This window comes from Phaseolus vulgaris, chromosome 8 (assembly GCF_051622355.1).
Source record: "Phaseolus vulgaris cultivar YP4 chromosome 8, ASM5162235v1, whole genome shotgun sequence".
NCBI classification, from domain to species: Eukaryota; Viridiplantae; Streptophyta; class Magnoliopsida; order Fabales; family Fabaceae; genus Phaseolus; species Phaseolus vulgaris.
This window is the reverse complement of record NC_143505.1, coordinates 11,729,935-11,792,182: the sequence shown is the minus strand read 5'-3', so window position 1 is coordinate 11,792,182 and position 62,248 is coordinate 11,729,935. Positions and strand designations below refer to the sequence as shown.

At 33.8% G+C, this 62,248-nt stretch overlaps 2 protein-coding genes across 2 annotated transcripts; both read right to left on the bottom strand.

Moving 5' to 3' along the window:
• Positions 1-4,313: 4,313 nt before the first annotated feature.
• LOC137826383 (cuscuta receptor 1) lies at positions 4,314-18,133 on the bottom strand. The gene is made up of 11 exons (XM_068632332.2): positions 17,782-18,133; positions 17,540-17,680; positions 17,226-17,384; positions 17,002-17,151; positions 16,832-16,918; positions 16,562-16,717; positions 9,399-9,554; positions 7,314-7,388; positions 6,941-7,093; positions 6,707-6,856; positions 4,314-6,570 (listed from the first exon to the last, which is right to left on the bottom strand). The coding sequence occupies exons 1-11, from the start codon at positions 18,095-18,097 to the stop codon at positions 4,424-4,426; spliced, it is 3,690 nt and encodes a 1,229-aa protein (XP_068488433.2). The 5' UTR covers positions 18,098-18,133; the 3' UTR covers positions 4,314-4,423.
• A 38,083-nt stretch (positions 18,134-56,216) lies between these two features.
• Positions 56,217-58,941, bottom strand: LOC137826635 (cuscuta receptor 1). Its single transcript, XM_068632690.2, has 3 exons — positions 58,893-58,941; positions 58,656-58,805; positions 56,217-58,527 (listed from the first exon to the last, which is right to left on the bottom strand). The coding sequence occupies exons 1-3, from the start codon at positions 58,939-58,941 to the stop codon at positions 56,360-56,362; spliced, it is 2,367 nt and encodes a 788-aa protein (XP_068488791.1). The 3' UTR covers positions 56,217-56,359.
• Between the last annotated feature and the right edge of the window lie 3,307 nt (positions 58,942-62,248).

Genomic DNA, 62,248 nt, shown 5'->3' with positions numbered 1-62,248 from the left:
GAGAGAGAGAGAGAGAGAGAGAGAGAGAGAGAGAGAGAGAGAGAGAGAGAGAGAGAGAGAGAGAGAGAGAGAGAGAGAGAGAGAGAGAGAGAGAGAGAGAGAGAGAGAGAGAGTCCAACTCAGCAGCGAGAATGCGTCAAATTAATTGGGATATTTTTATGTTTTTATCATTAAGCCCATGAGCGCGACGCATGAAGTCACCTAACCCTAGCAAATTAGGTTAAATAGGGGGCTAGAGGCACAACCCTAGTGTGCCAGATTGAGAGGAAAATACCATAAAGTGAATTGTAGCCCAATTGGGAGAATGGAAGGTGCTAGAAGTATGCGTGGCTAATTCTATCCTTTGGGATTGGGAGTAATCTGCTCAAACTCTTATGTATTGGGGTGATATCTTATATTAAAATATTCAGTTCTTGATTGATCATTGGTATTATTGTTTTACTTTTAATTTTCCGTGAAAAATTGAGAATCTTAAATATGACTGGAAAGTATTTTTCGGGTTCTGACCTAAACAACAATACTTAACATATTTAAGTGTTAGGAATAGACTTGAAATGTTAATTGTTATTAAACGTATGAGCTTCATTCTAAGTTGTTCTTATAATTATGCGAGGGATCGATAGTTAGGGGACATTCTTAAGGATTTTATATGCGAGGAATGGATATAAATGATTTTTATACGGACATCAATTTCAATCAAAGAACTTAATATTGACATGCTAATCAAAATACATGAGAGTGAGAGAGATGAAACCTAATCCTTATTTTTCCAACTTGAAACAACCAATTCTTTATCTGTTTTCTTATTGATCATCGCCAACACAACCACTTTCAACACACTTTTAATTGTTTTGTTCTATATTTAGCGATTATTGTACTTGATAATTCACTGTTCCTTGTGGGATCGATATCCATCCTTAGGAACAATTATTACTTCTGACAAAGCGGTGCACTTGCCGTAAAAAGAGAGAGTCATCATTATACCAGCAATGTTGAAAAACAAAACAAAAGCAGTTTAAGAGTGTAAGATAGAGAGATTCACACAAAATGTTTATACTGGTTCACTCTTAACTAAGAGCTACATTTAGTCCTTAGCAAACCAATAAGAAAACACTAAACAATCAAACCTTGATTACGAACAACACACCAAAGTGGTGATCTTGAACCCTTCCAGAACACACACCACCTTTGGCAACACCACACAGTTTTCAGAACAACCTCTGAAATTGCACAACACCAAATCACACAGAATTACAATGTCAAAGAAAGAAGGGAACAAAATACACCTGGGTAATCAAAGATTAAAGTTCAGAATTACAAGATCCAATCCTATTCCACACTTGAAGATGATCCAAAAGCTCTTTGGAATCCTTAAAACTGTTTTTGATTAAGTTCTCTTTCTTAGTTAATGACCAGGAGCGTAAAACAACCTTTTTATACTCCAATCATATGGTCAAAGCATTTATTTCAATAACCAAAAGCAGTTTGAATCATTTAAAACAGATTGGTACAACTTAACAAAATTTTGTTAGGGTTTTTAGAATTTCAATCGGTTGAAATGTCGAAACAACCAGCTGAATTGGTTTGACACCAAAGTCAAACAAAGTCAAGCTTTTCAAATCCTTTCAAAATTCACTAAGTGTAAAACAACCGGTTGAATCGACATTTCAACGGGTTGAATTTTCACACTCTTTAGAAAATACATATTTTTCAAAAGGATTAAGATTCAATTAACCTTGGATCACCATAAAGAGTGGATTAACAAATTCAAATACTCTAGACACACACACAACCAGCACCAAGGTCTTCAAGCACTCCTCTTGGATTTGGAGACATCAAAACACCTTGTTCAACATTATTTTTACTGTATAAGAGTTCGGGACGTGTGATAAGAAGATATTGAAGGGAGCCGACGACAGAGCGGTATAGCAAGGCATTGTCAAAAGCTGTAGTTCCATTCTTGGATAGACAAGTAGAAGAAACCATTGATGTAGGCTGAGATTTTGACAAAATCATGCTTGATTTATGTAAAAGATCTTTGATATATTTGTTCTATGAAAGGTGAAGAGAACCCATCAACTGTCCATGAGGTTTCTACACCAAGAAAGTAATGAAGTTTGTCAAGGTCTTTCAGGCCAAAATGCTTTTGGAGAGATTTTATAAAAGACTGGATAGCAACATAGGAGCTTCCTATTATGATTATATCACCCACATAAATGAGGACAAACAAAGTAACATTATTTTGAGACTTAATGAATAAAGAAGAATCAAATTTAGTAGATGAAAATCCAAAAGAAGAAGGACAATACTTAACTTCTGAAACCATGATCTTGGGGTTTGTTTGAGGCCATAAATTGCTTTTTGTAACTTACAAACAGGATTGGAGTTTTCAGATTCAAAACCAGGTGGTTGAAGCATGAAGACGTTTTCTTGCTAATCATCATAAAGAAAAGCATTATTAATGTCTATTTGATTAATATGCCACTTGTATGATAAAGCTAGAGTTAGAATAATGTGTATTGTAGTTGGTTTGACTACAGGACTAAATGTTTCAGAATAAACCAAACCTTCAATTTGACAAAAAGCTTTAGCAACCAAACTCGCTTTGTGTTTGTGTAAGGTTCCATCAGGATTGTATTTATTTTTAAAAATCCACTTGCAGCCAATAGGTTGAATGTCGGGAGGTAAAGTAGTCAAGGGTCATGTTTGATTTGCACATAGAACTTTGTATTATTCATGCATGGCATAATACCAGTGAGGTTGTTGAAGAGCATCTTTAACTGTTGTGGGAACATAAAAAGATATGATAGATGTAGTGTAGGTTCTAGTTTAAATATTCCAGATTTCCCACAAGTAACCATTGGATGGTTGTTTTGAATAAGAGTTGGAGACCGCGCATTTGTAGAAGGGATTAGTGATGGAGATACAGACGGAGGATAAGGTGTAGCAGTAGTGATACCAGAAGGAAGAATAGCAGTAGAAGATGATATTGAAGCAAGAGTTGATGGATGAGTTGAGATTATATCAGGAGTAGCAGAAGAAGATACAATAATGTGATATAAAGGGAAAAACATTTTCATCAAATAAAACATGACGACTAATATAAATTTTACCAATGATTGATAAGCATAGGTAGCCTTTATGTGTAGGACTGTAACCAATAAACATGTAGATAGCTGAACAAAAGGCAAACTTATGTTTGTTATATGGTCTAAGTAAAGGGTAACATGCACAACCAAAGATTTTGAAAAAGTTATAGTTAGGGTGTTTGTTAAAAAGCATATGATATGGATTGTCATAGTTAATGCTAGAAGAAGGTACATCATTGATATGGATGTTGCTCGGGTGAAAGCTTCACCCCAGAATTTCATTGGAAGAGATGCTACAACAAGCACGACAAGACCCATATCATTTATAAGGCGAAGTTTCCTTTCAATTGAGCCATTTTGCTCATGGGTCTAAGGACATGCAAGCCGATGAGCAATGCCATGAGTATCAAGATAAGGTTTAAGGCATAAAAATTCTTTAATGTTGTCAAACTAAATATATTTAAGGTGAAAACCAGTTTGTTTTTTTAGCAAATTTGTGAAAAGTTTGAAAATTAGTATATGCTTGAGATTTATGTTTAAAAAGATATAGTCATACATATCGTGAATAGGTATATCAAAAGGTGAATAGGTATATAAAAAGGCAATGTAGTAGAAAGAACCATTAAAAGCAGGCACAGGTACTAGACCCCAAATATCAAGATATACAAGTTGCTGAGGTGCAATAAAAACAGTAGTAGAGTCAAAAAAAAAAGAAAGTTGTTTTGAAAATGTTGTTGTTGTTCTTATAGTTATGCAATTATTCATGTGAATGCAATATAGTATATAATTTTAGTTGTGGTTTAATTTCATGTCTTGAAAATGAACTATTTAGCACATTAGTGATTCAATTAGTAAGAACTAAATGTGAAGTTTCCATTGATAAATTTCTACTATGCTTTTGTAGAATTTATGCATACTCATTATCCTATTACTTGTTTGATTCACATAGACCTTGTGAAGACAAGATCAGTATAACATACCATGATATTCATCAAATGGAATCAGATCATCTCATTACATCCCCTCCTCCTATATATCATGATTTTATACGCTCATAATTTTTTAATATATTAAACCTTAATATTAATTCATATGATATAAAAAAAAAGTGATCTTATCTTGATTCTCTTTCATGCCAGTATAGTGAAGAACTTAAAAAGACTAAAAACAATTATTCTTTAACAACAATTAATTTATTAAATACAAAAATTTAGATTTCATATTATTATATTAAGCCACACACATGACTTTTTTATATATTGAATCACTCTTAAAAGGAAACAAATATCCTAAGAATACAAGATATATGTCACATATTTTTAGCATTACAAAATCTACAAAAAATTATCCATAATAAAATAGTAACAATTTAAAGTGACCAATTCCATGTAGTAAAACCATGCTTGCCTCCAATAGGGATTGATGTATAAAGTTGTTGCAGTTGCTAACAATGCTAATGTGTACGACACAACAAAGCTCACAGAAAAGACATACATGTCCACCAACATATCATTGTCTTTGTCAAAATCCAAGTCATTTGGAATAACTCTAGGAGCTGGATGACAACTCTTTGGTAATGGAGGTCCACAAAGAAATGGGTTACTCTCATAGCTACTCTCATCAAATGTTGCAAATTGATTTTTTTGTTCTGGTAGTGGGCCCGATAAGTTGTTGTGTGCCACACTTAACACTTCCAGTGAGGTTAGGATAATGAGGTTAGAAGGAATTTCACCACTCAACTTGTTAAAAGAAAGATCTAAACTCTCTGTTTGCACCAAATTGGAAAACGAATATGGAATTTGTCCAATCAAATTATTATGGGACAAGTTCAATGCTCGAATTCTTGTCAATTTTCCAAGCTCATACGGGATATTCCCCTTTAGTTTATTATGAGATAAGTCAATTCCAGACATATAGGCAAGGATGCTTCCTATGTAAGTATAGGTACTTCTCTTTGAAGTGAAACTTGCTTTCTCTTTCTTATGCTCTGATGATGGTAATGGTGCTTGAGATATAGATTCTTCAGCAAAAAACCTTCCCTTGGATGCTTTTAATAAAGGATCAAGATTCTTATTGTCAAAAGGCATTGTCCCCAAACAATGAGGAATTTCTCCCGAAAATTTATTGTCGGAAAGATCAAGCATGGTTAAATCTATCAACTGACATAACTGCTTAGGTATATCACCAGTGATATGATTACCTTTTAAAAGGAGAAATTTCAACTTTGAATAACTGAGGTCTTCAATCATATCCTGAATGCCACCAGATATTTCGTTGTGACTAAGGTCTAGCATCACTAAAGAAGAGTTTTCAATGAACATTTTTTTGGAAAATCCTGTTAAATGATTATTGCTCAAATGGATAGATTTCACAGAAGAATTTCGAAATGATGGTAGAAGACCAATCAAATTATTTTGGGAGAGATCTAAATATTTTAGATCTTCAAGTTGTGTTAATTCTAATGGAATGAATCCTTCAAAGTTGTTATTGGACATACGAAGTTCTGATAATCCTGACAAATTTTTCAGAAGACTTGAAATCTTTCCTACCAAATGATTATTGCTTACATCCAATGAGACTATGGATGTGTTAAAAATGTTGCTAGAAAGTCTACCACTAAAGTTATTATCATTCAATGATAAAATCTCCAATTTAGTGGGTATTGTAAAAATGGGTCCCTCCAACTTATTATTTGAAAGTCTCAAGAATTTAAGTTGGTGCCTAGCTTCAAATATGTCCTCTGGTATTTCTCCTGACAATTGGTTGTTTGAAAGATCCAACGAATGCAACTTCATTCGGCCAAACTCACGAGAAATTGAACCTCGCATGTAATTTTTAGACATGTTTAAATATCTCAATTTTGGATAAATAGAACTGATATTCTTGCTTGGGATTTCACCAATTATGATATTGTTAGACACATCAATACTCCATAACTCACGAACGGGACGCAATGGTATTTGCATAGTACCAGTTAAAGAACAATTTTCAAAAACAACTTCAGTCAATTTCGTGTTGTTTTCTAACAACCAGTGAGGAAACCCTCCTTTCAACTTCAAACTACTGAAATCTAGACTAGTTAAATTTGTTTGATAAAGAAGAAATTTGGGAAGCTGGAAAGAACTAGTCATAATGGTTGAAGACATTCTAAGCTCTTGTAACTGAAATTTTGGAATCCAAGTTTGCAAACTGTGTTGTGAGTCCAATCTAACTTTGTTGCCTTTACCATGGATGACCTGAAGGTTTGAATGATTTGCAAATGGTGTAAAAGAAACAGGAATCTCAAATTGGTTTTCTGTAAAACCAAAATGTTCAAGTGATGTAAGGGTTGCAATGTTAGAATCAAAATGTCCTATGAAGTGATTATGAGAAAGTTCCAATATCCGAAGAGATGTCATGTTAATGAAAGATATGGGAAGAAATCCTTCAAATCCATTTTGTATTAGATATAACTCTTCTAACTTCTTCAGCTTAGACCAATCTGAATAAAAATTTGAAGAAAAAAGAAAACATGTTACAAGGTCATGACAAGAAGGATATAAAGATTTCAACAAAATTAAGAAAAAATTATATAGAACATACATATCATGAATAACGTTAAATAATAATATAATTACCAGCAGCAGGAAGGGTGTCATTTATCTGACAGTATGAAAGAGACAGAGCTTTTAAGGACGTCAAATTTCCAATACTTTTGAAAAATTCATTCTCTATGTTATTACTTCCGTCCAATCTCAAACCTTCTAGATTTTTTAAATCATGAAAATCTGCACAATAAAAAAATTTGACACGAATCTAAAGATAGAGAGTGCGAAATTAATTTACCTTGTGAAATCGTATATATTACTTACCTTTAGCTAAAATAGTTCCTTTAAAGTTATTGGAAGACATATGAAGATGTTTAATGGATAATGATAAAGCTTGTAATGACTCCTTTAACTTCTTTCCATCTATCATATTCCCATTTAACTGAAGGACATCCAATCTACTTAGACTTTTTGATCCTGAAAGATATGTAACTTTAATTAACTAAAAAAATATAAGTAAACTTAATTATGCTAAATGGGATATAGTAGATATATCTTTAAGAAGGATACAAATATATTTTATGCAAAATGGGAGTATAGCAGGATCATCATGTTAGTATCATGAATTTATCTAATATATTTTTTCTTATTTCTAAAGAACAAATTAAACTTTTTTAATTTTTATTTTCTTAAATACCTTGATCGGCCACAAAATAATGGATACTATTATAGCTCAGATCAAGATTCGTCAGACTGGACAAAGTCGATAATCCTGAAAAAGAAAAATTAAGAATCGAAATTAATTAACATTCATTTTCTTCACTAGTAGAACCATTAGAAAACTAGTTTACTTTCAAATAACATTTTTTTTTCTTCCAAAAACTATTATATGAAACCTCTAAAAGTTGACTTTGTTAATATAAATTCAATTCTCACAGTTTGACTTACACCATTCTCTTAGAAGAAGAAAAAAAGCAGAAAGGATAGAAAGAAATAATTTTCCAGCATAAATAAACAAAGATTTGAAAAATAACTACTAAAAACACATTTATAATAATTATTTATTCATTTAATAGGATCGTATTTGTACTATATTTGGATTATTTATCTTTTAAATTTGAACTATATTTTTAAAATCTATCTATGATTGAATTTACTCATAAATTATTTTGGATTTTTAATGATTTTTTTCATTGATAAATATGTTTTATAATATATATTAATTAATAGTATATATAAGAGTGCAATTCTTTGTTCTATAATACAAATGGTTGTGTGTTGTAATTTATGAACTTTTGAAATATTAATTATCTTAAAAATCAAATTAGCCATGATATTTTATTACTTGATTGATTAAATAGATTTTCTTAAATTGGCATTGTATTAAACTTAATAAGTAAGAGTAATTATTTTATATATTGATTGTTAGATCCTTTTTAGTAGAGATATTTAAAAAAAATAAAGATTAAAATTGTAATTATGTTACATATATAAATTTGTCAACTTCATCATCTCTTTGAACATTTTCTCTCACATTCTTTTTATCTTTCCTCTAAATTTCTAACCCAATTATTCAACTTTTTTTAATTAAAAACCACCTTATAGAACATAATAGAGATTACAATAATCTTATTCAATTATATTTTTTTAGAGTAAGATTTTTTCTCTCAGATCCCAAATCTCAAATATCTCTTTCTTACACTACAAGAAAATCATGAAATAGAAACCAAAATAATTAGTTGCAATAGTAACTAAATTAGAGATCATTTTAGAAACTAAAAAAAATTTGGTTTCTAAATTAGTTTCTATTATTTTCTATTATTGTTAAATAGTTTCTAAATTGGTATCTAATTAGCAACCAACGTTTTTGCTACCAAATTTAGAAACTAAATAATTGGTAGTTAAAACCTTAGTTGCTAATTAAATACCAATTTAGAAACTATTTAACAATAATAAAAAATAATAGAAACTAATTTAGAAACCAATTTTTTTTTTAGTTTCTAAAATGGTCTCTATTTTAGTTTCTATTGTAACTAATTATTTAGGTCTCTAAAAATTGGTTTCTATTTCATGATTTTCTTGTAGTGTTAGTGTTGTTTGCATTTTAGTCTATGTGAAATCTAAGCTTAGGTTAATCTTTGCTAAGTCTAGGTTGATAATAATGTATTTTGTTTGTGAATCAAAGTTGTCTTAGAACAAATTAGACCTTTCTAACTTAGTTTGGTTGTGAAATCTTTCCTTAAAGAATGAAATAGAGGTAAACAAAATTAATTAATTAGTGTTGGATTGTTAGTGTAAACTTTATAGATCACAGATGGTTTATTTGATATATATATATATATATATATATATATATATTACATTTTCTTGTTTAAATCTTTGATTTCAAAATAAATGTGATGGATATATGTTTCTGTATATAGAAGCTATTCATACAGTTTTATTTCTTAAACTAGTATAGTTAAAAGATATAGGGGATTTACGTTTATTTAGTACATTTAAGATATTTTTATTAATTATGGGATGAAAAGAGAATAAATAACCTATTATTTATTTTAAGAGAAATAGTTGCTTGTTTTTATTTTTTAAAAAATTAAAAGAAAATAGAATTTAAATTTATGTATAGGGATTAAAAATTATTAAAGTGATATTTGTATATGAGTAATTTAAAAGAATATAAACTATTAGATAAAATTTGTACAATTATTCAAACTAAATGAATAATTAAATCTTAATTATAAAATGTTATAATAAAGCAAAATTAAATAAAAAAAATACTGACCACTTATATTTATTGTTCCTTTTAGTTGATTGTAGCTTAAATCTAGGAATTGGAGACGTGGAAGGCCACTCAGAGATGAAACAAATTTGTTGCTTAAGCTGTTGTAAGTCAGCCATATCTCTTGTAAATTCGTTGGCCATTTAAAGCTGTCATTCTCTGATAAAAAATAAAAGTTGAAAGCATCAACTTACTCACCAAGAATTAGGGACATGCATGTTAAAATGGAGTCATATAAATACATTTTTTAATTAGTGAAAAAAAGTTAAAATTACTTTAAATGGTGTGTCAAATGTAACCTAGATGTATAAATTATATAAAATCAATTATAGGTAAAATTATTCTTTTCGACCTATAATTAAACAAAGTTTATCTACACTTAAAAAATAATTTTATTTTATCCCATATACATATTATTTGTAATCTCTTTTATATAAAATTAGGTAAAATTATTCTTTTCGACCTATAATTAAACAAAGTTTATCTACACTTAAAAAATAATTTTATTTTATCCCATATACATATTATTTGTAATCTCTTTTAGTCCTTGTATTATATATAATAATGTTTTTAGTCCTTGTATTATATATAATAATGTTAAACAATTAAAAATAATACATATAGGGACTAAAAATTATTAAATTGATATTTGTAAGACTAAAATGAGTAATTTTGAAGTATATGAAATATAAGATAAAATGTGTACAATTATGCAAACAAAATAATAATTAAATCTTAATTTCTAAGATATTATAATACAGTGAAAGAAAGAGAAAATAAATGTCCTAAAATAATCAATAAATATAGTTACGGCTAGGATGACAATGTGGGTAGGTCATGTGGGTCGGTCCATATCCGTTACCAAAAAGTGCGGTCACTAATTTAGTTTGTTGACCTGTTTAGGTTCGCTCCACATAACTTGTAGTGCGCGCGGGCCAACAGCGGGACAGGACGGATTGCCCTGTTAACCCGTGTAAATAAAAAAACAATTCTTTTTTTATTTTTTTGAAAAAAAAATCATACCTCACACTCACTCATTATTGTAGTGTGATCTTTATTTTATTTTATTTTAAAAAATAAATTTAATGTACTAAAAAAGGGAAATATTTTAATTTAATCATTTAAAGAAATTAATATCAAGAGTGAGATTGGATCTACTTTTAAGTAAACTCTTATATCTAAAATTTGTTAATAAAAAAAATAATATGAAAAAGAAATTTCAATAAAATATTCGTTAAAAAATTAGTCATTTTCATTAAACTATTTTACAGCAAAACTTTGATAAGATACTCTGTACATTTACATACATACAAAGAGAAATAGATACAAAACAAAACTTTAATTATTTTTAATTAAGCTTTATAGCAACTCTCATACTTGAATTCCTTTATATTCTTATTTTAATTGAATGAATGGAAATAAGGATAAAATTTTAATTTTTCAACAACATAAATAATTTCTTTTATAATTAATCAATTTTATTTTTTTTAAATATTTTTCTTAAATAAACTCATTTTTTATATGGACAGATAAACCGACTTACATTTTTACAGACTAAATATAAAATAACCTTATGTGACACATCTCAACCAGCATTATCACCATTAATTAGAACTTATAATCAATGCATCCAAGAAGTGAAAGACCGCCGAGAGATGAAAGAAAATGGTTACTCAAGGTATCGAATCTTTTTGAAGACAACCATAACTTTTGTAAATTGGTAGGCCATTTAAACTCATCATTCTCTTATAAAACAAAGCATCTGAACTCATCACTACTCACTAAGAATATGGAGAATGCATTATATAATTACCACTATTCATTGTCTTAATATAAATTGGATTCTGTAATATTTATGTAAATTAATCAAAAAAGAAAATATTACATCTTGAATCAATTAAAAAATAGTTCAAAATCTTATCTTCCAACTGAAAATTATAACTATTTTAAATTTATTCAAAATTTAAAAACAGGACCAAAATGATTTTTAAAATTTAAAATATTAAATTATAGCATAAAAATATGATAAAGTATAAAAATATAATTATACTTTATTTTGTAAAATTACTGTGTACTCATACTCTCCTATTGTATTTTAAATTGAATCCATCATTTTTTTTTAAATCTTTACGCAAAAATCTAAAAAATTCTCTAATTAAATTTTTAGCCTCAGAACTTTTAAATAATTTCATATATCCAAAAGTCTTTATAAATATATATACATCTAACTAAAAAAAGAGAGATAGTGTTGATAAAAAAAAATCATAAACACGTTCTTATATATAAAAACAGTATAATAATTTTAGGATTTTTAAGGTTAGCTTCTAAATGATTTCTTAATCAATTGCATCTTTGTTGTATACATGATTTCTGGGTTTTTTTTTTAATTGAGAATCATTTTTGGGATTTTCTTATTTCTCAATCTCCAATAAGCTTTCCATAAGTCTATCATTACTCGAGATAAGTCCTTTTCAACAAATTTTTTTCTGTTTGAATAGTACAAAAGAAACGACGATATAAGAGTTGTCTTTTTCAATATTTTTTACAAAATTAAGGTTTTATATTTAATAATATAAATATATTTTAATTAAACTCAAGGTTATTTAGTTAAATTATTTTAAAATTCTGTCTCTTAAAATTTTGTTAGTTAATTACATTTTTTATTTTTATTAATAAAAACTTTATTCGTGTCATTTTTTGTAATACTCTGTAAAATATTATCTTAACTTTATATATATTATTTTCTAAAAAAATAAAATTAATAAAATAAAATCCTCAAAATATTTATAATGAGAACATAAAGATCCAAATCTTTGACTATCTAAGATACCATACAAATCTATAAGAGACAAATGTAAAATATAAAGGTTTGTTTACTTATTTATTTACTTATTCAATTTAATTATCTGTTAATAAAAAGTTTAATCAAGTTCTTCCATTTATCAGTGCAACAATATAACTCTTACAATATTTAATCAAGTCACTCAAATTTTTAAAATTGCAACGTGATCCTTTCGTTTGTAAAAATTGATGTCCTTAATTTATAAAATTATCACCATATGTTAATTATAAATTATATTACACGTAAATTAATAATTCAATATTTTATTAATAATAATTATATTTCCAATTAAATTAAAAGTAATTAAATTATTATTATGTTTTAAAACTTTAAAAGCTTGATTATTTTTTTAGTAATAGTGAAATTAATTTGAATAAATTAAACAAAATATTGGACTGAAAAAAGTAATTACGCTCTATTTTTCAAAGATAGAATAAGTGGTCTGAATCTCTCTTAGTTTTATGGCAGAAATTTTCAGTAGATTTTAAACATCTAAATTCTTAGTGAGGAAAATTTATAAATACTTGAAAGTAACAAATTAAAGTGAACTCTTACAGTTTGTCTTATTATAATAAAAATTAAAGTAAAAATTATAGTAAATTTTAGTCCGTAAAGAATTCCTTTTTTCTAATAATTACTTGAAAAAAAAATGTTGGTTATTAATTAAAATTTCATTATTATTAATTTTGATTTTATTACCTTAAACTATTTTACCGTTATTATTGCATTAATGGTCAATTTAAATGGTTGTTATTATTCCTATTTTATATCTCCCAGTAATTGTAATTTTATTATATATATTATTGAAGTAAATCAAAATGAACAAATTAGTTCAACAATTTTGCAATTTTGTGCAATTACGTTCAATCAGTTTTTACAACCTTTTGCCTTCTGTTATTTTCTTCAATTAGTTCCTACAACTAGTATTAGAGTCAGTCTATTATCATGAACTCTATCCAATTATCAGTCCCTATCCTTGATGGAAAAAATTACAATCGGTGGTGTGTGCAAATGAGAGTTTTGTTTGATTATAATGAGTTATGGGATGTCGTTGAGAGTGGAGTGTCTGTATTAGTTGATAATGCAACTGAGGCGCAACGAGTAGCACATCGTGACCAAAAGAAGAAAGACAAAAAGACTTTGTATCTCATCCATCAAGGGATGAGTGACGAGACGTTTGAACAAATAGAATGAGCAATAACTACGTACAAGTGAGGCTTGGACCATTTTGTCAACCAATTATAAAGGTGATGACAAGATCAAGAGGGTGCGTCTTCAAACCCTAAGACACCAATATGAACTACTGCAGATGGAAACCACAGAGACTGTTGATGTCTATATAAATAAAGTTCTTACCAATGGTGAAACACATTCGAAGTAGGCAAAGGTGGAGAAGATTTTGAGATCTTTAACTCCAAGATTTGAACATGTTGTTGTCACAATTGAAGAGGCCAATGACATTTCAAAAATGACAATAAGGTTATTGTCTAGTTCCCCATGAGCGCATGAGCAACGGATGAATGACAATAATATTGAAAAACCAATTGAACAGGCTTTACAAGCACAAGCCTCAATTGGTAGCTCCTATCATAAACACGGTAGTTCACGAGGCAAAGGACGAGGACGTGGTGGTAGTTATTCCAACAAAGGTCATGGTGGGCAGAATCATGGAGGCGTTGAGCAAAACAACATTGGTTCCAATCACAATCCAAGTTCAAATAACTCTTGGCGTGAAGAACGTGGTCACAGAGGACGAGGAGGCATGTACAATAAATAAAATGTGGAGTGTTATAATTGCCATAAACGCAACCATTATGCAAATGAGTGCAAATCAAAAGGTGATAATCATGTTGCCAATTATGCTCAAGAAGACAGTAATCACGTACAAGATGAAGATGATCATGTAGTACTAATGACAACCACATCAAATGAAACACCAAACAATCAGACTTGGTATTTGGACACAGGTTGCACAAATCATATGTCTGGTCAGAAGGAGTTGTTTGCAGATTTGGATTACTCATTTCGCACACAAGTGAAATTTGGTGATGGTAGAATTGTTCTGGTGACTGGAAAATGGCGAATTCTTATTACATTGAAGAATGGTGATCACAGGTACATCAATGATGTTTTCTATGTACCTGATATGAAAAGTAATTTGTTGAGTATGAGAGAGTTGGCCGAAAAGGGTTACGTGATGCACATAGTTGAAAATAAATTCTCAATTTTTGATAAGAAATATAATTTGATTCTTAAAACCTTTTTATCAAAAAACCGTATGTTTCCAGTAGATATTCATATGGGTGATTTCAAGTGCTTGAATGCAATAGTGAATAATGAATCGTGGTTATGACATTTACGCTTTGGGCACTTAAATTTTAGGAGTTTGGAAAATCTCTCCAAACGAAATTTAGTGAATGGTTTACTCCATATTTATCACCCTGATCAATTGTGTGAGGCTTGCATTTTTGGAAAGAATCACATGATACCATTTGTTAAGGAGCCTTGGGGTGTGAAATTTCCTTTAGAGCTTGTTCATACAGATGTTTGTGGCCCGATGAACATATCATCAATTGGAGGTAATAAGTATTTTTTAACCATTATTGATGATTTTTCAAGAAAAACCTAGATTTATCTATTGAAAAGCAAGGATGAGGTATTTCACTGCTTTAAAATATTTAAAGCATTTGTTGAAAGAGAGAGTGGCTGACTAATTAAGATGGTGCGTAGTGATGGAGGGGGTGAGTACAAGTCTAATGAGTTCAAGAGGCACTGTGAAGAACTTGGGTTGCAGCATAACATAATCTGTCCCTACACACCTCAACACAACGGAGTTGCCGAGAGAAATAATATAACAATCATGGACATGGCGAGGAGCATGCTTAAAGCGAAAGGTATGCCAAATTATTTTTGGGCTAAGAATGTAACATGTGCGGTATATTTGATAAACAGATCACCTACTCGGAGTGTTCCTAACACAACTCCGATTGAGGCATGGAGCGGATTCAAACCCAATGTGCAACACTTGAAGGTATTTGGGTCAATTACTTATGCTCATGTCCCCAAGGCAGTAAGATCGAAGTTAAATGATAAGGCAGAGAAGACCATTTTCATTGGATATAAGCATGGGGATACAAACTGTACAATTCAATGACAAAGAAGGTGATTGTTTGTCGTGATGTTATATTTGCCGAAGATGAGAAATGGCAATGGAATGCAACAGCTGAAATGGATTCGAAAAAATGATATATTTACGTTTTGAACGATGATGTGGAAGATGGAGTCACTCTTGAAGCACCTGCAGTTCAACTTGAAGTTGTAGGTCCTATTGCAACTTTGATGGAGCGACCAAGAAGGCAACAACAACAACCTCTACACCTTCAAAATTGCGAAGTAAATCTTGATGACAATGGAGATTTAGTTCACTTTGCTTTTCTTGCAGATTCAGAACCCGTGAGACTTGCAGATGTCATTCAACACCTCAAATGGCAAGAGGCTATGAATGAAGAATTGATGGCGATTGAGAAAAACAATATTAGGACTCAAATTGGTTTTAATCTAGATGTTCCAATTAAGATTTATGTTGACAATGTCTCTGCAATTAATCATGCAAAGAATCCAGTTTTTCATCAAAGAAGTAGACACATTAATATTCAATATCACTTCCTGCGATACCAAGTTTGGAAGAAGAACATGATCAAATTGGAATACTGCAGATCAGAAGATCAGATTACAAATATTTTTCACTAAGCCATTAAAGATCAATGTTTTCATCAAGTTAAGAGATTTGTTGGACATGAAGGTTGTTCCAAATTAGAATTAAGGGAGGATGTTGGTTATTAATTCTGATTTTATTATCCTTAAACTATTTTACCTGTTATTATTACATTAATGGTCAGTTTACAGATTGCTTCCAGTAATTGTAATTTTATTATATATATTATTGAAGTAAATCAAAATGAACAAATTAGTTCAACAATTTTACAATCTTGTACAATTATGTTCAATCAGTTTCTACAACCTTTTGTCTTTTGTTATTTACTTCAATTAACTCCAACAGACAAGATGGTTAAAAAAGAAGTGTAATACATTGTGTAGTTTTTTTACAATATTTTATAATATAAATTTGTGGACATTTTTAATATTAATTATCTTAATATTAAATTAATTATGATTTGTAATTGACTGTATAGTTTTTTAGATTCCTAATTAAATTATTAATTCTAGCAAATCGTTTAATATTATATTAATTTAAAAATATTAGAATATAATATCTACAAATATTTCTTTAAATATTTTAAATATAATCCATAGAAATACTAACCATTTGTATTTAACTCTCCTTTTAGTTGATTGTTGGTTAAATCAAGAAATCTGAGAAGTGGAAGACCACTTAGAGATGAGAGAAATTCGTCAGTCAATGTATTCCCACTCAGCCATAACTCTTGTAAATTGGATGGCCATTTAAATCCATCTTTTCCTGATAAACAAAATTGAAAGCATCAACTTATCATTAGTAAGGATAATGTATATTGGAATGAAGTCATATATCTACTTTTAAATAAAATATTATCCAATATCAATCACAACTAACCTTTTATACGCCAAAAGATATTCTTAGATTCCTTCAACCCGTTATCATTTAAGTCAAGGAACTCCAAAGAACTCAATTTCGAAATATCTAGCAGTGCTCCGATTATAGACAATTAGATATAATTTCTAATAAAAAGCAAACGATGAAGATTTGTGATGTAGAGGGCATACTTAAAATTGATCTCAAAGTCAATCCACTGTTTCCTAAATCTAAGGACTTGAGTGATGAGAGTCCACTAAGAGCAGACCCAATATCACTCTGGTTGAAGTTGTTTTCTGACAAGTCAAGGGCCTTAAGATTCCTCAATTTTGAGCATAAAGCTGAAAGGAATATATCCTCCATTAATTAACAATGTTCATCTTTATTAATGAAGTGGAAAAGTTACATCCTATACCTTCAATGTGAATATCCGAGTTCAATCCAGTTTTCCGCAAATTCAGTTCCTTCAAAGATGAGAATCCCTCGAGGGATGACAAGATGTGATTGGTTAAATAATTACCACTTATGTCAAGGACCTCCAGATTAGGCAGCTTTGATGACAGAGTTTTGAAAACTTATATATGTACATGTATTCAATTCAATATAACCAAATTTTTTTGAAAGAAACCAACAAAAATGTGAACAAAATATTATTAAAAAATTAGAAGAACATAAAAATCATGATTATTGTGATTTATTAGAATAAGAAAGAGAAATAGGTAGTCTCACCGCGGAATGAAGATGCATTGAACCCGTTATCAACTAAACCAAGAGACTTAAGAGATGGAAGGCCCTCCAAACAAGATACAATGCTGGCAGCATTATTCAGATTGTTACCAATGATGTAAAGGATCTCCAGATTTGGCAAGCCTGAAAAGTATGTAAAATAGTGGTGAGTATGCGTTACAACATTACACACAGATTCGTACTTTTAAGTTGGTAAAGAGCTATCAACTTTTACTGATTCATACCTTCACCCCCCACACAACCAACTGTATTACCATTCCAAAACCAGAGCTTCTTCAAATCTATGAAGACAGAAAAATCCGAGTAATTAATATATCGTTGTTGGATCAAATAGGACGGGAAGAATTCGAGTTGGACCACCCTCCCTGTGGACGAGTTGCATTCCACTCCTTCCCATTCACAGCAATCTGTGTGAACGTTCGAAGAGAAAGAAGATAGGCCCAGAAGTGCTTCTCTCTCTTCCTTCAAACATCCTTCACAGCAAAGAGCTTCCAATAAAAGGAAAAAGAGGAAAAATAGTGTTACACTCTTCATCTTCATCTTCCTCTCATCAAGGATTTGCTTTCCCTCCTTTAAATAAGAAACCACCAACTCTACATATTTTATTCTCCAATCCACGCATTTATTATTAGCCAACTACTTCACGCGCTTAATTCCCCATTCACCACGCTTCATACTTATCAACCATCCAATTATAATTCATTTTTTATTTCTAATTAAATCATTCTTCTTCTCTAACTATATCATTTTCTTATTAAAACCAAGTTATCATGTAATTGTATGGAAACATATTTGAAACTCACACAAATACTTTATTTTTTTATTTTCCTTTTCAAAATAAGCGTTGAAATTTTTAAAGAGCGTTTATTCCACCAGATTTATTTTAATATTTTTTAATTTTTAATTTTTTGATTTATTCAGTTTAGTTTTATTTTTAAATTAAATTTCCATATAATTTTTAAAATTACATCAACATAAATATTCATCATAAATTTATCTAGTTTTTTTTAAAATATTTTTTTACTATAAAATGTATTTTTTAATATAATTTATACATTAAAAATACTTATTTAATTTTAATAATATGAATAAGTATTGTTATATTTATACTAAAATATAAGTAATATTTAAAGAAGATGACTTGACTAGGTGAGAGTCACCCACCCACCAAGTAGAATCCAAAATAGACATTCCTCAATAATTATGTTGTAATTAAAAATAAATTTACATCATATAAATTATTTATAAACCTAAAAGCAAATAAAGAAGTATGACTTGACGTCAACTAATAGGCCGAAACTGGAATCCAAAATAGACATAATTCAGCAATAATTATGTTATAATTAATAAAATAAAATTGCATAATATTATAAATTCATATATTTTTAAAAATTATATTTTCATTAAATTTAATCATATATTAAAAAAATACGTTAAAAATATTTATTGATTATCTATTTTATTATTTAAAATAAATATCAGTAGTTAATTAAACATACAAAAGATCAAGGATAAAAAAAAGACGACTTGACTTAGTCTAAAAGCCACCTCCATCAACCAATCAAGATAGATATATTTCAACAATTATGTTATAATTAAAAGTAAATTTTAATTAAGATTAATTAAATAGAAATTAATTTAAAAAATAAAAAATAATTAATTGTTAACTAAATTAAATATAATTTTAGATATTAAAAAAATGTATTACTATTTAAATTAGTTTATATTATTTATAAATAATTTTTAAACTAATATTTAATTAGTTATTAACTTTAAAATCTAAATAATTAATAATAAAAACTTAAGTAGTTAATTACATATTAATTTTAAAACTATTTATCAATATAAATTAATTTAGATATTAATAATATTTTTAGTGTTTAAAGTATCTGATTAAATTAATATAATAATTATTAAAAGTAAATTAAAAGTAAATTTAATAATTTTTTAAAATTATGTTGTAATTAAAAGTAAATTTACATCAATTTAAATTATTAAATCCAAAATATAATCTATATTTAATAATATTTATTTATTATAAAGTTTCATTATATTTATATGAAGTATGCACAGAATACATTATCATTGATTAATTGAACGTAAAAATCCACATAAAATAAAGACTTGATGTGAGCTTGAAGATAACCTTCACCATTTAGAATACGACATAGGAAAATATCAATCACTAATGTTAAAATCTACTATATATTAATATAATTTTTTATTTCTCATTTTTGTTGACATCTCCTCCGTGGATAACTTAACTTGTAAGTTTTTTTGTTGATTTATTAATGATAAAAATATCTAATATAATATTTTAGATTTTAAATTATTAGACATTAAATGGTTCTATTGTCATGTTAAGAAGTAGACTTTAAACTTAAATTCAACTTCATAAAATCAGTTGATGAGGTGAGATTTGGACTCACTTATATAAAATGAAATATCTTAATCTTTACACTAGCACAAAAATAAGAAAAGAGCGCTCCTTATTTAATGCGGCTCAGCACTTAAACGCATTCGTAAAAAACACGGTGGCATTTTTGAAAGTAATTTGATTTACAAATGCGGCTATTACTTTTAGCCGCATTTGTAAATTGAAGCGCTTGATTTACAAATGCGATTTTTACATTTAGCCGCATTTGTAAAAAAAATTTACCCTAAAAATTTTACGCGCCTCAACAGTTTCGTAGTTTCTTTCTCTTTGCGCTCATCTCTCTTATACGTTTTCTCTCGTTTTCGAACTCATTGCTGCACTCGAAGGTATTTCGTTTACCATTGTTGCAACTGCATTGAACTTCATTGCTTTTAATGGCTTTCGCTTTCCCTATTGCTTTCGTTTTTAATGGGTTTCGGTTTCCATTGCTGCATATCGAAGGTACTGTTCCATTGGCTCGCCGCTCCGCCACTGCTTCCGCCGCCGCTGTCGCCACTGTTGTCGCTGTTCCTCTTTGTCCTCTTCCACTCTTCACCAACAACGTTCACCCACAAGGTTGGTTTTTAAATTTTTTAACTTTTTTTTGCATTTTGTTTTATGTATTATAATTTATTTTGAATTTTTATTTTTATATTATTTAGTATTTATTATATTTCAAATTTGTATGTTTTTTATGTATTATAATTTGTATTTTTCAAAATTTATATTATTATAATTTATAATTTGAATTTGTATGTTTTTTTATGTATTATGTAATTTATATTATTTAGTAGTTAGTTGTTACTTTATATGTTATATTTAGCAATAATACGTTCTGGTATTGAGTCCGAGGGTGTTCGACCCTCGGCAAACGCGTGAAATAGAACACTGGTATAAAAATTCTAATTATTCCAGAATATATAATATGGATAGAAATTGAATGAATTGTGTTCGTATAAGTGAGGAGTACGAAAGAGGAGTAGAAGAATTTATACAATTTGCACAACGTAACGCGATTAATAGTGGTCATGATGGAGCAAAGATCAGGTGTCCGTGCGTTAATTGTTTGGATGGAATGATACTGGATGTTAATATAATGAGGGAGCACCTGCTATGTGATGGGTTTCTTCGATCTTATACAACTTGGACATGACATGGTGAATTATTAAATTTACCACGTGTTTTCGTAACTGAAGAATACGTGGGGTCCACCATGGATGGAGTAGTACACGATGATGTAGATGATGATCGATTGGAAGACATGATTCGTGATGTAGGAGTCGAGTCTTTTACAAAAACGCATGGATATGAAAGTATGTGAAGCGATGCAGAGACTCCATTGTATCCTGGATCAACTAACTTCACACGGTTGTCGGCGGTGTTAAGATTGATGAATTTGAAGGCAATAAATGGATGGACTGATAAAAGCTTCACGGAATTGCTTCAGTTGTTGAAGGATATGCTTCCAGAGGGAAATACTCTACCTAATCGTAATTATGAGGCCAAAAAGATTCTTTGTCCAATGGGTATGGAGTATAAAAAGATACATGCATGTCCTAATGATTGTATATTATACCGGAAAAATTTTGAATTGTTGAAAAGTTGTTCGAGGTGTGGGTTATCACGTTATAAGTTGAAACAAAAAGATGATGATACTATTGAAGATATAGAAAAGCATGGACCCCCAATGAAGGTTATGTGGTATCTTCCCATCATTCCAAGGATGAAGCGTTTGTTTGCAAACCCAAACGATGCTAAGAATCTTAGATGGCATGTAGATGAGAGGAAATGTGATGGCATGTACCGACATCCAGCTGATTCTATTCAGTGGAAGAAATTTGATGATGAGTTTCCAGAGTTTGGTAAAGAATCAAGAAATATCTGACTTGGTTTAGCTACAGACGGAATGAATCCGTTTGGTAATATGAGTACAAATCACAGTTCATGGCCTGTTTTACTAGTTATTTACAACTTACCTCCTGGATTGTGCATGAAGCGAAAATACATGATGTTGTCTATGATGATATCCGGTCTGAAACAGCCAAGGAATGATATTGATGTATATCTAAGTCCTCTAATTGAAGATTTGAAGTTAATGTGGGACCACGGTGTTGAAGTATTTGACGGATTTGCTAATGAAACTTTCAAGCTTCATGCCATGTTATTTTGCACCATCAATGACTTTCCGGCATATGGTAACTTATCAGGTTATAGTGTTAAGGGGCATAAAACATGTCCAATATGCGAAGAAGACACTGCTTCTCAACAATTGAAACATGGAAGGAAAACAGTACATCTTCGGCATCGGAGGTTTCTTAGAAGTCATCATCCTTACCGGAGGTTGAAAAAAGCCTTTAATGGACACCAAGAGGGTAGTGGTCCACCAACTCCATTAACCGGTGTTGAGGTTTACGAAAAGGTAAATAACATAGACCACACCTTCAGTAAGTAAAAAAAAAAGTCATCTGTGACAAATATTTGGAAGAAGAAATCAGTCTTCTTTGATCTTCCGTACTGGTCGAGGTTAGAAGTAAGATATTGTATAGATGTAATGCATGTTGATAAGAATGTGTGTGATAGCTTAATTGGTACACTTCTTAACATTAACGGGAAGATGAAGGATGGTCTAAATGCTTGTTTAGATTTGATTGAGATGAACATACGCGGCGAGTTGGCACCCATAGAAATGGGTAAGCGTACATATTTGCCCCCAGCCTGTTACACAATGTCAAAAGATGAAAAAAATAGTTTTTGTCAATGTCTAAAGGGTGTGAAAGTGCCACAAGGACATTCCTCAAAATGTGAAGAGCCTAGTGTCAATGCAAGATTTGAAGTTAATTGGGTTGAAGTCTCATGATTGTCACATCTTGATGCAACAGTTGTTGCCGGTAGCTGTCCGTGGGATCTTACCAAAAAATGTTAGACATACCATAACTCGTTTGTGCTCATTCTTCTCTTTCATCTGTTGTAAAGTCATTGATCCCTCAAAACTAGATGAACTTCAAAATGAAATTGTTGTTATCTTGTGTGAATTGGAGATGTTTTTTCCTCCGTCTTTTTTTGACATCATGGTTCATCTAGTGGTGCATCTGGTAAGAGAGGTTAGATTGTGTGGACCAGTGTACTTAAGATGGATGTATCCTGTTGAGCGATATATGAAAATTTTGAAAGGTTATGTGAAAAATCATTATCGTCCATAGGCTTCAATGATTGAAAGGTACATAGCTGAAGAAAGTATTGAATTTTGTTCAGAGTACATGACAAAAGCAAATCCAATAGGTGTTCTAGCTAATTCATGGCACCACAGGCGTTCTACAAGTAAATGTTTACGTGGTGTGAATATTGTAAGCAAATCTCGATCAGAAGAATTGCAAGCACATTTGTACATATTGAATAACACAGATGAAGTTATACCTTACATAGAACCTCATAAAGCCATTGTGAAGGCAAATAACCCAAGACAAGCAGAGAAATGGGTTTTGATGGAACATAATAGAACTTTCATGCCTTGGTTTAAAGGCGAGGTGTTCAAGGATTCAACGGCATCAGAGACCTTGACCTGGTTGGCTGCAGGATTGAAGTTTGATGTCATCTCATGTACAACGTACGAAGTGAATAATTGTATATTTTACACGAAGTCCATGGATGAAAAGAGTACAGTTCAAAATTCTGGTGTTACTCTTGAAGCCGAGTCAATGCAGTTTTCGACTTCGAAAGATACAAATCCAGTACTTGGATCAATGGCATACTATGGGTTTATAGAAGAGATATGGGAGGTTGACTACACTAAGTTTTCCGTTCCAGTTTTCAAGTGTAAATGGGTTGACAATAAAAGTGGGGTTAAAATTGATGATTCAGGATTCGCACTAGTGGACTTTCGAAAGATGGGGTATCGGGATGAGCCATTTATAATGGTTCAACAAGCATCTCAAGTTTTCTACGTGAAAGATCCTACGTCAGAACATTGGTATGTCGTTTTACACGACAAAAAACAAGGGGAGGCTATAGATGATATTGAAAATGGTGACCCCCGCTCATTCACACCAATGATAATTAATAAAGATGACGATGTACTTGATGATGTACATGCAACCCGTAAAGACCACAGTGAAGGAATTTACATATGAACTTTCAACCCTCATGCAACCTGTAAATAAGCATTTTAGATTTAGAATTTTATGTATTATTTTTATAAGATTTTAATTCGATGGAGATTAACTAATGTTTGTTACCTAATTTTTTTAACAGAGACATGGATGACGATCAGACCCCACTCAGACCTCAATCCGGACGAGGCAGCAGAGGACCTACTAGATTGAAGCGTCTCGCATTGAGACATGCTGCTGGTGAGAAGACACATGTTGACATTGACGTCAACACTGGAGTGGCTTTTGGTCCTAAAGCAGATGAGTTTATGAGCTATCTTGGAGTTGTTTCTCGTGAGAGACTATCCATTCTGATTAATTCATGGGATGAGGTGTCAGAGGTCGACCGAAACATGATCTGGGAGGATGTTCTGGTAAGCTTTACATTTTGATATAATGCTTTCTAATATTCATTGATTAATTTTAATTTGCTGATGTTATTTTGCAGGCAAACTTTGAAATTCCTGATGTGGAACCGCTTCGATCAAAGATTATATCCAATATCGCACTTAAATTTTGTACCTTTAAGTCAAGACTAACTTCGAGATACGTTTTTGGCGACTTTAAAGACGAAAATCCATGTTTAAAGTACAAATATATTGATGAAGAGACATGTCGTCTTTTTAAAGAAAGTTGTCAAAATGAGGCTTGGATTGTAAGTGAAGTAACTTAACTTTTTTTGTTTATATAACATTAATAAGTTTATCTTATTTACTTCAGTTTGTTTATTTCAATTATGACAGGATCGTCGGAAGAAAGCTCAAGAGATAGCTTTGAAGAATGTTACCCCGCACGTTATGTCTCGTTTGGGGTATCGAAAACTTGAGCAAACACTGATGGTGGAAAAGGAGAAATCTAAACAGGGGACGTTGTCTGAGAATGTGGAAACAGGGGTCACTTCTCCTCCATCACCACCTTTTCGCCATGTCAAATGGAAGAGGGCCCGAATTAAAAAGTCGGGTGTACCAAGTTCTAAGCAATCTGGGGTTATCATTGGAAAAATTGTAAGCTATTTTTGTTATTTTCATTTATTCTGGGCCCGAATTAAAATTGTCAACTAGTTCTGAGCCCGAATTAAAATATATGTGATTTTTGTGTACTCTTGCAGGATTCCTTGGAATCCGACGGTAAATTTGTTGCTGAAGGTCGTCACGATATCCTGGTTGAAGCAATTGGACGACCTGAGCACTATGGTCGTGTTCGTGCAGCTGGACAAGGGGTCGGAATTAAACTATATTTTGGAGTTTCAGAACGACAGTCATCCTCCTCCTCCAAAGAGAACGAAACTCAAATGAAAACTAAGATACGTGAAGAATTAATGGAGGAGATGAGAAAGGAGACTGATTTGATGTGGCTACAGATGAAAAAGGAGAATGATCGAATGCGACAAGAGTTTCTATCGCAACAACTTTGTGCTGAACCCCTTGTTAGTCCCACTCCCAAGAGCACAAAGGGGAGTTGTGCGGCTCCTCCAACAGGGGATGATATCAATGGGAAGACGAAGGATTGTGAGCTATTGGTAGTGGGCGGCAAACTTCATCGGGTGGTGGCCCTTGGAAAAGTCTATCAAGACGCCACCACCTTACATAACGTTCCTCTCTCCCCTGATGTGGCGAAGGTAATAGTTGAAAAAGTATGATTTCCTGATGCTCGTGTTCCACTACCTTCAGATGAGGTAACCACTATGGCCGATGCATTTCAGACATTCGTTGCCTGGCCTAGAGAGCTCATTCGATTTATGCCCGAACCTCATGTAATATTTTCATTTCATTATCTTATTTTTTACTTATATTTATATATTGCATATAATTTAATACAAATGTTCTTTATCTTGTAGAAACCTTTTTCGGCCACCAAGTCCGGAGAAGAAACGTGAGGTTCCAGTTGACGATCCTATAGCTTCACTAACTCTCATTGCTAGTCAGATTGGCAATGAACCTTTTCCAGTTCCGTGGGATGATACATTTTTTAAAATAAACACTGAACTGTCACTGATGATGTACAACACAGATTTATCATAATTTATATCTGGGAATCAGGAGCTCAATATAAGTATAATTAAAGTTTTTATGATGTAAGTATCTTTACCTATTATTCAATTTACTTTATGTTAAATTATTATTGATTATGCTTTAACTAAAAACTTGTAGGTTTTTGCATAGAGTCTGTATCACTGAGGGGAAGGAAAATATGTATGGATTCTTAGATCCTGCATATACTAATCCCGTTGGACCAAAGTCATCGGAGACTCAAGCATACATCACTAACACCCTGGAAAAAGAGGGAAAACAAATTTATTTATGCCCTTATATTAATGAGTAAGTTTAATTATATGTCATCAATTATTATTATTTCATGTTTTAAATATTTACTAACTCTTTTCATGGATGATATAGGCATCATTGGCAGTTACTTGTCTTATCAATGGTTGATAAGACTGATGTGTGGGTCTGTTCCCTACATAAGAAGATTCCCACAAAATTTAAGGATATCATTGATACGTAAGTACATTATAAACTTAACTTTGTATATGTTACTAATTAACCATCTACTAACGAGGTTTTTTGTATTAACTAGTTCATGGCGTGGATATAACATCCTAAAAGGTCGATCCAGTTCAAATAATTTGAATTGGATAAGAATAAAGGTTTGTAATTTTTTTTCTTTCTCTACTGTCATTGTTTATCAATATACTAACATATTACTTTTTATTGAATTATAGTGTAATAAACAACCAGGAAGCTATGAGTGTGGCTATTACATTATGCAATGGATGATTACCATTATAAGACTAGGTGTTAAAACTGGTTGGAAAGAGGTAACAACATGAATCATTTTTATAATTCTTGAACACACACACACACACACACAATGCAGTTATTCACGGACGAAGCACCAATGAATTCGGAAGGCATTTCTTATGTAAGAGATTCTTGGTCTACATACTTCATTAATTTTTATAACTCTACCATAGTTAATCAATAATGTAGGTTTTATTATGTTTGATTAATATTGTAAATGTACATTTTGATTCTCTCAATTTATCTCTATATTTCTGTATTTGTCTGGCTGGGTTTGATCATTATATGCAGGTTAATTGATATGGTTTAGGCACAATACGAATTGATCTTTAAAAAAAAACATTATTTACAAATGCGGTTATTTACCAAAGCCGCATTTGTAAATCTTAAACCCTTAAAACCCCAGCTCATTCAGAAGAATATACAAAAGCGGCTATTTCAAATAACCGCATTCTTAAATCACATTTACAAATGCGGCTCTATAGCCGCATTTGTATTTCTCTGATTTACGACTGTGTGCTGATCAAATGCGGCTCTATAGCCGCATTTGTAAATGTAAAATAGCCGCATTTGATTAGCATTTCTGCACTAGTGTTAGTCAATCTGGGATCGTCAAAAAAATACTAAAATAAATTTTACTTAATTTTCTATACATCCTAATAAATGTATCTTTTTATCATATTATATATATATATATATATATATATTAAATGGTATTGTTGTCAACATTACAAGTTGTTCTACACTGGTGGTAAAGGAAAGTGATGTAGTGTTGGATTTATCAGAAAAGTTGAGAAAAAATGAGGGAGAAAAGAAAGACAAATGCTCTCCCAAAGTCTAGTAAAGTTATTTCTATTGAAGATCTTAGCATAGAGGTAGAGCAGCTTTTTCAAATGGTTATTTGGGTATCTTTCAAATGCTCAGGTAAAAAATAAAAGACAGGCTTAGTGAGTGAGAAAGCAGTGAAAACCTAAAGTTGAAATGAGGTTGAGAGAGAAAAAATAGCGAAAAAATGAGACGTGTGGACTATGGACGTAGTCGTTCACAGGGTCCATTTGTGTCGAGTGTAGGTGAAGTTACGAAAATGAATCAAGTCGTCCAATTTATTTTTACTTTCAGTAAATTTTGTTTTCATATTTTTTTTAATGAATATAGAGAAATTTCCTTGTAAGTTTATTTAGTATTATTTATAGATTTCTCTTACTTATGGAAAAATAACTGCACCACAACAAAATTATTGAATAAAAATTAATTTTAAAGATAAAAATAATTAGTTACTATTTTATTAAATTAAAAAATCATTTTATAAATTAAAAAAATTATTAATATTTAAACTAATTTTTATTATTATAAAAATTTATAAAATAATTTTTAAATTGGTATCTAACTATTAATTATCAAGATTTTAACTACTTAATATTTCATATTTTAAATTAATTTATATAAGTTTTTTTAGAAACCAATTTAAAATTTAAAATATTAATTTATATAATTTATAAAATTAAGTAGCTAATTTAAATACAAATTTAAAAATCACTTTATAAATTTTTATTAATAATAAAAATTACTTTAATATAAATAATTTTTTATTTTTTAAATTAATATCTAACTTAATTAATATAATAAATAATTATTTTTATTTTTAAATTTAATTACTATTTAATAATTTTTTAATAGTAATATTGTTCCTTTTCTCATTTCAATGTGTGCATTTCTACCGACATCATATAAAAACAAACAACCTTATTCCAAACCTCCAATATCTTGTTCGTCCGTAGGTAAATTGCTGAAAGCAAAAACAACCTTAAAAAACAGATGTATTTTTATAAACCTGAAAGATGTAAGGTGAATTAACTAAAACTATTCAAATATATATGAACTTTGGCTAAGTAATAATATTTAGCGGCTTCAAAATGTCATGATTTCTCTTTCATAAGCAAACCATTAATTAAGTTTTTTTAATTTAATGTTCTTCAATACCTCCAATGGACCATAAAATGTTGATCTCATTAAAACTTCGATCAAATATATTTGACGGGTCAGAGTGCATAATCCTGGGAAATAAAAAATTTCAAAAAAGAAATACATACACCAATTAAAATCATAAAATAATTTCCTTTATTATTATATTATTATTATTATTATTGTTATCGTCAGTTGACCTAGTCGCCGGTTGACTCCAATCCCAAGCTTTGGCTCCTTCTATCCTTGTTGAAATCTACTTTATCCTTTGTTTGCGGCTCCGTTGAGACAGAAGGGACCTACCCGTTGATTGCACTCCAACGATCAAGTCAGTATGAGACTTATAGAAACAAGAAGTAACTAGCTTTAGTCTTAGAAACAACATACCTTTACCTGGAATCTCAAGTCCCTTTTATAGGCTACCTCTTGTAACAACTTTCTATCACGAAAGTCTTATCTCAACTGAAAGCCTATGCATTATGAAACATTCTGTTTAGGGCACACCCTCTTAGCACCGTAGCTAAACAAAACCTTTTCCTCACTGGAGTGCATAAAATCTTAACAGAATAACCACCAGGGTACCAATTCATGTACCAGCATCAGGGGTCCAATCTGTTTCACGCATGCACCCTCAGCAAGGCACTACGTATCATACATGCAACCTAGCTCCTCGTGCCCTAGCACACATGGACTTGAGTTTTAGACCCATATGCATTAAGCGCACCCCTAGGTCTATTATTGTCCCTTGTTGACCGCCTAGGCCGCACACAAGGGGTTACGTTAAGCATATAGAAAAGAGTTAACACACATATCTTGAGCCCAAACACATGGCCCATCAACTTGGCCCAACAGCCAAGCTGACCTGTCTGAGACAGATGCTGAGCTCCGACTAGCGAGCACTGAGCTTTGAGCGTTCTGGTTCAGTACACAAGCCCCCAAGCTCGAGTTGAGCTTGCTTCAGTGTAAAGGCTATCTGCTCACCTTTGGCGGCTTACGTGTCTCGTGGTTAGTGGCGCACACAGCGCGATGCACGAAGCGTTTCTGAGTGGACATTTCACCTTATTTCATCACGAGTGTACACGTGGCCTTTTATCAACGACTAGGAAACATTGTCCCTTGCCCATCCCAACGTTGGGTTTTATAACATTCGAAAACTTCGTCGTTTCTCACTATTACATCTCCCTTTCACGAAACCTTCGCGCCTTTCTTTAAACTTTTGGACCTCCTACCTCATCTTGGGCAACCTCCTCGCCTCGACGCGTTCTTCGAAACAAGGTACCCCTTCTGATTCACGACTATGCACTTACATCTTTTAATGCTTTTATCATGATCATATCAAATGTTCTGGGACTGCTTCTGCATTCATTTGATTCTGATTGCTATCTCTGCTAGCTTCGTTATTTTTCTTGAATGCATGTTGTTCTTATTGCCTGAATGTGTGTTTGTACCTTGCTTGTTTGTTTTTCTTGTTTTAGATATACTGAGTGATGGATTATCGAGCCATATACCCCTAGGCCTATGATACCCTCTTAGGAGAAACCTTCATATATACCTCCCATGAGGAAATAATGCTTTATATGAAAAGCGAGTGCCCTAAAAAATGTATCTTCGGTAGGGAGAATGATATGGGCTTTAAGTTTGTGCCGTGTTGAGAGGACGAGCCAGTCTACTGCGATGAATCCTCAGACCAAGATGGTCCTTTTTGTTACTTCTACACCACCGTGTTCAAGAAAGTCCTCCTTTGCCTTCCCTTGTACAATTTCGAAAAAGAACTCCTTACCGAAATAAACGTCGCCCCAGCCCACATACATCCAAATAGCTGGGCGTTTGTTCGAGGTTTTTCCATCCTCTACACCCATTTCGCCCATCTGCCATCAGTGGAGGTCTTCCTCTACTTTTTTTAGGCCAAACGCCTTGGTCACCAGTTGTGTGTGTCTTTCAACGGGGTAACTAGGAGAACTTTGTTGTCACTTTTCCAACAATCTTACAAAGGCTTCAAAGGAAAATTCTTGAGAATCCACTGCAACAAGAGGGACCCAACTCTTCTAGATGGGTTTCCCTTGTATTGGACTGAGAAGCCAAGATTCCAAGGCGCTAGATGCTTGGATGAAATGCCCCAATGGGAGCGAGAGGTATGCCTATTCTTCACGAAACCTACTTTGTGGCAATCTTCAAGAGGAGGCGAAATGTTGTTGTTGAACTTGCTGAGCACTCTGCTTCAAATGGTCGCGCACCATCTCCTTAAGCCCCTCCATCCAGTCCTTCTCCTTCTCGAGACATAGCTGTGCAGGAGAGTGTAGGTCCAAGTATGCCAGTAGAAAGACTGTGGGATCCTACCTTGAATGCCCCTACCTTCCTTGAGAAGACCTTGTTATCCGCCCAGGCCAAAGAGAAACTTGAGAGCTTGGAAGAGGACCAATTGGTGGAGCAAGCAGTGAGGCAACTGGAGCAAGCCTTGGCTATGAATTGCCTGGCCATCTCCAAACTAAGGGGATGGAAAGGCTCAGCTAAATAGGAGTCTCACAAGGTTGTTGAGTTCTCGCGATAGGTGGATGGTCTTCAACACAAAACAACCAAACTTCACCAAAAGTAAGAGGAGTCTAGGGCTCTCCTGATTGAGAAGTCCAAGGAAGCCCTAGATTTATACAATAAGAACACATAGCTCCAAACTGAAGTAGAAAAGTTGAAGGAGGAGCTTTCCAAGAGAGGTGGGGAGTTGATTCAGATGGACGAGAAGCTGGAGAAGGTCAGAGAGACCCTCACCGATGATGCTGCCAACTCGTATATGACGAGTTTTGAAGATGTCGTCGCCCAAGCTCCGGGAATCTACCCTGCAATGGACTTCTCCCAACTTGGTTTGGGAAAGACTGTGGTAGATGGGCGATTGGTGGACGAGGAAGTCCTGAATTAACTTGTAATTAGCTGTCTTTGGCAACTCTTTGAACAATTTCTCTAACCCTTTGTATATATTAGCACCTTTATTTATTTACCTTGCTTAACTTTGTCATACCTCGACTAGGGTATCAACAATGCACATCACGATAAACACGAATATCATAACTTAATCAACTGAATATAACTAACCAGCTTATGTAATACATCAATTAAGCATGGTAAATCATAATGCTCTTAGCAGAGTTCTTTCATGGGTGACCTGTACCTTCTAACTGCGAAGGATGACACACTTGCTTGAGTGTTGACTAGCTGCATGAGCAAGGGATTCAATTTCTCGATTTGGTTCCACAGGACTTGTGTGTTGAAGATGGTTGTTGCCCCTTCAAGACATGTGTTTGATGAAACCATTTGTGTAAATTCCATTTGTATTTTCTTTTGCTTTAAAAATGTCTTAGGTATAGTTTAGAGGTTGTTTAGAGTAAGCTTTTTGTTAGGTAACTCACCTCTTAACCCCATACCATGTGATAAGAGCAAGCACAAGTTTTTGAAACTATTTTACACATGTTTTTACAAAAATATCCTCACTGCATAAAAAATGAATCTGTTCTTTTCTAAATGAATAGATTCTTTTCTTCACCTGATGCTTTGATTAAGTGTTTTTGAAAATCATGGTTTGTGCATCAAGCTTTTTGACTAAGTCTTCATTCCTTTCAAAAACGACTGTGTTTTACTTGTTAAGAAGTTTCTTTTATCGTTTTGTAAATAAATTTGCTCATCTGTTAAATGAATAGATTCTTTTTAGTTTGGTGTCAAGTTTACCTTAAAAGGCTTTTTACGTTTTTATCCTTGCACCAGTATGTTTGACTAAGTCTCCTTCACATAACAGATTCTCTAACTGCTTTTGAAAATAAATCTGTTCATTTTATTTTCAATCTGTTCTTTTTATAACAGCTTTAACTGTTTTTTGAAAATCTGTTATAAGTTGTTTCTCTATAAAAGGGAAACTTATTTCTGCGTTTAGTGACTGATCATACATTTGAGAAAACAAGTTTTACAATAGAGAATTAAGGATTTACAAAGAATTAGCATGTGTTCTTGGTTGGTTCTAAAGCTTGGTGAGAGGTGCTGCTACAGTTTAAGAAATTTGTTCTACTGGTCTAAGGCAGATTTCTGCATTCTATATCAGGTGTATTCGTTTCATATTTTCAATTCTTGTAAAGGTGTGGTTGTAAACTCTTCTTGATAGGGTTTCTTGAAGAGTGAGTGTGCTGAAATAGTGTTTTTCAGCAAGTGTGTCAAGTTTCTTGTAGGGTTCAAGAACAGTGACTGTGTAAGTGTGTTTGATACATTTTGTTTAGTGGATTTCACCTTGAATTAGGTGAGACTGGATGTAGCTCATTTGAGTGAACCGGTATAACTGTTATGTGTTCTTTTCTCTTCATCCCTGCACTTGATTTCTTGCTTATCTGTTAATCTGTCTAAAATTGAATCTGTTCAATTAAAAATAAATCTGTTTTTTCTGGGCTTGTTCATACTGTTCTTATTTTCTGGAAAATCAGTTTGGCTCTGTTAAGAAGATATATGAACTGTTAATTACAACTGGAACAGTTAGATTGTGATAGGTTACCCAATTGATTGACAAGCTAATAATTGAACCTTTATCACTTTCTTAAAAATTGAAGGTCACTATTTTTGTTGTTCATAGTTATCTCTGTAAAATCAGTGTGTGTGTGGCTTGAAAATTAATCTGCATAACCTCAAGAATTACTTGGCTGATATAAACGTTTTTTTTTAAACATAAATAGTGTCAAAATAAATTTGTTCATTGTCAAATAAATCAATTTATTTTCTGTGTACTGTGATAAAATCTGATTATGCGCGAAACTTTTAAAAGGTCAATTCACCCCCCCCCCCCCCCCCGTCTTGAACTTTGACACTATTAAACCCAACATTGTGTACTTGGAAAGTTTATTCGCTTTCTTCACACATCCTTCCCCAAGGCCTGGGGTGACTTGAGCATCTGACTTGGGGTCAATCTCTTTGCCAAGTCTGCCCTTGAATGACCCTTAGTGGCTGATAATATCTGACTTGAGTGTTGGTCCACCTATCAAGTCTACTCTTTGATAATTTTCATTATTTAGAGTATTTGAGTGTTGGCTTACACACCAAGTCTACTTTTAACACCTCTGTGGTGCCTTGCTACCACAGGGTTAACCTTGGTCCTTTTTCACATAATGCCTTAGCTCGGGTGGTTCTACTAACGCCGAGGTGGGTCGCTCTCTATAACTTTAGTTGTACGCTCTTAGGTATTGTTGGTTTGGTTTAGTACCCCCTGGACTCAGAGTCTTACTGAGCAGAGAGCGTACTACCTCATGGTGTATGCTTTAGGGTGCCTGGACTCAGAATCTTACCAAGCCAGGTCATCTTTTCCTAACTTAAGCCAAACGATCTTAGTTGTGGCTAACTGAGCTCAGAGTCTTACTGAGCAAAGGTCGTCCTATCTGATATCCAACTATAGATATTTCTTTCGTAACCTTTTGACCTTTAGAATGTTTGACTTGGGTGTCATCTCACACGCCATGTCTACTCTATTAAGGCCTTTCGGTTGGAGTATCTAACTTGGCTTATATGCTGAGTCTACTCTTAAAACAATTTTTATTACTTAGAGTATCTAACTCGAGTGTTGGCTTACACGCCAAGTCTACTCCTTGACCCGAGGTAGGTCAGTCTAATTGCCCTTGGGTATATAATCTTAACCCCATTCAGCGCGCCTAGGCTCAGAGTCGTATTGAGAGGAGGCTTTCCCATCTGAATAGTATGATCGTCGAGTCACCTAAACCCCGGAGTCTTACCGAAGGAATGGGTGCCCTCGTTTAGTTGTCAATCATGCACACATTGTGCTTACTCGGATAACATACCAGTCAAGTCGCCTTCTTTGTGTGTTAACGAAGTATCCTAGGAAAACATCTTTCCAAAAATAGTTTTCATTGGGCAACCTCATTAAAAAAACCCTGTAAGCGAAAAAGAGTGTCCCCTTAATTATTCAAATTGTTCACAAGATTGAAAATATACATTAACTGAAATAAAACTTGAAGTTGGCCCCATTCCACGTTCGGGGTATCGCTCCACCCTCTAGAGTCTCGAGCCTGTATGCTCCGTTTCTGAGTGCCTCTACCACGCGGAATGGGTCGGTCCACTTGGGAGACAGCTTGTTCTCCAACTGGTAGGGATGAGCTTTTCGCATCACCAGGTCGACAATTTGGAAATGTCGAGGTCTCAGCTTAGACCTTTGTTTCTACTCCACCCTTCTCTTCAAGGCTTAAGCTTTGACGCGTGCTTGGTCTCGCACCTCATCAAGTAAGTCTAAGTTCACCTTCCTCCCTTCGTTAGACTCTTCTATCAAGAAGTTTTGGAATCGTGACGAGCTCTCCTGGATTTTCATAGGGATCATGGCGTTTGATCCATATACCAGATTGAAGGGTGTTTCCTTCATGGTGGATTGTGGAGTGGTGTGGTAGGCCCACAAGATCCGAGGTACCTCATCAACCTAGGTTTCCTTAGCCTTCTCTAACCTCCTCTTCAGGCCTCTGAGCAAGCCTTTATTTGCGGACTCAACCTGCCCGTTTGTCTGAGGGTGCTCTACCGAAGAGAACACCTGCCTGATGCCGAACTCTATACACAGCTTGCCCAACTGCTAGTTTACGAACTGGGTGTTGTTGTCAGACACTAAACGTTTCGGAATCCCAAAAGGACAAACAATGTTCTTCCACACAAAGTGTTGAACCCTGTGGGCAGTCATCTATGCCACCGGTTTAACTTCTACCCACTTGGTAAAGTATTCAAGGGCCACCACTAGGTACTTCATCTAACGAATCACTAGTGGGAAGGGGCCCAAGATGTTTGTTCCCCACGTGGGGAAAGGCTAGGAACTATGTATGGACCGCAACTCCTCTAGGATGCATGATGCCAATCAGCATGCTTCTAACATTGATTGCATCGTTGTGCGCACTTCATGTAGTCTTCTCTCATGGTCGGCCAATAATACCTCGCCCGAACAGCCTTCGGAGAGAGAGCTCGTCCCTCGACATGACTACCACAGATGCCTTTGTGGAGCTCTTCCATGAGGTGCATACACTAATCCCCGCTCACGTAGGTGAGGATAAGGTGTGTGTAGCCATGTCTAAACGGCTTCCCATCTACCAGGGTATACCTGCCTGAGTTCTTCTTAATCATCTTATCTTCCGCGGGCTCTACTGTGAGCATTCCATCAGCAAGGTAATGCCGATACAGTGTCATCCAAGTTTCGCCCACGTCGACCTGACAGACGTCCAACAATTCCTCTCCCGATAGTGTTTCTTGCGTCAACGATCGGTGCCTTCTTCTTCCACTCTCCAAAGTCTCCACCAGTTGGACCTCTCTCCCACAACCTACGACAATTCTGGGTGACTTCAGGGTTTCTTGAATAACTGACCTCTGGCGACCTCCCATGCCTGAGCTGGAAAACTTGGCCAGCAGGTCTGCTCGCGCATTCTGTTCCCTCGGAACATGTACTAATTCAAACATAAAAAAGGTCTCCTTCAAGAACATGACATAACTTAAGTACGAGGCCAACTGTGGATCGTTGGCCTAGTACTCACATGTTACCTGCCCGGTCATTAGCAGCGAGTCGCTTTTCACCAGAAAACTCTGAGCATCCAACTCTTTGGCCAACAACATTCTAGCTACTTGCGCCTCATACTAAGCCTGGTTGTTGTTGGCCTTGAAAGCAAATATGAGGGTCTGCTCGATCAACAATCTATTTGGTCCCTCTAGGATTATACCAGCCCCGCTACCCTACTAGTTAGAAGAGTCGTCCATGGAAAGAACCCATTGGAAATCCCCCCGTCTACCGGAGGAGTTTCTGAGGAGAGCTCCACCACAAAGTCAGTATAAACCTAGCCCTTAATAGATCCCATAAGTTCGTACTACACATCGAACTCAGACAACTCAACTGCCTAGCGTACCATCCGACCTACCACGTCAGGTTTCTAGAGGACCTTTCGTATGGGCAGGTTGGTCATGACAATCACTGTGAAGCTTTGGAAGTAATAGCGGAGCCGCCGAGCTGCGAATACAACCACCATGGCTGCTTTCTCGATGGCCTGATACCTCGGGCCTCTGCAGTACCTTACTCATGAAGTATATTGACTTCAGAACTTGATCTTGTTCCTATACCAGGACCGAGCTGATTGCTCGATCTCTCACCACGAAGTAGAGGCGAAGGGGGGTACCTGGCTGTGGCTTGCAAAGGACAAGCAGGCTGGCCAAGTACTCCTTCAGCTTGAGAAACGTTGCCTCACACTCGCTAGTCCATACGAAGCGATAATTCTTTTTTAGACACTGAAAATAAGGATACCCCTTATCTCCTCCTGCTGACAAAATTCGGGACAGGGCGACCATCTGCCCAGTCAACTGTTTTACCTCTTTTATAGTGGCAAGACTCCTCATCCCTATGATTGTTATGCACTTATCGGGGTTTGCTTCTATCCCCCGTTCAGTGAGCAAGAACTCTAAGAATTTTCCTGTCTCTACCCCGAGTACACATTTTTTGGGATTCAACTTTAAGTCATACTTAGCTATTGTGGCAAATAGCTCCTCCAAATCAGCTACATGCTGATATCTCTCTGGCGAGGTGATGACCATGTCGTCCACATATGCCTGCACATTTCGCCCTATCATAGGGGCAAGAATCCTATCCATCAACCTCTGGTAGGTTGCTCCGGCATTTTTCTAGCATGACCTTGTAACATTAACTGGAGAGCTCTGTCATGAACACAATCTTACTCTCATCGCGAGGGTGCATGCGGATCTGGTTGTACCCCGAGAATGCGTCCAGAAAACTGAGAAGTCGACAACTTGAGGCGCCGTCCACTAAGGCGTCAATGCTAGGCAGCGAATACGAATCCTTAGGACAGACCTTGTTCAGGTTAGTGAAGTCAACACACATCCTCCCCTTCCCGTTGACCTTCTTGACCAACACAACGTTCGCTAGCCACTTAGGGTGCTGGATCTCCTTTATGTGGCCCGCGCTACGCAGCTGCTAGGTTTCTTCCCTGATAACTGAGCGTCTCTCCTCGTTGAACTTCTTTCTCCTTTGAATTACGGGCCTGACCTTCATGTCCATTGTGAGTCAGTGGCACAAGAAGTCAGGGTCGATGCCAGAAATGTCAGAGGCGGACCACGCAAAAGCGTGTAAGTTCCTTGCTATTACCCTAGCGATTTAGTCTTGCAACTCCTGACCCAGCGACATGCTGAGCTTGAACTTCTTTTCCTCAATCTCTTTCTCCTGAACCTCACTTGTAGGCTCAGGTCGCCTCTCGCTGGCGATCTCTACGCGAGTGGTCCCTTCAACCACCTGTGGCTGATCGACAACCACACATATTCCTCTCTTGTTCTTCAGGTTGTTCTTATAACACTTCCTCGCCGCCTTCTGGTCAAACTTGAAAATGATTACTCCTCCCTCAAGGGAGGATAACTTCATCTTCATGTGCTTTGTCGAGGCCATCGCGCCTAACCTGTTCAAGGCAGGTCTGCCCAAAAGCATGTTATAGGCTGAAGTCGCATTAACAACTAAGTACCTGATCCTGATTGTATGAGACGAGGTGCCATCTCAGAAGGTCGTCTTCAACTCCACATGTCCCCTTACTTCCACATGGTCTCCAGCGAAACCAAACAAGCAACCGTCATAAGGTCTCAGCTAGTCGGGTGACAACTGCAACTTATTGAAAGTCCTCCAAAACATCACGTCGGCCGAGCTCCCCTGGTCAATGAGGATCCTGTGTACTCTTCTCCCCACAGTCACGATCGAGATCACCACTAGGTCGTCCTCATCCGAGACTACATCTCTCAAGTCAGCCTTGATGAAGCCGAGGTCGGGCTCGGCCGGCTGATCAGGCTCTCGCGCCACTACCGTCATCACCTCCCTTGTGTACCTCTTATGTTGGGAGGCGGTGCATCCTTCTCCTGAGAATCCTCCCGAGATTGTATTAATCTCGCCATGGAAAGGCACCTCGTGCCTTTGGTCCGCTGATTGGAGCTCCTCCTTTGATCCTTCTTTGCTTCCTTCTAAGTATTCTTTCAGGAAACCATCCTTTGAACCATCAAAGCCTCATCCTGAGTCTGGAGTTTTACCACGAACGCTCCAAACTTGTTTAGGAAGTCCTTCAAGGGTTCTTCCTGCCTCTGTTTCACCCCGAAGAGGTCGAAAGGGACAAGCGATCGAGCTCGGTTGATGATGAACTGCTCCTTGAACAAAACAGAAAACTGATCAAAAAAGTGATGTGGCCATCTGGGAGGCCAACAAACCACTGTAGCGTTGTGCCTGTGAACATGCCCATGAACAACTTGCAATGCATGACATATGTTCCTCCCGAGATCATCATCTGAGCGTTGAATGATGTGAGAAGGGTCTTATGTTCCTGTAAAGACAATCTTGGGCGTCATGAAACTAGTTGGCACGACAACGTCCATGATCGCCTGTGAGAACGACATGGGGCGAGCCCTTTTCTGAATCTTCGGGCTTCACTCTCCCATGGAGTATTCTCCCAGTCGTTGTACCTCCCTATGCAATTCTTCGTTGGCTTTGCGTAGTTCCTTGTTGCCTTCTCGTGACGCATCTAGCTCTGTCGTGAACTGGTCTTGCCTAAGTACCTATTCAGCTTGGACCTCCGCCATGAGTCTCTCTTGGTCCGCCTTGAATGCCGCCACCGTTTCTTGAAGGGCGCTAACGGTCTCCATGAGTTGTTGTAGTGTAGGGTTGTCATTCCCTTTTGGTTATGCCAGACCTTGCCTCGTATTTCTCATCACGCTTAAAAACTTGAGAACAACTGTGGGTGGGACCTAGTTTTATCGGGCCCCACGGTGGGTGCCAAATGTTCTCGTCGGTTGACCTAGTCACCGGTCGACTCCAATCCCAAGCTCGCAGCTCCGTTGAGACAGAGGGGACTTTACCTATTTATTGCACTCTAACGATCAAGTCAGTACAAGGCTTATAGAAACAAGAAGTAACTAGTTTCAGTATTAGAAACAACATACCTTTACTTGGGATCTCAAGTCCCTTTTATAGCCTACCTCCTATAACAACTTTCTATCACGAGAGTCTTATCTCATCTAAAACCCTATGCGTTAGGAAGGCATTTTGTTTAGGGCACACCCTCTTAGCGTCGCAGCTGAGCATAACCTTTCCCTCACTGGAGTGCATAAAATCTTAACAGAATAACCATTAGAGTACCAACTCATGTACCAGCATCAAGGGTCCAATTTGTTTCACGCATGCACCCTCGACGAGGCGCTACATATCATACATGCAACCTAGCTCCTCGTGCCCTAGCACACATGAACTTGAGTTTTAAACCCATATGCACTAAGCGCACCCCTAGGTCTATTACTGCCCCTTGCTGACCGCCTGGGCTACACACAAGGGGTTACGTTAAGCATATAGAAAAGAGTTAACACACATATCTTGAGCCCAAACACATGGTCCATCAACTTGGCCCAACAACCGAGCTGACATGTCTGAGATAGATGCTGAGCTCCGATTAGCGAGCACTGAACTCTGAGCGTTCTGATTCAGTACAATTATTATTATTATTTTAACGAATGATATATATACATACATATATTTATTAAATAAAAAATAAATGTTCTTAAATAATTAAGAAAATTACTAACAGCTCCTTCTAGTTGATTATAGTTTAAATAGTATTGGAGATGTAAAAAATTATTGAGAAATGAAAAAAAGTTGTTTTCACACTGTTTTAATTAATACAACCATAATTTTTCTAAATGGGTTGACGATTTAAATTCATCCTTATCTAATAAACAAAATTGAAAACATCATGAGTACTCACTAGGAAGGAGCATGCATCTTGAAATAGGATCATAAAGAATAAATTTTTTTAATTAACGAAAAAAAGTTAAAAATTACTTAAAATTGTGTGCCAAACTACTATAATTTATACATTAAAAATACTTATTTTATTTTAATAATATGAATAAATTTATGTTATATTTATACTAAAATAGAAGTAATATTTAAAAAAGATGACTTGACTAGGCGAGAGTCACCCACCAAGTAGAATCCAAATTACACATTCCTCAATAATTATATTATAATTAAAAATAAATTTACATCATATCAATTAGTTATAAACCTAAAAGCAAATATATTTTATATATTTAATATAATTATCTTTCATAAATTTTAATTATAATATGTTTTATACATACAAATATTTATTTAATATTTATTTTAATTTTAAAAAATATATATTTATATATTATCTAAATTATTAATAGCAAAGCTTATAACGACTAACAAAAATAAATAAAGAAGGATGACTTGACGTGAACTTATAGGCCGAAAACCAGAAAGTGAAATCCAAAATAGACATAATTCAGCAATAATTATGTTATAATTAATAAAATAAAATTGCATAATATTATAAACTATACTATATAAAATTTAATTCATATATTTAAAAAAAATTATATTTTTCATTAATTTTAATCATATTAAAACACATACATTAAAAATATTTATTGATTATCTATTTTAGTTATTTATGATAAATATTAATAGTTAATTAAACATACAAAGACCCAGGATAAATAAAAACGATGACTTGACTTCATCTAAAGGCCACAACCATCACCAAGTTGATAGATATAACAATTATGTTCTAATTAAAAGTAAATTTATATCATTATAAATTATTAAATCCAAAATATATTTATATATTAATAATATTTATTTATCATAATTTCAATTATATATTAAAATATTTATTTATTATAAGGTTACATTATATTTATATAAACTATGTGCAAACTACATCATCATTGATTAATTGAATATAAAAAGTCTACACAAAATAAAGACTTGACATGAACCTTAAAGACAACCTTCACCGGTTAGAATACGACATAGAAAAATCTCAATCACTAATGTTAAAATCTATTATATATAATAATATAATAGGTTGTGAAAATACTATTTTTTATTTCTCATTTTGCTTACATCTCCTCTATGGATAACTTAACTTACAAAATTATTAACATAATTTTTAATCAATTTTCTATACATCTCTAATAAATGGATTTTTTTTTCTTTATATATACTAACAAAAACATACTATCACATCTGTATATCTGCATTTTTTAATTTTAATCATGAAATAAATTCATAAATTTCTATTCTGATCGACTTTCACATTGATAGTTTGCATGCAAAAATTGTCTCTTTAACATTACAAGAATAATAAGATTTTGCTTTCATGGAAAGCGTTGGCCAACGGATAGACGCTATTTGCGTTGGTCAAGCCTACACAAAATGAACAAGAAAAAAAGTAAAATAGATAGCATCGGTCAAACACACGAAAAATTCATGCAAATAATTGTAAAAAATAATTAAGTAATATTAATTTATTTGTGTCGGTTAAGGAAACACAATCATATACTAAATTTGTGGAAAAAAAATTGCATTAAGTGTAGGTTAGACCACTGCTAAATAATTTTCAGAATTTTTAAAATTAATTTAACTTTGGTGGAGGCTTATTCGACAAAAAATATATTTTGTTGAGATTTAAATTATTTCTTAATTTACTTTGGTGAACCACTGGTTGAGAATTCAATTTACATTCCTCATCCACCACCTAACCCTAATCCTCCGTCCATTTATTTGTTCTCTTCTCTCTGTTTTTGCTTTGCAACAATTCCATCTATGAATATCAAGTCCCAACTTTCATGACAATATAATGATCTTAGCGTTGCGAATCAATTGCGTGAGTCTAGAGAATGTCGGAGCTTTGTAGTGGACCGCGACGACGTCGTGCTCCGATTTGGTCGTAGAAGCTCGGAACCACCGTCTTCGGGGGTGAGATACGTCAAGACTCGCGTTGTGGATACGGTGGATAGGCCGCAGACTCATTTAATTCTATATGGCTTGAAACAAGCTTCACGTTAATTGTACAAGAAGTTTGAGTTTGTTATGTGTGAGCAAGGCTACAAGAAGACTACTTCTGATCATTGTGTCTTTGTTAAAAAGTTTGCTAATAATGATTTCATTATCCTGTTGTTGTATGTTGACAACATGCTTATTGTTGGGAAAGATATTTCCATGATCAACAGGTTGAAGAAGCAATTGAGTGAGTAATTTGCTATGAAAGATATGGGAGTTGCTAAGAAAATTCTTGGTATAAGAATCATGCGTGATAGTCAAGAGAAGAAGCTTTGGTTGTCACATAAGCACTATGTTAAAAGAGTGTTATAGAGGTTCCAAATGGAAAATGCTAAGGCGGTAAGCAATCCTCTTACTACTCATTTTAAATTGAGTGCAAAACAGAGTCCTTCTAATGGAACTTAAAAATCATATATGCAACGGGTTCCTTATGCATCTGTTGTGGGTAGTTTGATGTATGCAGTGGAGTATACAAGACCAGATATTGCACATGCTATTGGTACAGTTAATAGACTTTTGTCTAATCTAGGTATAGAGTATTGGAATGCTGTGAAATGGATTTTAAAGTATCTTCATGGTACTACTTGTTTGAAGCTTTGTTTTGGAGGTGATATGCCTACCTTGTGGGCTATATTGATTCTGATATGGGTGGAGACATAGATACTAGAAGATCTACATTAGGCTAGGTGATTAAATTTGCAGGGGGAGTTGTGGCATGGCAATCTAGATTGCAGAAGTGTGTTGCGTTGTCCACTACTGAGGCAGAGTTCATTGCCATTACAAAAGCATGCAAGGAGTTGCTTTGGGTGAAGAAACTCCTGCAAGACCTTAGTTTTGTTCAAGACAAGTACTTGCTATTTTGTGATAGTTAGAGTGCAATTCATCTTGGTAAGAATTTAATTTTCCCTTCTAGGTCCAAGCATATTGATGTGAGGTATCATTAGATACGTGATGCTTTGGAAGCTAGGTTACTGGAGTTGGAAAAAATACATACAAATGATAATTGTGCTTATATGATGACTAAAACACTAATTAGAAGCAAGTTTGAAACTTGTGGTGAGATTGTCGTTTGTCAATCATCTCCACAGTTATGAGGGGGAGATTTGTTGGATCAGGCTCACTTCCTATGGGGAGGCCCAACCCAATATTAATCATCTTTAGGTTTTTTCTTGAATAGAGAGAGTCGTCAATTGAAAGAGAAAGAGTAAAAAAAGAAAAGAGTAAAGAGAGGAAGTTTCGTCCAGCAACTTACGGCCGCCGCCGACTCTTCGTCCACCGTTGGATCGGGCTGCGATTTTGTCAGCAACTTCATAGTGTTCGGTACTTCAATCTGACCGTTCGGATCTTTGCGAACTTGTTTGATCAGTGAGAAATTTGTCTCACACTCCAGCAGCATTTTTTGAGGATGAAATATTTTCGGATTGCCGCTGCTGCTTCGTCCACCATTGGATCGGGCTAACATTTTTTTAGCAGGTTCATAACTCGTGGTGCTTCAATTTGACAGTTCAGATTGTTGAAAATTCGTCGGAATAGTGCCCTATAGGCCGCGTGCAGTAGCTGAAGTTTTTTTAATTTTCTGGTTTCTTGTTTTCTATTTCATCTCTGTTGTTATTTTTATATTTGGCTTATTATTGAGCACAATTTCTGTGATTTGTGACTCTCTTGTAACCTTAGCTTTGATCATAGTGGAGCTTGATTGACTGGCATGTGCCCGTGGTTTTACTTCTCACATTGAGAAGGTTTTCCATGTTTCTGTGTTTTCCTTCCGTGTGTTTTTGTTAATGTCATTATTTGTTATTGCTCCTTACAAATTCTTGCAAGTTGGGGAAATTATTATTCGCTGCTTATTGCTCTGATTGAGTCATTATTTTTACTGTGTTGAATTTCCCATCAGGAAGAGGCGACGATGACGATGCTCTCTCTGATTTCCTCTCTTCTTTTATGGATTACACTCCCACGATAACTTTCTTTTATCTATGTTCTTCCAATTTCCCATTTTGCACAATTTAATCACTGTCCTTCTTTGCTTAGATACCTGATGAATTGGTGGAGCATTACATGGCCACGATTTTCAGTGTCCTAACGTTCGATTGTGGGTTCCTCCTCTTATCTCCATTCACGGTCAATCTTTCTTTATGTTCTATCCCACAAAATAAGGGTTCAGAGAATGTACTGGCCAAAGTGCTCGGGACCTCGGTCCAAGTATTTGTAGTGGTCAACTCGGCTATTGGGCCCAAAGTGTGGGTCATGAGTTTGATCCAGTTTTGTTGGTAAGCCCAATGGGAAATAATTAACGTAATAAGTTTTATCATACATTAACCTATAGATAAGTTATGCATATCTATGGTCGTTGGTTAAGATACGCATAAGTTTGTTAATTGAATACATTGCATGTTGGTTACATGATAATTGATAGTTGTTGAGAATAAAAGAGATATTTTTATTATGATATATATGTTAATATATATAAAGATATATATGTTAATATACGTAAAGCGGTTAGTCAAATATATTTATATTAAAGTTGTTAATATACGTATATAAAATGTTAGTTAAATGAGATAAAAGATAAAGAGATATTTTATCTTCTTGTAATAATATGTTTATTAAAAGTTGTTGAGATAAAAGATAAGGGAGCACCATGAGTAAAGGTGTACAAGATTCTCTTCTGTTGTTAACACCGTGAGAGAGGGTGCCTGTAAACAGAATATCTTTCAATTATGCTTTTAGTAGAGATAAGATTCTCATGAGAGAAAGATGTTACACGAGTAGTTATAATAGGGGCTAGAGTTCCCCTGGTTAAGGTACGCTGTTTCTAAGATTGAAACTGAATACTGATTTTATACTTAGTAAGCTCTCACTGACTTGATCGTCGGAGCCTTGTCAACAGGTAAAACCCCTTCTATCTCAACGAAGCCACGTTCCAGTGCAACAAGAAGACGCATAACAAAATTTGGAAGAGACAGGTTAGAAGTGGAGCTTTCTACCCAAGTCAACCGGCGAGAAGGCCAACTGAAGAGAACAAAGTTCGATTTAGGAAAGGTTTTTTTTTCACTACAAAAAATCGTGTATAATGTGACAGTTATTTTCGTATAAACTGGCGTTTATAACCGCAACAATTTACGCATGTAACGGTTTCCCAAACCGCCATAGAACTAGCCGTCACAAAGTTTAATGTGGCGGCTTTACGCTACTCGACGCAACACCCACCACTTTAACACTATGTTTAAAGTGACGGTTTTTATATGTAAATAGTGTCAGTTATAACTGTCGTAATTTAATTCATTAAAAAAATTTCAGCGCCATTACATAGGGTATAATGTGGCGTTTTTAACTATCAGTATTATAATAAAATTGTAAAAATAATACATCGGTTTCAACTGACGTAATTTTAATTCTAAATAAATGAAATTTAACCACCACTTTTTTATAATATTTTTTATAATCTGGTTTGCACAATTAAATTAAACATAATATATTTTCATAATAAAAAAATAAAATACTAATAAAATGAATTAATGTATAAAGTTATAAGCTTTCATTCATTGTATTGAAAATTAAAACACACATAATATTGTTCAAAAGTTTATAATTGAAAATTAAAACACAAATAGTTATTCAAAAGTTGATACATAACTTAAAATTAAAACACACATAATTGTTCAAAAGTTGGTACATGATTTAAAACTAAAGCACACATTGTTCATCCTTAATTAGTTTTGCTTTCAGCACTTGATCCTATTACTTGATTAGGTGATGAAGCACCACTTCGAGTATCTAATGTCTGAAATAAATAATTTTAAGTTAATGATTTTGAATGTTTATAATTATAAAATAAAAAATAAAATTATAATTATAAAAGACACTATAATCAAGAAATAATGAAAAGCATACAAATTTGAAGGTTCTCAATAACAAACCAAATTCATAAAAGGAAAAGTAATAAATAACCAAAAGAAACAAAAATAAACTACTTAAAAAATTATCATTGGGGAGCAATATTCAACAACAAAATTAGTGACTTATAGAATCATATATATAAGCATAAAAAGTTTAGTTCTTCCATTAATTGATGGTCTAACTCTAACTTGAAAAATCATCTTACAGAAACAAACTGTAAAACATAATAAAGTTGCTATGAACTGAATTTGAGAAGAATGGTGATATTATTAGATGAATATGAAGTATAGAGTAAGTCACAAAGTAAAATAGTAAGTTATAATCCAAATAGATAAACAAATCTAAAATTGTAATTTAATAAAGGAACCAAAATTGTATACCTTCGGATCAGGGCCTAACTAGTCAAAGGAAAAGAAAATCAAAAGAAATTCGAACTAAGAAAAACCTTTATTAATGACAGAGGTAATTCAGAAATCTTTATTTACGTAGATAATTTTTATAATAGGGTAGAGAAAAAATGTGGAAAATACATATATAATTAATGACATAGAAAGAGATATACAAAATAAAGTTCTATTATGAATAATGTACTGTATATGAATATATACATATACAATGTTAATGCAACTCTTTGAATAGTTGTGATGTAAAATAAAGAAAAGTAATAAAAGCAACAATAATAGCAGTATGTATAAGTTGGCCTAACTGCAACATGCATCAACCACATGATTAGTATAATTTGAATAGATTTAGCTATGTATACATGAAAATGTAGTCATTGATTTTGCATAAGAAAAATGATTATTCGATGACGAATAATAATAAGGCGAGGTGATGGACTGAAGGCAGAGCAAAAACAGTAGTATGTCATGCATCCATTCTTTTGTTTTGTTTTTACCAGTTTTAAATATATATATAAAATATCTTTTCTTTTTACTTTTGTTAATCTATAAACTTTTAAATAACTTTATTGTATAAAGCTACTAATTTCCAATTTTAAATAATTTAAATAGTATTTTGAAAATAGTGTGTGTACTTTTGAATGGAAAACAAAATATCCAAGTTGTGTGTAGAACTTCGATTATCACTTCAGAGAAGCATGGCCAATATACCTCTACAAAGTTTCTTCAAGCATTCTTATTTTCTTCATTTTCACAATCAAAACCTCAATTTTATCAGTTCTGCTACACATGATTCCTCCAGATAGTTGCCTAATTTAATGATTTTGTAAGTTAAAAGTTAATTACACGTTACTATTATATGCATTAATAATAGTACACTACCAACTCTTGTAGCATATTCGGTAAAGAGTGTCAATCAATTCACATTAATTAGCTCCAATTTTTTTTAACTCGTAAAAAAATATTATTATTGTAATATAATAAGGAAATAAATCCTATATTTACAATTAAAATACATTAGTGATACCTCACTTTTTTCGCTGACCGTGTATTCTGACTTGGGACCACAATCAAACATCATTCCATAGTTGATCACATATGCATATATAGCCTGCAAACAATAAAAAAAATTCAAAAAATATCAAATAATTAAACTTGAAGTTAATATTATTATACTATAGCTAAAATGATCAAATTCAAAACAAGCTTAAGAAAACTTGCCAGATCTGAAAGGATCATTGCCACTTGAACGAGCTCTTACAAAATCTACAATCCAATCAACTTCAACATTATTATAATTCAACGTGCTAGCCTTTTCAGCTGTCACAAAAACATTCTCAAACCTGCAATAATCCATCACTTATTCCTGACTCAAAAAGTGTTATTTAGCTTTGGATTTCAACTCTAAGGTGTTTAGTCTTTACGTCCCCAAGGCCATTTGAGCATACACAAAAGGAACATAGTGTAAGATAGAAGAGAGAAGAGGCAAGGTGCAGAGATAAAAGTAGAATCTGTATATTTCTTATTATATTTGTACACGGGTATGCAAATGTATTTATATAAAGAAAGCCCAGAGTGCTATAGACTTAGGCACAGGTGGTTACGTAGTCTGTTACGTAATGGGTTCACTAACAACCCCCCTTAAACTTAGGGTGGGTGTATCAAGAACCCTAAGTTTACGTTTGAAGTTGTGAAACGAAGCACCAGAGACAGGTTTGGTGAGGATATCCGCGACTTGAAACTGGGCTAGTAGATGAAGCAGGATGAGACGTTTGTTTTGGACATAGTCCCTAACAAAGTGCAAATCCAACTCAAAATGCTTAGACTGAGAATGCATCACAGGATTTGCAGCAAGCTGAACAACTCCCATATTGTCAGAATAAAGGCGCGGTGTAGAAGTGGGAAGACGTAGTTCAGTCATTAGAGAGGTGAGCCAGATAATATATGCAAGGGCAGCTGCAACACTTCTGTATTCAGCCTCAGTGCTACTGCGGGAGACAACCTTCTGTTTCTTTGAGGACTAGGAAATAAGATTGCGGCCAACATATATACAATACCCTAAGACAAATTTTCGATCATCAAGATCAGTGGCCCAATCTGAGTCACTGAAGGCAACAACCGAGTAGTTTGGATAAGGCTACAGACGTAGACCTTGAGTTGCAGTGCCTGCAAGATACCGAAGAATACGTTTTACTGCAGTCCAGTGTGGGAGTTGTGGGTTGTGCATGAATTGACAAACTCTGTTGACAAAGAATGAGAGTTCGAGACGAGTGAGAGTAATATATTGAAGGGTGCCAACAACCAAGCGATAGAGAGTAGGATCTACAACCGCAACAGAAGCATCAGCTACAAGACAGAGGGAGGAGATCATGGGTGTAGGTTGAGGCTTGGAGTCGAGCATGTGCACACGTCGAAGAAGGTCACAAATATATTTCTGTTGGGAAAGATGAAGAGAGTTATCAGGCAGCCAAGTAACTTCAATCCCGAGAAAATAATGAAGCGGACCTAGGTCCTTTAATCCGAAAATAACACTAAGATTATGAATGAAATCCTGCACCAGAGATTTTGAGCTACTAGTGATGAGTATAAACATAGACCAATAAAAACATTGTGTCAGTAGGTGTGAAGCGAGTAAACAGAGAGATATTACTTTTGGAAGATGAAAAACCCATGCGAACAAGAGTGGTGGAGAGTTTTTGAAACCAAGATCGAGGAGCTTGCTTGAGACACCATAGATAGCTTTATTGAGACGACATACAAGAGAGGAATCAGTGCTGGAAAATCCTGGAGGTTGGTGCATGTAAACAGGAAAATCAAGGTCACCATGAAGAAAAGCGTTGTTGATATCAATCTGATGAATTGGCCAAGAGGAAGATAGAGCAATGGTGAGAACTAAGCGAATAGTAATGGGTTTAATAACAGGACTAAACGTATCTGTAAAATCATAGCCTTCACGTTGATGAAATCATTTTGCTACCAAGCGTGCCTTGTACCGTTGTAGGGAGCCATCAACATTATATTTCTTTTTGAACACCCATTTGCACCCAATAACATTAGCAGTTGGAGGAAGGGTAGTCAGGGTCCAGGTATTGTTTTGCATAATAGCGTCATATTCAGCTTTCATCGCGTGAAGCCAATGAGGTTGAGTGAGAGCTTGTTTGTACGTTGAGGGTTCTAGCAAATCAGTAGAGATAGAGGATTGAAGAGCTCTGGGTTTGAAAATACCATCTTTAACACGAGTAACCATTGGGTGAACATTAAGACTAGAAGCATCTGTTGCTGTCAAAGAAACAGGAGAGGAAGGAGGTAAAGATACAGAGGACAGCGAATATGGTAGCTCAGGAGAGAGAGAGAGAGAGGAAGGTGATGTTGGAGGAGGAGCAGAGATAACCGTAAGAGCGGGAGAAAAACTAGGGGAATCAGTGTTGACATTGGCAGAACCTGTGAACAAACTACTAGGCATAGAATAAGGAAAAAGGAATTCATTAAACAGCACATTGCGGGAATAAATAAATTTACCAAATGGGGTTAAGCATATATAGCCTTTACGGTTAGAAGCATACCCAAGAAACAAGCATAAAGACGAACGAAAATCAAATTTGTGTTGATTATATGGGCGAAGTAAAGGATAACAAGCACATCCAATAACTTTCAGAATGGTATAATCAGGTTTGCGAGAAAAAAGCATTTACGAACTAAGATTATGTAAAACAGGGGTAGGTAAGAGATTAATAGTGAAAACTGCACAGGAGAAAGCTTCACCCCAGAAACGTAGAGGAAGAGAGGCAGCTGCCAAAAGAGCTAAGCCAGTATCAACAATGTGTCGGGGTTTACGTTCAACAGAACCATCTGCTGATGGGTGTGAGGGCAAGTGAGTCTTTGAGTGATTCCATATGAATTTAAGAGTTTGGTTAACGATAAAAATTCCTTAGCATTGTCAGTTTGAAGAGTTTTTAGAGAAAAACTAGTTTGGGTTTCAGCAAGAGCTTTAAATTTTAGAAAAACAGAAGTAGCCTGAGATTTGTGTGAAATAAGATAAAACCATGTGTATTTAGAAAAGGCATCAACAAAAGCAATATAGTACAGAGAACCATTAGTGGAGGTAAAAGGGACCCAAATATCAACAAACACAAGTTCTAAAGGAGCAGTATATGCAGTATGGGACGAAGGAAAAGGAAGTTTATGAGCTTTGGCTCGAGCACAAGACTCGCAAAAAGAAGTATTTGTATTACATGAAATGTTATTGGAACGCATAACAAGTTTTACTGTTTTAGATGAAGCATGGGCAAGGCGTTGATGCCAAATATCATAACTATGCACGGTAGAATTACAGGAGGTAGCATTAACAGAGGAACATAAAGGCTTGTGTAAAGTGGGAAACACGTAAAGACCCTCATGAATCTTTCCTTGAAGAATAATATGCTTGGTAACCTGATTTTTAACACAACAATGGTTAGGAAAAAATTCAAAAAAGACACCATTATCACGTGCAAATTGAGAAACACTCAGAAGGTTCTTATTAATAGATGGTACGTGTAGAAGATTAGGAAGAGTAAAGAGATTATTAAATGAAGAATTACATAGAGAAGCAGAGCCAATACTATGAATAGACATACCTGAGCCATTACCTAGTTGAACATTCTCAGAACCATGATAGATCTGTTTTTTGTTAAAAACAGTAGGATCATTGGTGATATGATGAGTAGCTCCTGTATCTGGGAACCAAAGAGGATCACTCACCGTGGAAGGAGTACCCAGAATAGACAGTTCAGGATCATGAAGAGGTGGTTGAAAAGAAGATGTATTAGCAATTATGGGTGAAGAAGAAACAACTTCAGATCTGGTCCAACATGTTAAAGCTGTGTGGCCAAACATGAAACACAACTGACACTGAACCCGTGGTTGAGAAGATAAAGAAGGAGCAGCAGATCTCCAAGAATTAGGGTGAGGAGGACGAGAGTAATTCAAACGCTTATGGTGAAATGATGCACGAGAGGAAGAACGACCTCCTCGTGATGAAGATTTAGAAGACAACGAAGGTGCCCAACTGGTGGAAGAGAAGTGCACTTGAGCAGGAGATGATTCAAGAAATTTGTGTTTATCAAAGCGATCCTCTTGAGCCAAAAGTAAAGATTCAATATCTTGAACTGTGTAAGGATCAAGCTGTGAGGTAACAAACGTAACAAAACTGTCATATTCTTCCGGAAGACCATCAAGAATGGCATCGATATGGTCTTCGTCAGAAATCGGAGAGCCAATAGCAGCAAGAGAATCAACCACATGCTTAAGAGCAAGAAGATACGTGGAAACAGTACGCTCACGTTTCTGAGTTTTAAGTTGGAGTTTCAGTTGACGAACCTTGGCACGTGTGTGCGAAGCATAATACACAGTGAGTTTATCCCAGATAAGGTGCGCAATGCAGAGACCAACCATCGGAGTTAACATGGAGGTGGACATCGACGCAAGCAGCCAGGCAACAAGGAGATGGTCTTGCTGTTTGTACAGAATATATGCAGGATTAACAGAGCCTGAGGGAGTAACAGAACCAGAGGGATGAACAGAACCTGAATCAAGGTTGAGATGCTTGGGCGGTGTAGAAGAGGAAGTCAAGAAATGAAGAAGATCAAGCCCTTCAACCTGCGCAAGAATCTGTTGGTGCCAAACAAGAAAATTTTCATCATTAAGTTTTAGTGTGAGAGGAGTGGAGAAGGTGTGAAGCAATGGGGATGAGAGGGAAGATGAGGAAGAAGACGTTGGCATGATGAAAAAAATTCACCAGCTCTTGATACCATGTAAGATAAAAGAGAGAGAGAGGAGAGAGAAGAGACAAGGTACGAAGATAAAAGTAGAATATGTATATTTCTTATTATATTTGTACATGGGTATGCAGATGTATTTATATAAAGAAAGCCCAGAGTGCTATAGACTTAGACACAGGTGATTACGTAGTCTGTTACGTAATGGGTTCACTAACACATAGGCTTCACAAACCATATACCAAAAGTCCTCAATTTTAAAAATTGTCCTCTAAAATAACTTTCCAGTACATATTGATCAATCTCTCATTCAAAATCTAAAATAACTTTTAAACCAATTTTGAAAACTAGAAACAGTTTTTGAAATCAGAAACCAATCACAACTTGACTATCATAAAACTTTAAGCTATTAAGCGAAGACACACCATTAATTTTATAAGACTTCTCTAATGCAATATTATTCTTCAAAAATGGAAAATTAAAAACAAATAGGAAAAGAAATGAAGAGAACAGAATTCGATTTAGGCAAAAAAAAATTTTAGGAAACACATTATTGATTACCATCATTTCTGTTGGGTTTCTCTTTTGTTGCAGTTATTGAAACATCTTGTATTTATTTTTAATCCATTCTTAGCCCTTGCATTTCTTCTTCATATATTGTGAGCTTGATTGAAAACACTTATCATTTTTTCATGATTAGATTGATAGTTGTTGCCACTCAAAAGTTTGTTGTTTAAGTTGCAGGAGATGCACTTTAGTATGTTCATTTTTGGTTGAATCTTTACCTTCTAGCTTCTAGATTCAAATGTCAAACTTTCATATTTGAAGAAGATAAATAAATATTTAAAAAATCCTTAAACGCGAAGAACATTTATAACAATAGTTTTTATATCAAGCGTCCAATGACTATATGAAGATTTGAAGAAACCCTAAAGTTGCAAAGTACAAATTTTCAGAAGTTTATATAATGATATCAAGAATGAAGAACACAACAATGAAGTACATACGAACATTATATGAAATATTTAAGTGTACCTAAAAGCTTTTGTAGTCGTGTTTTAGATTTGTGCTTATAAAATTTCATATATGCTTGTGAGAATTGTGTTTTGAGCAAAATCATTGTAAATCTTTCACGATTGTGAAGTATACCTAGTGAGCCTTTATTGTTCTATTTGAAAGAGATTTTTCTCATTGTATTGAGAAGTCCTTGATCTTAAAGGGAGATTAGGACCGCGTACTTGGAGATGTTAGAATACTTGGTGTACCTAAAGAGGTTAGAATACGTGTAGAAGTTGTAGAGGTTGAGAATATTGGGAGAACCTGTAGAGGTTGAGAATAGTGAGAGAATTAGAAAAGATTGAGAATACTTATAACCTGAAAATGTGTAAGAATACTTGTTAGTGAAAGACTCTTGAGTGAGTTGCTTAAGGGACTGGATGTATGGGAGAGTGAACCAGTATAAAATCAAAGTGCATCTCTCTCTATCCTTATTTATTACTGATGAGATTATGTGTTTGTGTTTTAAGTTTGCAAATAGAGTTCGGGATCCATTCAACCTGCACTTTTGAAGTCAATTGCATCTTCATATCTTTTTTATTCAGTATCTGGTCTTAAGTTATAATATGCTTTAGGGTGGGCTGGAACCTAGGTAGGATTGGTTTTTATACAGTACTCATAGTGCAATATTTTTACTTATTTTGTTTTGTAAACAAGTTGGAACACTCAATTTTTATTCAATATTTTTGTTGTTGATAATTATTTTGATGAACTTAATGAAACAAGATATTGGAGTAAGTGTCACAAAAAAATTACATAATTGGTGCAATTTTAGTTGGTTTTACCAAAATAAGTACATTTTAAGACATTATAAAATTAGATAAGTCATGCATGGAAGAACAATTTTAATATGAAGAAGTCGTACACTTAAGCATGACTTCTATTTGCAACGATTTTTTTTTCAAATAAGAAGAAGTGCTTCTGGAGACTTCCTGGAGAGACGACGTTTAATTTTTTTTTTTCTATAAAAATTGTGCTTTGAAGCATTTTTTTCATCATTTTTTTCTTCAAAAATTATTAATTTTTTTTAATTGGTGTAAGTCGTACCTAAAAGATGACTTCTAATTTTATTTTTAATTTACACTCAAGTTCTGCTTGCAGAGTTCACTTCTTATTTTTTTTTTAATTGAATGCTTATAGACACATTCAATTAAAAAAAATAGAAAATCATCTCTACAACCAAATTTTAGTACAAATTAAAAAAAAAATCGTTTTTAAGGCACAACTTTAATATACCAATTTTAAAAAAATTAATATTTTTTTAAAAAAAATAATAATAAAAATATCCTTCAAAGCACAAGTTTAAATAAAAAAAAACAATAAAAATGGTCTCTGAAAACAAAATTCTAATTTGAAATTTTTTATCGTGTACAAAAGTCGTGTTTAAGTTCACCACTTCTTCATATTAAAATCATATTTCATACATGATTCACTCAGTTTTTTAATTTTTTTTTAACTTATTGTTACATATAACACTACAAGAAAATAATGACTAAATTATAGTGACTAAATTAGAGACTAAAAATATTTTTAGTTTCTATTATTGTTAAATGATTTCTAAATTGGTATCTAATTAACAACCAAAGTCTTTGTTACCAAATTTATAATATAAATAATTGATAGTTAAAACCTTGGTAGCTAATTAGATACCAATTTAGAAACTATTTAACAATAATAGAAACTAATTTAGAAATTATTTTTTTTTAGTTTCTAAAATGACCTCTAATTTAGTCAACAAAAATTGAACACCAACCAAAAAAAATGAACGGGTTATGTAAATTAGTGAAATTTCTTCACTCCAACAATATTCATATTATTATACATTTTTATCCAATTTAACTTTATTTATTTAAAAAATTACAAAAAAATACTATAATGTTTAGTTTTAATTTTTTTTTTTAAAAATTATCATCAAATCTTGTTTCCTTCTATTTGAGTCCAATACTATTTTATTCCAACAGTGTAACGTTGGTATAATTCTTAATATTACCATAAGTCTAGATAAACTGAGCATTCTTAAACACTCTAAAATTATTGATAATAGACGTCCTTGTCAAAAAGTCAATAGTTATCTAGTCATTATTCCATTATTTTTATATTTATTTTATCTAAAGTTCTATATTTTTATTTTTTTGAAAATACGATGCAAAAGTATATATTTCATGTTACTAAAAGGTCTAATAAATCATAGTTCTTATACAGGTACAATAACTTCCAAAATAATATCTGATATTAAACGGAATTGTGATAGAGTACCAATGAATCAGTGAGGGAGTCATTAGGGAGTAGAGAGGAAAAACTTGATGTCCATTTATTTGAACAGGTGTCAATAATACATGAACACAATATGAATACATACCAACTATATCTAGACATTTAGACCTTGCATATCATTATTACACAACATATGAAGGGTTGTTCAATGAATGTCCTAGGGCAAGGTGGTATTTCAGACATGCAGACAAGGTAACATATTACGTACTTCTATAATTTGAAAACTTGAGCAAAATATTGTCTTCAATAAAGTAGTAACAATTTGTACAGACCCATTCTATATTATAGAACCATCTTCGTCTCCAATAAGGATTAATGTAGAGAGTTGCTGCAATTACCAACAATACTGATGTGCATGACACACCAAAACTTGTCCAGAAAACGAACATGTCAACGAAACTGCAATTGTCCTCATCAGTGTAAGAGTTATTTGGTGAATTATCATGTGGTTGTACATAAGGATTGCAACTTTTTGGGAGTGGCGGTCCACAAAGGAAAGGATTATCTTCATAACTGCTTTCATCAAATGTAAGAAACTGGCCTTTCCTTTCTGGTGTTTCACCAGATAAGTTATTATGTGCTACACTAAATACGGCAAGAAAGGATAACCTATTCAGTTGAAGAGGAATTTGACCACTCAACTTGTTGAAAGAAAGATCCAAACTCTCTGTTTGTACCAAATTGGAAAATGAAGAAGGAATTTGTCCGATGAAATCATTGTAGGACAAGTTCAATGCTCGAATTCCTGTCAAGTTTCCAACTTCAGATGGAATATTCCCATTTAATTTGTTATTGGATAAATCAATTCCAGACATATAGCCAAGGATATCCCCTTTGTAAGTGTAAGATGTTTTCTTTGTAGTGAAGTTCACCTTTTCCTTTGCGGTTGGAAATGAATTTCCCCATCTGCGACTATAACCAAAAGCTCTACCGTGAAGACTTAATCCCACAGTGTTCTCGTACTTAAAAGGCATTTTACCCAAGCATTTGGGTATTAAACCAGAAATATTATTTGAGGAAAGGTCTAGTATAAATAATTCTTTCAACTGGCATAACTGTTGTGGTATATGTCCTGAAAAGTGATTACCTTTCAATATGAGAATGTTCAATGGTGAATTTTGAAGGTCCAGTATCATATCTTGAATTTTACTAGTTATTCTATTGTAACTAAGGTCAAGAAGCACCGGTGAAGAACTGTTGAATGTCGATTTGGACAAGCCAGTAAACCTATTATTGCTCATGTGGATGAATCTCATCACGGAAGCAAAAGACGGTAAAAGACCTGTGAAATCATTTCGTGAGATATCTAGATATGCTAGAGCTTTCAGTTCCACAAATGTTGTTGAAATAGATCCTCCCAGATGATTGTTTGACAATAAAAGCACTACCAAGTTCGACAAATTTCCAATCACACTCGGTAGTTTTCCCACCAAATGATTGTTGCTTATATCCAAGGCCAATAATGATGTGGAAGAAAAACTATTTATACTTCCAGAAAGACTATTTCCGTCCAAATACAACTCTTCCAAGTTCTTCAAAGTCGATAAAGTAGGAAACACGGGTCCATGTAGCTTATTATTTGAAAGTTTCAAAAATTTGAGCTCAGACTTGTCGCCAGATATGTTCTTTGGTATTTCTCCTGACAAACTATTATCTGACAGATCCAATGTATCCAATAAGTGCATTTGGCTGAATTCACGAGGAATTGAACCTCGGATGCCATTCATAGACATGTTCAAAAATTGCAAATTTGGAAAGATTGAACTGATATTGCTGCCAAATATCTGACCAGTTATCATATTGTCAGACACATCAATCCTCCTTATCTTCAGAAGAGGATGTGATGGTAGCTGAAAATTACCATTAAAAGAGCAATTTCTCATAATAATTTCTGTTAACTGTGTGTTATTTTCCAACAGCCAATTAGGAAACTCTCCTTCCAACTTGCAGCTCGTAAAATCCAGACTGGTTATGTTATACTGATAAAGAAGAAACTTAGGGAAAGGAATAAAATTTGTGTCCGTTGTTGAAGACAAACTAAGTACTTGTAATTGAAATTTTGGAATCCAAGTTTGGGATTGTGCTGAGTCCATAATGACTTTGTTGCCTTCACCATAGATGAACTTGAGATTAGAATGATTGGAAAATGGTGTGAAAGAAATAGGGACCTCAAATTGGCTTTCATTGAAACCAAAATATTCAAGTGAAGTAAGACTTGCAAGGTTAGAAGCAAAATTTCCAATGAAGTGATTATAAGATAATTCCAGTATCCGAAGAGATGTCATGTTTACAAAAGATGAGGGAAGTGATCCCTCAAATTTATTGTAGATTAGATTTAACTCTTCTAGCTTTTCCAGCTTAAACCAATCTGAAAAGTTGAAATTTTGAAAATAAAATTCATCATTCAGGGAACAAAATGAAAAGGATATAAATATTTTAACAAACTAAAGAAAATTGTATTGAGTGACGTAAAAGATGATTTGATGAGAACATTACCAGCTTCAGGAAGTTTGCCATTTATGTCACATTGCGAAAGAGACAAAATTTTCAAAGAAGACAAATCTCCAATACTTTGAAAAAACTCATTTTCCAAGTTAGAACTTCTGTCCAATATCAAGCGTTCTAGGTTTCTTAAATTGCGAAAATCTGCACAAAAGAGAAAATGATATGAAGCTTAATGTAACAAAAAGGATATTAATTTACCAAGAAAAATTAAGAAGTTTTAGGTATTACCTTGAGCAATAATTGCTCCTTTAAATATATTCTCACGCATAGAAAGCATCTTAATAGATGATAAAGTTTGTAAGGACTCCCTTCGCTTGCTTCCATCAATCACATTCCCATCCAAAGCTAGGACATCCAATGTGCTTGTACTTTGTAAGCCTTAAAGATGTAAGGTGAATTAACTATAAAAATATGAAACATATATGAATCTGGCTAAATAACATTTAGCAGTTTCAAAATATCATGATTTTATCCTATATATGTTTCTTTCATAGGTAACTATTAACTAAGTGTTTCAAAATTAGGCATTTATATTAGTCCTCCACTTTCTTTCTCCCCTCTACATCAATGGCAAATGGTTTTCATGGAAAATCCTGCACACCACAACAATCACCAAGTAATCCCACAACATTTTTCTTCTCTAATCTTTTGAATGGATTTGAGGAATATGATATGATAAAAAAGTTTCAAAGGTGGGCTAGAGTAAAAGAAGTATTCATTTCTCGCAGATTAGATTAAATAGATGGGGGAGAAGATTTAGGTTTGTGAGGTTATTTGAGGTGACAAACATGGGATGATTGGAGAAGGAATTTGACCAAATTCATATAGGCAACATGAAGCTCAATGTTAATCTTCCAAGATACAAGAAAACAAACATTGGCTCAAACACGGAGGTAAGAAAACATAGAAGGTATGGAACAAGGGAGAAAAAAATAAGGTGTGGAAGGAAAAGAAAGGAAAGAAATCCTTTGTTGATGAAGTAAGAGGATCCTCTTCTCAAGAGCAGTGGAAAGGTCTTATTATTGAAACTCAGAAACAACTCTTACCATGTATGGAAAACAATGTGATTTGTCAGATGTTACCAGAAATTGATTATAATACTTGCGAGGAATTCGTTAAGAAAGGGATAAATATGATCAAGATAAGGTATATGGGGCATAACTTGGTTTCATTGACTCCAAGAGAAGGTGAATGCATGGACGATCTGATACAGATGAACAAAGAGTGGTTTGAAATTTAATTTCAAGTTATTGATATATGGTCTGAGACATATTTAGCAGGCCATAAAATTGTGTGGGTTAGATGCTCTAGTCTCCCTATTTCTCTATGGAATAAGGACTGCTTTTCAAAAGTGGTAGGAGAAGTAGCTTCCCTGGTATCCATTGACAAAGTCATAGAGAACTGGGAAAACATCAAACATGCAAGGCTTCAAGTAAGATTACTCAGGAGCTGTAATGCAAGATTGGTAAAGGGCATGAATATCAATGGTCAGGCTTATAGTATCAACATCGAAAAGGAGAATCCAAGCGGCAATGGAGGTCAATGTAATTGCGATTATAATCATTTTGACACTTTAGATAGCGTCTCTTCTTAATGAAAGAGAAAATGGAACAGGGAGTATACTAACCATGTGGCATAAAGAAGCTTTCAGTTTTGATAACCATTTAATAGGTAAAGGTTTCATTGTAATTTTTGGTGAGCATTTAAAATCTAAAATGAACATATCGGTGGTCAATGTGTATACAACGTGCAATGTGAGTGAAAAGAATGCTCTGTGGGAGGAGCTATCTAACATCAAATTAGCGCATCAGAATTATAAGTGGTGCTTTATTGGAGATTTCAATGCAGTTAGGAGTGTAAATGAAAGAAAGGGAACTAGTGTCAAGGGTAGTCAAATGAGTGAAATCAGGAGGTTTAATAGTTTCATTGAAAACAACTTCTTGCTAGATATACCAATAGTTGGAAGAAAATATACATGGTCTAAGTCAAATGGAACAACATAAGGTAGATTAGATAGAGTCTTAGTATCTGATGAATTGTTCCAGAAATGGCCAATGTGTAAACAGTACATTTAACCAAGGGATACATTTGACCATTGTGCTATTATGGTCAAATTTGTGATTAAGGATTGGAGTCCAAGGCCATTCAGATTTATTGATGCATGGCAATTGGAGAATGGCTTTAAAGAACTAGTGAAAGCAAGTGGAACACGTACATAGTACAAAGAGATGGTATGAGAAATTTCAAAGATAATATGAAAATTTTGAAGGTTGATCTTAAAGTTTGAAACCGGAAAGTTATTGGGTACTTGGATACAACACAAAAGAAAATCTTGAAAGAAATAGAGGGTCTAAACAACCAAGATGATAATAATGAGTTAGAGGACAGTTTTAGGCTGAAGAGAATGGACCTATTCAGTCAGCTGAGGGTACGATTGATTCACTTCTACATCGAAAGGCTAGGTCAAATTGGTTAAAGCATGGTGATTCTAACTCAAAATTCTATCATTCCATAATCAGATGCATAAGACTTAGGAGTGAAGTCAAAATAGTGGAAATTGGGAGACAATGGAATGAGGAACCTGAAGTGGTTAGAAGGGAAGCAAAAAAAATTGTTTAAGACAGATTCACCGCTACAGAGGATTTTTGGGGTCAGACTAGGAGCAATAGAGTTTAAATCTATATCTCATGAGGATAATTCAAGCCTAATATCAGACTTTTTAGAGGAAAAAGTTAGGGAAATGGTTTGGCAATGTGATGGTTCGAAAAGCCCTAGGCTAGATGAGTTCAACTTTACACTACAAGAAAAACGCGAATTACATACAGATTATTACATACGGATCAAAATCCGTATGTAAAATCAACATTACATACGGATTATATCCGGATGTAATTTTTGGCGCCATGGAGCGGGAATCAAAATCCGTATGTAAATACATACGGATTTTTTCCGTATATACAGGTTTACATATATTAGCACCATAAAATAAAATTAGCAGTGAATGGGATTCGAAGTCAGTGGTTCCTTCAGCAATCTTTCAGCAACCAAGTAGAATTTAACCACTACACTAACCAAATTCTTTAGTTTTATTATGATTTTTATTATACTTATTATTATTAATAATACTAACAATATTAACATATGAATCACATTTAATTTATCTATAATCTACTTGAATCTAAACATAATTTATTATATTATCTATTAGTATGAATCAAATTTAATATATGTCATACTCATAGTCATCATATTACCTATTACATTAAAATCAACTATCATATTAATTATTATTTTACGATCATATTGACTTAATTAAGTTCATTATAGGTAGTTGGTTTTACTTGTGTGTTATATATAGTAAAGAATATTGTCAACAAACAATATTATCTTTTAACATAAAATGATGACTTTTACATTAACTATTAATTAAATCTCTAATACAGATTACTAGTTAGCATATCATTATAGTTTAAACTATATTAATTATTCCATAAATCTATGTAAAAAGTTGTTACTAAATAACCCTTTCTACTAATATATAAATCATAATGACAAAGTGATTAAATAATTTATAATTTAAAATA

Coding starts and splice junctions, on each gene's coding strand:
- LOC137826635 (XM_068632690.2), bottom strand. CDS start 58,941: ATGCTTTCTATGCGTGAGAATATATTTAAAGGAGCAATTATTGCTCAA. Junction 58,806..58,892: donor AGGAGCAATTATTGCTCAAG/GTAATACCTAAA, acceptor TCTTTTGTGCAG/ATTTTCGCAATTTAAGAAAC. Junction 58,528..58,655: donor TGGCAAACTTCCTGAAGCTG/GTAATGTTCTCA, acceptor TCAACTTTTCAG/ATTGGTTTAAGCTGGAAAAG.
- LOC137826383 (XM_068632332.2), bottom strand. CDS start 18,097: ATGAAGATGAAGAGTGTAACACTATTTTTCCTCTTTTTCCTTTTATTG. Junction 7,389..9,398: donor AGGAACAATAAATATAAGTG/GTCAGTATTTTT, acceptor TTTCTTTTTCAG/GATTATCGACTTTGTCCAGT. Junction 6,857..6,940: donor AGGAACTATTTTAGCTAAAG/GTAAGTAATATA, acceptor TTTATTGTGCAG/ATTTTCATGATTTAAAAAAT.